The 72,089-nt window shown below is 34.2% G+C and overlaps 5 protein-coding genes across 5 annotated transcripts in view; 2 read left to right on the forward strand and 3 right to left on the reverse strand.

Annotated features, from left to right (window-relative positions):
- The first annotated feature begins 36,721 nt into the window (after window positions 1–36,721).
- Window positions 36,722–38,617, forward strand: LOC141693252 (UNC93-like protein 1). The gene is made up of 2 exons (XM_074498277.1): window positions 36,722–38,025; window positions 38,115–38,617. Exons 1-2 carry the CDS (start codon window positions 36,854–36,856, stop codon window positions 38,380–38,382), a joined length of 1,440 nt encoding a protein of 479 aa, XP_074354378.1. The 5' UTR covers window positions 36,722–36,853; the 3' UTR covers window positions 38,383–38,617.
- A 357-nt stretch (window positions 38,618–38,974) lies between these two features.
- Window positions 38,975–40,056, forward strand: LOC141692790 (GPI-anchored protein LLG3-like). The gene is made up of 3 exons (XM_074497730.1): window positions 38,975–39,137; window positions 39,234–39,290; window positions 39,525–40,056. Exons 1-3 carry the CDS (start codon window positions 39,062–39,064, stop codon window positions 39,893–39,895), a joined length of 504 nt encoding a protein of 167 aa, XP_074353831.1. The 5' UTR covers window positions 38,975–39,061; the 3' UTR covers window positions 39,896–40,056.
- Window positions 40,057–42,548: 2,492 nt separating this feature from the next.
- On the reverse strand, window positions 42,549–46,616 carry LOC141689064 (uncharacterized). The gene is made up of 9 exons (XM_074493238.1): window positions 46,382–46,616; window positions 45,292–45,535; window positions 45,057–45,206; window positions 44,484–44,541; window positions 44,288–44,380; window positions 44,029–44,127; window positions 43,474–43,565; window positions 43,021–43,080; window positions 42,549–42,925 (listed from the first exon to the last, which is right to left on the reverse strand). The coding sequence occupies exons 1-9, from the start codon at window positions 46,543–46,545 to the stop codon at window positions 42,767–42,769; spliced, it is 1,119 nt and encodes a 372-aa protein (XP_074349339.1). The 5' UTR covers window positions 46,546–46,616; the 3' UTR covers window positions 42,549–42,766.
- A 9,003-nt stretch (window positions 46,617–55,619) lies between these two features.
- Window positions 55,620–59,510, reverse strand: LOC141691933 (uncharacterized). Its single transcript, XM_074496681.1, has 10 exons — window positions 59,504–59,510; window positions 59,354–59,384; window positions 58,046–58,289; window positions 57,816–57,965; window positions 57,422–57,479; window positions 57,249–57,341; window positions 56,672–56,770; window positions 56,324–56,415; window positions 55,883–55,942; window positions 55,620–55,790 (listed from the first exon to the last, which is right to left on the reverse strand). The coding sequence occupies exons 1-10, from the start codon at window positions 59,508–59,510 to the stop codon at window positions 55,620–55,622; spliced, it is 1,005 nt and encodes a 334-aa protein (XP_074352782.1).
- A 12,401-nt stretch (window positions 59,511–71,911) lies between these two features.
- The window catches only part of LOC141693988 (large ribosomal subunit protein uL6z/uL6y-like), a 2,637-nt gene continuing 2,459 nt past the window's right edge, over window positions 71,912–72,089 (reverse strand). The window contains exon 3 of the mRNA XM_074499188.1: window positions 71,912–72,089. This exon is cut by the window's right edge and continues 99 nt beyond it. The gene's annotated coding sequence lies outside the window, so the exon portion shown is untranslated.

Here is a 72,089-nt window from a genome sequence, read left to right on the forward strand (position 1 = left end):
AAGTAAAGCAGAATCTGAGTATGGATGATCTCAGGAAGGATATTGCTGACTTGAAATCCTACAGTTCTGAAAAATTGGATTCAGTCATGCCCTATGGTACATTGCAGGACTTGGTTTTGAGATTGAAAAAGGAATCAGTTACTGAGAAAAGGCTGGCCAAGTTGGAAGACAGAGTTCAAGTTATTGAAGATTCTGTGGCCACCATTCTTCACAACCAACAATCTCAAACCAGTCTCCTAATGCAGTTGGCAAAAGCACAAGGCTTGACCCCTCTTCTTGATGATAACAAAAAGGGGGAGAGTAAAAGGGAAGGGGAAGGAGAGCCATCTACAAAAATCAAAATATCTAAAGTGCTAGTTCCTGCCATCACTACTTCTCCAATCATTCAAATCAAAGGAAAGCCTGATGGAATTGATTTGATTCAGCTAGCAGCAGCTGAAATTCAAGTGAAAGAGCAAAGGAGGAGAATTGATGAAAGGTTGCAACTGTTGTTTGGCTCTACACAAGATAAATCAACATCTGTGAAATATAGCACAAAGATTGAACCAATCAACATGGAGCTCAAGCCAGTAGGGAGACATAAGGATGGAGAAGCTTCTTCCAAAGAACTACAAGCTATAATTCTCAAGCCCAATAAAAGATCCAATAAGGACTCTACAAAGAATCCTTTAAAAGAAGTGGACTTTCCTCCTCCAAAAGCTGATGAGAACAAGCTTTTAGGTAGGAGTATTGCTTATCTCAAAGAGACCATGGATGAGGCTGTAAGGAGAAATAGGGCTATTATCTCTAGAGAGGGAAAGAGCATATGTGTGATGCAAGGACATCCCAAATTCTCAATAGCCAAGAAGGAAGAAGTCAAGCAACTAAAGGCTGACAAAAGAGCACAAGCAAAGCTTGAACAACAGCTAAAGTCAAGTCAAGTTGAAGAAGAGAAAGGAATTGAAGTCAGGGGTGAAGACAAGATTGCAAACCTAGATGAGGTTTTTGGGAGTATATTTGGTGAGAGTATGGAAGAAAGAGAGGAATGGCAGAAGGGAAACAGAAGAAAGGCCAAGGCACATAGAAGGAGTGAAGATAATACTGAAGTAACCAAATCTATATCTAAACCACTACCTTCCATACCTGAACCTCTTGTTGTTAATCCCACTATAAACATCCGTGGTGAACCAATCATTCCAAAAGAGGAACCTATTGATTGGGACACCATCAAATTGCCTACCTTTCTAACCACTCTTCCACTACCAAAGAAACAGAAAAGAAAACCCAAATCTACACCTCCCATAACCTCTAAGAAATTCACTCAAAAACAAAAGCCTAAGCCTAAGCCATCCATTTCTAAAGATGATTATGTTCACATCTGTGACATAAAAGAAATTTCAGACATTGAACTCTATCTGGATGAGCTGGAGGATGTAAGAGGAATAGCTGCTTACAGACAGCTACCAGAGAGATTAGTGTTCAGATACAAAGGAGTTGGGGAAAGAACATGGCCTCTCCACAGGATTCTGAATGAAGGCTACTCTACCTTGATTAGAGTCTTTTCAGCTATAAAAAAGGATTCTGGCTTTACCAGAACTGCCAAGACTGAAATTCTCAACAAGATTGCCAATATAAGGAAAACTTGGAGGGAGCCCAATGCTTTACCCAGGACTTTACTCATTCAAGAAAGGGGAATTACAATTCACAAATCACCTCATTGGTTGATGGAATTTAGAGATGATAAAGGAGTCAGAAGATTTTTCAGACTTGAAGACCAACTCAAGATTGCCAGCAATGAAACTCTCAAGGAAATGCAATCTAAGTTGGATATCAGTGTTGAAGATGAAGCTGAATTCTTCAGACAACTCCAACTCCAAATTGAGGAAAATGACAAAGGGCTAGGAAAGAAAACCAGGGAACAAAGAAGAAAAAGATGATTTGCTCAGGCTAAAGGAGTATCCTTGGAAATACTGTAAATCTTCAATTTCCTCCTAGTACATACATTTTTGCAGCATTTTCAAATTTCTACTTAGTTTCAATTCATATATCTGTTAAGTGTTTTGTTATCATCAAGTTAACCCTGAATTTATGCCTACAATTCTTATAGACATAAATAGGGGGAGATTGTTAGGAATATATGTGCATTAGTTTGATGATATGTTTAACAAAACACTTAAGTAGAAATTCAGTGTCTGTAGCCTCAACGGATAAGACCACTTTGGCTATCCGTTGATGGTGTAGCTTTACTTAGAAATAAGTCTAGTGTTGTAGCATATTTCAGTCTCTGTATTTAAGATGTAATTCTTAGAAGTTGAGAGAAACTATGAGTCATGTTGACTACTAGAAGATATGCAGATAGGAAGGCCAATTGTAAATATTTCATGCCTTGTAATTTTGTATAAATGAAGTGGTATCAACGGATGACTTAAAGACCTTCAACGGATGAGAAGCTAAGCTTCAACGGATGTCTCTAAAGCTTCAACGGATAACATCCTTCAACGGATGAGTGCATCAACGGATGAAAGCTTCAACGGATGTTCTGTTGATTAACCGTTGATAAGTGGTAGTTGTACCTACAAACAGAGGCACGTGGGTGAACAGAGATAACTGAAATGTGGCAGCCTAATTTCAGGAACATCAGAAAAAGCAGCCGTTCTACTCTAGTATAAAGAGACATTAAGTCAACAAAGTACTGGAGTGAACTGGAGAAGAAACAAGTGGAGATCTTACTTTATTATTTTATTATATCCTAGTCTTCACTTGTAAACTTGGTAATATATAACCCAAGTAGTAGCTAGTAATTAGATAAGAATTTTTCCAGAGCTGTTTAGAAAAATCTTGAGAGAAAAATTATCTAGTTTGTACTAGGATGCAGCTGTGATCAAATTCTTAGATCACAGAATTTCTGAAATACCATCTCTGGTGGAACAACAAATCCACCAGAAAAGTTTTTAAAGGTTTATTGTGTTCTTTACATTTGTGTTTGAATATATATCTGTCTGTATCAGCTTAAAGCAATTCACACACTTGTTCATCTTGAACACACAGTCTTTATAAACTGCTCAAAACTTGAAAAAGTTTTGAGATTTACATTCAACCCCCCTTCTGTAAATCTCAGTATTAGTTCTCTAGAAATAACAGTTCTCGCTTTGGTGATCACCACATCATTTTCTATTACCTCTGGTTCCATAACCATAGGAATTTTTGGACCCTTCTTCAACACTTGCAAATATTTGGGATTAGCAACCTGTAAAAACAGTAGCATCTTCTTCTTCCACATAACATAATTTTCTTTATCGAAAAGTGGAATTTTAACGGTTCCAACTTTTTGTGTAGTCATTATGAATTTTTGAGTGAATAAAAAATTCAAGAAGTGAAAGAAACACAAAAGTCTAGGATCTAGATTTGTACGTTAATCAGAAGGCTCTGATACCAATTGTTAGGTCCCAATTTGTTTGTAGAAGGGGGGGTTGAATGCAAACAATACCGTTTAGTCGAATAAAATGCGGAATAAAATTGTGAAACAAAATTCAAGTTAAATAAAACTTTTATTAAACTTGAAAGGTGTTACAACTACGGTATCGGTTACAAGGGATTAATCTCAAATCAATTATTACAAATCTAGAATAAATTCGACATGAACTTTTTCTATTTTTGTAATTAAAAAATCAAATGCTAAATGCGATTTGAGATTAAGTTCTAGGGATTTTAATCCGCTAGATTGATACACAAGAACAAGATAAGTATTTCTAGTTGATTGGATTTAACTTTACAATCTAGAAATTGATCTTGAAGTTGCAGATGAGATGAAATATTTTTCTGCTCCTTTTTCTTTTGTTCTTGAGTTTTTGTTCTGTTTTTGATTGATTTTGAAATAATAGACTTCTGCTCCTTTTTATCAAACAGCCGAATGTAAACATGTACTGGCATGACAATCTTCTTTGGCCAGCAAGACTTTCGGTATGACAAAATTTATAACTAGCAAGACAATTAAAATGAGATAGCAAGACTTTCGGTATGACTATTGATTGTCATACCGATGGTCATATTAGTTCAAATAAATTGTCTTGCTGAATTAATAACAGATTTTAATCTAAACAGAAATTCTAATAAGACAATTAAATGTATTGGCATGACTTTCGGTATGACTATCAATTGTCATACCGATTGTCATACTAGTTCAAATGAATTGTCTTGCTGAATTTAAGCAGATTTTAAACCAATTAAAATCTTGTAAATCCTTAATATTAATTCTAAATTAATTAATCAATTTAATTCAATTAATCAATAAATTAATCTTTGTAGATATAATTTATTTTCTTAATTAAATTATATGACTTAATTAATTAATAGAGAATTAATACTAACCCTGAGCAGCATCCATTCTTCTGACAATCTTCTGAAAGTCACTGAGACTTATGAATCAATTCCGCCACTTCAATGCTGACACTCGATGTACTGTCTGGTTCATGAGTGACTAACTTCCGTGACGTTTCTTCATGTCTTGACTTTGATATTCTGATTGAATCCTTGTAATAAATGATACCCTGACGAGATCTCTGTCACTTGATTAAATCCACGATCTTGATTTATATCACTGAGGCATGATCAAATTCTTGAACTTCTTCCAGTGAATCTTCAAGTCTGCAGATGAACAATGTTTCTTTATTCTTTGACATATGTTACATTGTGAGATCTCTCTGACGATTGATCCACTATTTACTTATTACATTCTTATTTGAGTTGAGTTAAATACTCGAATAAATGAGTAGGCTATGACATATGCCTTTCAGGATCAAAGTTACTAATCTTACCAGAAAATACCTTAGTTACCACATCACACAAATAGCTCCATTTCTTTCTAAGACCTAACCTCCTAATTTCACTTAACTTAGAAGTGAAAGTTATGGTTTTGTCAGTAGAGTTGTACACAATAGTTGTCCATATCTCCTCTACAACCTCACAGTAGATTGTGGGAGATTCCAGCATCGCATAATTAAGTTTACAGCCTTTCACAAAATCCATCATTTTGTGATAATCTCCAGACTGTTGAATCTCCTTGTTCACAAGAGTTGTGAAATTGTTCTTTTCATAGATAAATCCAGACTGGGACATGATTTTGACAAGTGGTGCCATTGCTAAAGATTTGAAATTTGCAGAGAGAGTATTTGCTTTTGAGGAAGAACGAAGTTAGAGCAATTGATTCTTGAGAATGATAAAAGAGTAGAATAAAAATGAATTCTGCTTTTATACTATCTGAGAAATAAACTGACAAAAATAATAAGGTGAAATAACGTAACCAATTAAAATTGCCCAAAATAGTCGTTTGAAAATAAATAAACTGTAAAAATTCTTTCAATTATCCATCGTGTTATGCTTACAAACTGTAAGTATACTCAATGGATAATGTCTAGAATTCCGACGACTAAGATTGAGACAATTCGACGGATGAGGATAAAACAATTATCCGCCGAGTTATAAAATACTCCAGAAAAATAATTGATTTTATTAACAAACAATATACCGACGGATGACCAAACTCGATGGATAATGAGCATCCGTCCAGATGTAAATTTTGACTTAGCCAAAATTTCATCCAAAACTAAAAAATCATTTAATTTTCTGGCTGCATTATAACTTGCAAAAATATCTGAAATGGTTCAAGAATAATTAAGCATACCTAACTCACTTACCAACCTTAAAAAGGTGGATTCATCAAGTGGCTTGGTAAAGATATATGCAAGATGCTTTTCACTTGGAAGTTCCACAATACCATTCATCACATGTCCCCTTATGAAGTGATACTTGATGTCTATGTGCTTTGTTCTTGAATGTTGTACTGGATTTTTAGTGATGGAAATTGCACTTTGTTATCATAGAAAATGGGAATTTTGTCCACTTGTAGACCATAGTCCAACAATTGGTTTTTCATCCCCAAAATCTGTGCACAACAACTGCCAACAGCAATATATTCAGCTTCAGCTGTAAAAGTAGAAACTAAATTTTGCTTTTTACTGAACCAGGACACAAGCTTGTTCCCTAGAAATTGACAGGTTCTTGCTATACTTTTTATGTCTATTTTACAACCTGCATAATCTGCATCTAAATAACCAGTTAGATCAAAACCAGAATCTCTAGGGTACCAAATGCCAAGTTTTGGTGTTTCCTCGAGATATCTGAAAATTCTCTTAATAGCTACTAAGTGAGATTCTCTAGGATCAGCCTGAAATCTAGCACAAAGACAAGTAGCAAACATTATATTTGGCCTACTAGCTATTAAGTATAGAAGTGAGCCAACCATGCCTCTATAGCTTGAAATATCCACAGACTTTTCAGTAGTGTTTAACTCAAGCTTAGTTGCAGTGGTCATGGGAGTTTTTGCTGATGTGCAATCCATTAGATCAAACTTCTCTAAAAGATCATGAATATACTTAGTTTGACTAATGAATATTCCATCACTAACTTGCTTAACTTGTAAACCAAGAAAGTAAGTTAGTTCTCCTATCATGCTCATTTCATACTTACTTTGCATCAATTTGGCAAACTTTTTACAAAGTTTTTCATCTGTAGAGCCAAATATAATATCATCTACATAAATTTGAACAAGTATACTAGAGCCATTAACATTTCTAAATAATAAAGTTTTATCAACAGTACCTCTTGTGAAGTAATTTTCCAAAAGAAACTTTGATAAAGTGTCATACCAAGCTCCAGGTGCTTGCTTCAGTCCATAAAGTGCTTTCAAAAGATAGTAGACATATTCTGGAAAATTTGGATCTTCAAAACCAGGAGGTTGACTGACATAGACTTCCTCCTCCAAATCTCCATTTAGAAAGGCACTTTTGACATCCATTTGATAGACCTTGACATTGGCATGGGCTGCATAGGCTAAGAAGATTCTGATGGCTTCAAGTCTTGCAACAAGAGCAAAGGTTTCATCAAAATCTATTCCTTCTTGTTGACAATAACTCTTAGCAACCAATCTAGCTTTGTTCCTGACCACAATGCCATTTTCATCCATCTTGTTTCTGAACACCCATTTGATGTCAATTAGATTCTTTCCTTTAGGTTTGGGTACCAGCTTCCATACCTTGTTCCTTTCAAATTGGTTTAGCTCCTCCTGCATAGCTAAAATCCAATCAGGATCTAACAGAGCTTCTTCTACCTTCTTTGGTTCTTCTTTGGATAGGAAGCTGCTGTATAGACATTCTTCTTGAGTTGCTCTCCTTGTTTGAACTCTAGAAGATGCATCACCAATGATGAGCTCATTTATGTTCTATCGTTTATTCCTTTTATAATTTATTAATTCTTAATTTACTGCGATATAAATGTTAGATTAATAAATGTCTTTGGAATATGATATGCAATTTATATCTCTAAGTATGTGACTTATAAATGAGATTATGAGAATAGTATCAGTATTCGTAAAGGTCCCTAGTCGAGTATTATTATAGGGGACAATAATAATGCATTAAGACTAGTATGTTTATTGATCGATGATCACATCTCATTGATCAAAGGTATGGTGATACTAAAGTCAAATAAAGGCACATGTATTAAATACATGGTGCTGGATTAACCCGTTGTGAGATACTACATGTTTATAGTGTCATAAGTTATTCTCACAGTGATAATGATGTAATGGTTCTTAGACCTGAAGTCATTATATTTCTATACGAGAATTAATATGCTTTGATTCCATTAAAAGTTATCCTTGACCGGGTAATGATAAAAATGGATATTAGGTATATTATAAATCGTATGAGAAATATGAATGATCTAGATGGGATTTAACCTTCCTATTTTAGAAATGATATTATTGGCCTCTTGTGTGAGCTAGACTATGAAATGCGTGGTCATGCTCAAATGATGATTTGATATGATAGTATACTCATTGATCAAGGAAACTTGGATTAAACTATAATGGGGATGACACATTACATGCCTCTAGTTTAATCTATAATAGTTGGTTAAAGAGATTATATTACATAGTACATTATCAGAAAAGGTTTAATCAAATCATCGATTTAATTATTATTACCTGGGTTGCAATGATATATTACTAGATGCCGCTCATATTTTATAATTTTAATATGAGATATTAAAATTATTGTCAATGTAATAATAACCTACAAGGTCACACACAAAGAACGCTTGAAGGAGAAATTATTTAAATTATGAATTTAAATTAAATAAGTAATTTATTATATTTATGATATTAATTAAGTATCTTAATTAATTAAATAAATAAAATAGAGAAATTACTTAAACTAATTCCAAAATACGTTATTAATTAATTAAATATGACTTAATTAAATAAGAAATTGGGATTTCAGATTAGTATTAATTATAATCAGATTATAATTAGAAAACTCATTATTCTCTCTTTATAAACTCTTTAAGGGCTGATTTATATATTAAAAAAGGATACATGATTTACAAAACCCTAGTCGTTAAAGGAGAAAAAGGAAGAGATGTAGAGATGGAGTTTTTGGGTGCTAGTACACATCAATCCTTCAAGAAAAGCATTCGTGTGGATGTCGCAAAGCGTAGATCGCGAGAGCGAGATACGTGATAATTCAACAAGGTTTGGAACTCCATTAATCCTCCATTAATGAACTCTTAAAGCTTATTTAAGGTAAAGATTCTTACTATAAATTAAATATCTATTTTTGCATGGATCATGCATATGGTTTCGATTTTATTCTTGTTTTAATTTAATTTTACATCGTTTCCATTGCGTTTATGTGCTTGAAATCCTTCAAAGTGTAGGATACTCTAAAGTCTCCCAACGAGTACACTCGTTGACTACAGAGACAGAGCTCCCAAAGTAGACACAAGAATTCACCCTACATCCTCAATGGGGACACTCATTAACTACGGGAGGAAGCCTTCCTGTAACATCCGGGATATCGCGTGTAATTATTTTTATCAATAAATAATTTTTAAATGATTATTATGTAATTTTTGGTAAATTATCTGATAATTGGTGTGGATATGTGGATGCTTATATGTGATATATAATAAGTTTGTTAATTTTATTATGACCAGAATAAAATATAGATAATTATGGTATTATTCTGGTAATTTTTGGGCTCTTAAGTGATTTTATATTGATTTATGAATTTATTAATTATTTTCTGAATAATTACAAAATTATTTTATAAAGTCGGGAATCGTCCGACTTCAACCGTTTTTACATTTTTACAACCCGAAACTCTTCCGAAAACTCCTTCCTAACCTAATCTGGTAATTCCGGACATTTTCCGTGTTTTGACTTTTTCTATCCGGATTACGGTTTGACCCGTGCGCGGCCCAGCGCAAGATTTTCGATACGATAATCATTTCGGTGAACCAACAAAACCCGTATTTTCGAAAGACGGGATATTATTACGTTATTTTCATATATAGTGTTTTATAAGAATCCCGGTTTGGATAATTATCCAATACGGGTATCGAATCAGATCATTTTTGCAGTTACTTAGCGGCTAAGTAACTAATTTAACGAACCAAGACGATCCAAGACGATCCAAAACGATCCAAAACGAGCCAATATTCCAGAAATATATATAGCCCTTTTATTATTTCATTTTATTCGTATAATCATAATTAGTCAGTAAAATCCCGTAAAATACAGAGAAAATGCCGAATTAAAACCGCGTTCTTGAAAATCAAATGCACGAACGAAGGCATTATCGAACTCCGATTCGGGCGTATAATATATCAAAACGAAGCTCTCAAAATCTTCTTTCTGAATCAACCATTTGTTTTTGCCCAGAAATCAAGGTATTTTTTTGATTTAATTATTTTATTTCGAATTAATTATGGATTAAAATAAGAATTTTTGTTCTCGATGTTGTTTGTGTGATTTGATGGCATAATCTTGTAGATAATATCTTCCTGGTCATTTTGGTATATTATATGATGAATTTGGAGTTCAATAACATGTAGAAAATTGTGTTTGATTATCGGAATTAGAAATTAGGGTTTATAATTGATTTGAATGTTTTCAATTGAATTTAGGCATTTCTTTGTTAGGGATTATCAGTTGCAATTGATTGTACCATCTTGTAGATCATCCAAGGACGATTCGAATGGTGTATTCGTAATAAACAAACGATAGCGGGAACGACATGGCCGGAAAATGAAAGGTCGGCGGCGTTCTTGAACTTCCAGCCAAAAATCCGGACAATCCGGTGTTTTTTGTAGAAATAGATTGTTGGAATCGATTATGGAGATTATAAACTTGTGATCTGCACCTTTTAGAACCATCCTGACAAGCGTAGGACGATCTTCGACGAGCTTAGAGGCGGCGTTAATGGCCGCCGCCGCCGGAGCTCCGATGTGGGGAGGAAGCCGGTAACAAATTACTGTTTAATCCCTGTAATTTACAAAAGCTTACAAATTTCGTATTATAGTTTTAAAAATCTGCAAGGAATGGATTCCTGTTTTAATTATTTTCAAAAATCATATTTCTACTTAATTTATTTTCAGAAAATCAGTTTTGATTATTTAAAATTCCAAAATTTATTATTTTAAATTCAGAAAATTATTTTAATTATTTATTTATTCAAAAATAAGTCAAAATTATTTTATTAATTTTAATTATTTTTTAATTATTTTAATTAATTGATTAATTTATAATTAATTGATTAATTAATTTAATTAATTATTAATTAATTTTAATTGATTTAATAATTAGATTTAATTGTTTAAAATTGATTTAAAATTTTTAAAAAATAGTTTCGAGCTTTAAAATATAATTTAAAATTATTTCCAAGGCTCGATAATTATTATAAAATTATTTTAAAGTCAGATTCGGGTGTTCAAACCTTATTATTTAATTATAAAATAATTCGGGGTCCAATTTTAATTCTGAAAAATGTTCAAAAATTCGTATTAAATACCTGGAAAATCATTTTGACTCCGAATCTTCTTTAAAAAATTATTTTGATCAAATATCTTACGTGCTACATGTTATATGTGACCTGATTGATGCATTATATGCCTATGTGGTTATGATTTGATTGTTTTCATCATAACTTTTAATCCGTAAATCGGATTTGGGTGAAACGAAGGGTAGATGAAAGCTCATGACGTCTATGTGACGATTAGAATGATATGAGATTGAGTATTGATCGATACTTGTGATACCTAGCAGAATCAACAAGGCATAGAAAAGGAAATCAGTGATCCATAAATAGAATCAAAGCGTAGAAAGAGAAGGAAAGTGATTGATAAATAAAAGCAAGGCGTAGAAAGAGAAGAAAAGTGGTTGATGAATAAAACTGTTAGATGAGTACAAGTAAAGTGGAAATCGTCGGTGATAAGGCAAGTATTTCTGAACTTCTCTTCAAGATATATTGCAAATATTTTCGAACTGTTTTCATAACATGTCGCTATTATTCAAAATAATTCATGTTTTATATTGCAAGTGCTTTGAACTATTTAACTTTGAACCCTGATTCTTCTTAATCTTGAGCCATAAGCCTTGTTCTTCATAAACCATTGATTGTTGAATTCCCAGATACGAGCCATACACATACGATACTACTCCACAAATACATACCTACCATATACTGATTTCTGATATTGAATTGCTTGATATACCAATCATTATTCCTTGTTTAACAGAAGACCAATTCTTGGAACCCTTGAACCCTTGGTCTTCTACTTTCTGATTCTTTCCTTGATTGAAAGCCAATCTTTTTGAATTCCCTATTATGCCTTCATGGTGTTATGAATCACCATATGCTTCAAGATAAAGGATGTTTATGATTCAACTTATTGATTTACATTGGTTTTCATATTGAAATGTTCTAGAATTGGATGGTTTTATACGTGTGGACCAGATTCGTGGTCATAATAGGCCAATGTGTGCCTTGGATCCAGTATATAGAGCAAAGCTGGGAGCCTTGCTCGGGGTTAGTGCGTGACTGATAACCTTGGTTTTTAAAATAAAAAGTGAATATCCAATTCTAATCATTGCTTATTCAGAAACTTGATTCTTCTGAATCACTTCAATTGATGATTGATTAACCTCAATTATTGTTATTATGACTTGTTGAGCTAGTTAGCTCACTCTTGCAAAAAAATTTATGTTTTCAACAGTTGAAAAGGAAAATTTGTTGATAACAAGGATTCCCAGTCCAACGTACGAGCTAGGAATCCAAGTTAAGTTGGATCGAGCTAGCAGGAGCTTATATTGTAAATGGGTTATACGAGATTGTAAGAATGATATCATTATCAATTATAAGTTGAACTAGATGGGGTTTGCTACGATATAATAAAAGTTAAGGTTGTGGCTTGTTTTCATACTTTAACCTGTTGCGATCTGTGGTTGTGTAAAAGGGTCAATGCATATAATACTTTATATACAGGTTTAAATATTGTGGTGTGTGTTGTGAGCCCCAAACTTCTGACCCGGGTTTGGAGGGCGTCACAGGTTGAAGACGGTAACAAATTACCGTTTAATCCCTATAATTTACAAAAACTTACAAATTTCGTATTATAATTTTAAAAATCTGCAAGGAATGGATTCCTGTTTTAATTATTTTTAAAAATCATATTTCTACTTAATTTATTTTCAGAAAATCAGTTTTAATTATTTAAAATTCTAAAATTTATTATTTTTAATTCAGAAAATTATTTTAATTATTTATTTATTCAAAAATAAGTCAAAATTATTTTATTAATTAATTTTAATTAATTTTTAATTATTTTAATTAATTGATTAATTTATAATTAATTGATTAATTGATTTAATTAATTATTAATTAATTTTAATTAATTTAATAATTAGATTTAATTGTTTAAAATTGATTTAAAAATTCCAAAAAATTGTTTCGAGCTTTAAAATATTATTTAAAATTATTTTCAAGGCTCGATAATTATTATAAAATTATTTTAAAGTCAGATTCGGGTGTTAGTAATAATAATCATTTTCCTTCTTGAAGCATCCAAAGAATTCGTCCAAACAACATAATGAAGTTACATCCTAAAACCTTGTTTACCTATTAGGGCGCGCCCTACCCCTTGTATAGGTCGGAACGCTCCTTATCACATAAGGCGCACCCTAATGTTTAGGGCGACTTGAGTTGCCAATTTATGATGGCGCGCTATTTTCTTTTTGGAAAAGAGGGCAAGACATAATTTTGATTGGATCTTGGTATCTTTACCCTAATTTCATTCAATTGACCAGACTTTGACCCATATTATTATTGTATCAAATTTTGAGCATAACAGATTTGATGGCGGGAGGTTTTTTTTTTTTATAAAACATTGACTTAGGAATTAATTTGGCTAATAGTCCAAGAGCATTAATTTGTATTAATTTATAACGGTGCCATCTATAACAACCTGTCACAACAAGTTGGAATCAAGTGGCTTCTCCGACTAGCCGAGTCGTCATTCATCGCCGCCACTGACATCGACACAAAGTTACCTTGCTACCTAGCCCACTGCTATTCCTTAGCCTTCTAGCTACCTTGCTATACTTTGAAATCAAGCTTTCCACAACCCGGCACAAAGTTGATATGAATACACGAGTACAAGAATAAACTAATTGATTACAACTCAAACTAGGTTTCTTATTTTTCTGGATATGAATATCTCGGGTATGAAACAAGAAAATGATTTCAGATGATGAAAGATTCTCGTGAAAGTGTTAGCTACAAATCTGAAATGAAGAGTTGTATTTATAAGCAAAGTTCTAACAGATTTATTTTCAAACACAAGATAAGGTTGGAAGATAAGTTTGTTTGAAAATATTCGAATGAAACTTTTAAACTGATCTGTTAGTACGTTGAAAAAGATAAATCAAGTAAAGATAAGGCTTGAGAGATTTAAACTTGATTTATAAGATAAGGTGGTGTTTGAGATAAGGTTTATCCAGATAAACAAGATATACATAAAACCCTAACAAACCTAATCCTGAGAAATAGTCTCCTGGAAAATCTGAATCAACTGCATTCTGCAATATCTGAACTCTATTATTCTGTTGCGTTGAATTCTGGAAATCATCATAAATCTTTGTATCGTTGAATTCTGGAAATCATCATAAATCTTTGTATTCCAACATTCTCCCCCTTTTATGATGATGACAAAGAGAACATAAATGCTTCCCCTATCAAAAACACTAAAGGCCTGTAAAACAAAGTTAGATACAACAGAATATATTGCAGTTTATAATATGTGCAATTATTATGAGAATGAGACAACTAAAGAATGAATGAGACACTAGATCAATATGCATAAAAGAGACAGTCTCAGAGACAGTCTCAAACATTAAACACTTAAAACAGAAGACAACCCATCCATAAACCAGGATGTCCAGTTGCAATTGTTATCTAATCACATAAACGAATCCAGAATATCAGTTAAACACATAAAATCATCCATCAAAAAATTAAGTTCAAACACCAACACATAGTCTTAAAAACGAAACACCCATCAAAGAAACATAGTCTGAAAAACCAAAATGAAACAAACGTCTTAAAAACATCATAATTTCTCCCCCTTCATCATAAAAGGGTCCTTAATCGGAATCGTCATCAACATGAACTAGAGCTTTGCCCTTGCCTGAACCAGAAGCCTTGTTCTGGGATGAAGGAAATACTGGAGCTGAGCCATACTCTGAAAATAACTTGTCAAAAGCTTCCTGAGCTGGTGCCTTTCCGTCCCTTTCACGAAGCCAGTCAAATATCTTTGCCTTGTATTCTTCTCTGGTCATGCCAAAAATTGAAGGTGGAGAAATGGCAGGAATGGCAGAGGAGCAGTGATCTCTTCTAGAGTACAATCTCTAATCCAGTCTCGTTTCTTGTGCCAATACATCTTGCTCTTGTCTTGCATGGCTGACAACTGCTGAGATAAAAACTTAGTCTCGGACCCAAGCTTAAAAAACAACTTAACAAATTCCTTTTCCCATGCCTTAGCAGAGGAAACCATCCCTTCCTGTAGAGTCCCAAACTCAAAGTCTATGGTCTTAGACAACTTGACATCAGAAGTATGCAATACAGAGAGTTTGGCATTGATATCATCCAAAGACGAACAAACATACTTTCTAAACAACTCAAAAGAAGCATTTAAAATACTAACTTCAGAAGTTAGTGATCCGAGAGTTTTGACAAAAGCAAAATGCTGATTAATTGAAGCTAAAGCAGCAGAATTCTCTTCTAACTTAGCAAACAATGAATTTAGAACAGTATTGGTGTTTTGATCATTTGGGTCTGACGCATAATGGGGGGATTTTGGCAAACCACCAACAGAACGGTGGGCATCATCAAAGAACAAATCATTTGATTCAGAAACTACGAGACCATTCGCAGTTAAAACAGACAAGTCAAAAACAACATTCAATCTTTCTGATTTAGCAGACTCAAAAGGAACATGAAAATACTGAAAAATCTTTGTTAACAAAGCAGGGTATGGAAGATGCATGGATTCATGTTTAGCACAATGATTCATGTTGGAAATAATCAATGAAGCCAAATTACAAGGGGTTTTCTTAACAAACACAGACAGAAGAATAGAATCCTGAAATGTGACTCTATCACGACCAGATTTACGAGGCAAAACATTCGAGTGAAACAATTTAAACAATAATAAGCACATAGGAGTTAAATCAGTTACCAATGGTTTGACAGACACAGAAACAAAGTTGTCACCGAGAATAGCTTTGAGTTGTTCCTCATATTGCAATCCAGGAATCTCGTCAAAGGCCTGATGAGTGGTAAACGGGCAGGGGCCTTGATCAGATACGCCTGTGAGCCTGGCCAGCAAATCCGCCTTAAAGCAAACTGGACTTCCTTTCACCGAAGAGAACACAATATTGTCGGCCAAAATCGAAAAATTCGCATAGAACTCCTTCACCAAATCTGGATAGATCACATCTGACGACGACAATAACCCAGCACACCCAACAGCTTCAAACAATGATGATACGCCAATCCTGGAGAGAAGATCAGTATCACACAACCTTTCTTTCAAAATGGACTTGTTCCACGCCTTAGTAGTGCTTTCCTTTGCATGACGTTCGGAAGAATTAGGAGATGCTTCACTAGATGCTTCGGAAACAACTGCGGCCATACGACGACGCTTCGAACCAGACGGACCAGGGGTCAGGGTTTGGTTAGCGGTGGATCTTGAACGGCGAGCCATGGAAGAAAGACGATTTTAGGGTTAAGAGAGAAAGGATAGAATTTTGAGAGAATGAGAGAGTAGAATGAGAAAAAGAAAATGAAAAGATTAAGAAAGAGAGTTTAAAAAGAAGTAGAAACTGAAGAGTTAGAGATGGAAGAGGAGATGAAGAGGTGTAAAAATAGAAGTGGTGTATTGAATGAATGATACATGCACGAGTTTCAAGGATATGAAAAGTCTAATCAAAAGATTTACAAAATCTAATGCTATTTACACGCATAATCACACGGACAAATAAAATAATAATAAAAAAAAATTCTTAAACAGGAACCTAATTACTCAAATAATAAATATACAACATATATTTAAGTATTATGACATAATTCATATTTAAACACATAAATTACATAAAATCACGTAATAAATTACAGAGAACACATACCTAATTCATGGCGCATTTTACAAAATCTATCTTCAGCTAAAGGCTTAGTGAAGATATCTGCACGCTGTTTCTCAGTAGAAATGTAAATAAGCTCAATATTACCTTTAGAAACATTATCTCGTAAAAAATGGTGACGAACATCAATATGCTTAGTACGAGAATGCATAACAGGATTTTTAGAGATATTAATTGCAGAGGTATTATCACAATAAATAGGAATATTTGAGTAAGAAATACCAAAATCCTGCAATGTTTGTTGCATCCACAAAATTTGAGCACAGTAACTTCCAGCTGCAATGTACTCTCCTTCAGCGGTAGAAAGAGCTACTGAAGTTTGCTTTTTACTATGCCATGCAACTAAACAATCTCCTAAAAATTCACAAGCACCACTTGTGCTTTTTCTATCAACCTGTGACCCTGCATAGTTAGCATCTGAAAAACCGATTAAGTCAAAGGAAGAGGAGCTTGGATAAAATAATCCCAAGTCACTCGTACCTTTCAAATATTTAAAAATACGTTTAACGGCATTCAAATGAGATTCTTTAGGTTGAGATTGAAAACGAGCACACAAGCATACACTATACATAATATCAGGTCGTGAGGCAGTTAAATATAATAATGAACCAATCATACCTCGAAATTTAGTGACATCTACAGGTGTACCTTGTTCATCCTTAGTAAGCTTAACTGAAGTACTCATCGGAGTTGATTTAGGTGTGACATGATCAAGTGCAAACCTTTTGAGTAAATCCTTTATGTACTTGCCTTGGTGAATAAATATTCCTGCATTAGACTGATTAATTTGCAAACCTAGAAAGTACTGCAATTCACCCATCAAACTCATATTGAATTCCTTATGCATGCAATCAGAAAACCATTTACACAAAGATTTATTAGAAGATCCAAATACTATATCATCAACATAAACTTGAACTAAAAGAAAGTTATCACGTTTATGAAAAATAAAGAGAGTTGGATCGAGTGTACCACGAATGAAACCATTGTTCACAAGAAATTGACTGAGACGTTCATACCAACAGCGAGGGGACTGTCTCAATCCATAGACAGATTTCTTGAGCTTGTAAACATAGTTAGGGTACTTCTCGTGAATGAAACCTGGAGGCTGCTTCACGTAGACTTCTTCCTTGAGATAGCCATTTAGAAATGCGCTTTTGACGTCCATCTGATAGAGCTTGAACTTCTTGTGAGTTGCAAAGGCCATTAAGATTCGAATAGCTTCTAAACGAGCTACTGGAGCATATGTCTCGTCGTAATCGATTCCTTCCTGCTGGTTGTATCCCTGAGCAGCCAAACGAGCTTTATTTCGAATGATATTTCCATCTTCATCTTTCTTATTCTTGAAAACCCAACGAGTACCAATGATCTTGGCATCCTGAGGAGGTGGGACGAGTTCCCAAACATCACAACGCTCGAACTGGTTCAATTCCTCCTGCATTGCAATAGACCAGTATTCGTCTGCAACTGCTTCTTGAGCATTCTTTGGTTCGAATTCAGCAACAAAAGCACAGAATGCACATAGATTATGAAGTCTGCTTCGAGTAGAAATCCCTTGATCTAAATCAGTGAGAAGATTATCTGGTGGAAGATTCTTCACAGTCCTAGAAGACTTAGGAAGTTGAATATTACTCATTTCTTCCTCATTAGAATTATCTGCCTGGAAATGAATAGGAGTTGTCTCATTCAAAAGAGACTGCCTCATTTCCGCTTGTGAAGATTTATCCAGAGGAGTAACAAAATTCACATTTGAAACACTATTGGGAGTCTTTGGAGAGCCGGAAGATTCATCTGAAGCTTGAGTAGATCCTGCAGAATTATCAGAAGACTGAGATGGACCTGGAGAGTCTTGACCGTTTGATTTGTCAGAATGAGACTGACTCTTTTCAGAATAAGACTGTCTCATTTGGGAATGAGACGATAGATCCGCAGTGTCTTCATCAATTTGAGATATATTCTGTTAGATATATTTGATAATGTCATGGCTAATATGTTTTATGTTTAGATTTCAGATCTTATTTGAACAGAACAAATCAGTACTTAACTGATCAGTACTTATACTGGAAGTCAGAACTTAAGGGATATCAGTACTTATGTTATCAGGAGATAGATATCAGAACTTAAGTGCTGAAGGACGATCAGATAAGGACAGTAGCTGATTAAAGTTAAGAAGATCAAGATAAACATAAGAAGAGATATGCATGAAGAAGGAATTCCGTGAAGAATGGAATACTTGGAATAGAAGATATCTGATTGATATATTTTAGGAAGCAGAATTATATTCCATATCAATTAGCGAATATCTTGTAACTGTGTAGTATATAAACACAGACATAGGGTTTACACTATAAGTGTTATCATTATCGAGAATATTATTTATTATAACCCTAGCAGCTCTCGTGATATTTTGTTCATCACTGAGAGATAACAGTTCCAGATTGTAACAGAGTTTATTGTTTAAATAAAGTTTGTTTTCTGTTACATAAGTTCTTGAAGTTTGATTTGATTGTAATAAACACTGTATTCACCCCCTCTACAGTGAAAGTGTGACCTAAAAAGTGGTATCAGAGCTATCTGTTAACACACATACAGTTAAAGATCCAAACACAATCATGTCTGACACAGAAACTCCAACTAAGCCTACCAAAACTGAGGAATCATCAAAGACATCAACTCAGAGTCGATATGAGACTATCAGAGTTCCCATATTGAGACCATCTAAATATCCCATATGGAAGGTAAGGATGACCATGTTTCTGGAAGCAACAGATCCAGAATACCTTGATAGAATCAAGGAAGGGCCTCACAAACCTACCAAGCTCGCTGTTGTAGTTGCAGGTGAAGCAGCAATGACCGTACCAAAGGAAAAGAATGATTACACTGCTGAAGATATAGCATCTATTGCTAAGGATGCCAAGGTACGTCACTTATTGCATAGTGCCATTGATAATGTAATGTCAAACAGGGTAATCAACTGCAAGACTGCTAAGGAGATATGGGATGCACTGGAGACAAGGTGTCAAGGAACTGAAACAGTTAAGAAGAACAGGAAGACAATACTCACTCAAGAGTATGAACACTTTGACTCTAGGACTAATGAGTCATTGACTGATGTATATGAATGATGAAATTTCTGTGGTGGTCTATGTTATTTTAGATCAACAGTCATTGTGTCACTTTTGCACAAATTCTGAGGACAAGTTCTAGTTACACGTTCTGATGATTAAGTTCTGACGTTCATAACTAAGAACTTGTATGAGTATTTACTAAGATAGATATTCCTTGTTCGAGTTAAGACATTATGTTCTGATGACTGTTAAGTTCTGGTATAGGTCTAAGTTCTGACTTTTCAGTCTAACCCTTTACTTGACTTATCTGTGAGTAAAATTTGGTAACAGTCTCAGATTAATTTCGAAATGTTGAAGTGGAAGATTAATAGTCTATGGTTAAAACATAATGGCACTCGTCCTTGAACAGTTCACTCTTGTTACATGTGCACATTCCTTTTCCAATGACTGTTATTCTTTTTCAAGGTCTAGGGAGACGAGGTAGAATTAATTCTACCTGTCTGCATTCAATATCTTTGTGTCTCTTGGCATTTTCTTGCCTATATATGCAACCACTTCACATCAGTCTTTCCATCACATTCTTCTCACACACTTATCCTCCTTCTTCTGTCAAAAACACAATGGTTCGATACAACATGTTTTTGAACACACAAACCTTCACAATGGAGCTCAGTTGTGCTGAGTGGCAGCAGGAGTGGCATATAACAGCCATTCCTGAGGAGATCTGGGACTCTGTCCCACAGGAGGTGCTGGCTCACCTTCTATTCTTCGAGATGGATTACCATCGCCATCTGGAGCGCCTGGAGGAGGAAAGGCGGGAAGCTATCCGTCAGCAAGAGCGAATCATTCGACTCGCTATCTTGTTTGTCGAAGATAGGAAGAGGAGGATGACTTAATCTCGTCTTCTTCCTGTTCTTCCTCATCCTCAGCTTTGTCAGGCTTCTTAGCTAGGACTAAAGCTGTTGACGTTAGGATTAGAAGCTTAGGGAAAATCTTGTATTGATGTAATTTCTATTTCATATATGTATTGACTTGATATATTAATGAAAACTGTTTTTACTTCAAGATTTTGTCTCTGAGTTATTTTATCTGTGTTGTTAAATCCTGCTTGATATTCTGATGACCATTTAAATTTTGTCTTCATTTAAGTTCTGATTCTTTGTCAGCACTTATTCATCGAAATTATCTCGGTCATTTTTAACATGATTCATTTTCAGAATATTAATGTTGCAGTGAAAAACAATTCAATCAGTGCTAACGGTTTCAATTTTGAATTAAACCTGTGTCTCTTGATAACTGAAATCAGATTCTGAGGATCAGATTCCCTCTTCAGAACCTATGATAGATGAAGCTGAGAAGGCAACTTCTCAGAAGGATTCTGCAATTGGGGGTTCTAGGCTTCTCAAGAGGCTTAGACGTATGACGGTTCCTGCAACTCCCAAGGAATCCAAATCAACAAGGAAGTACAAGAAACAGAGGGCACAGAGGCCAGTTTCAGATGATGAGGAGGAAGCAGCTAAGGAAGGGGATCAGGAATCTCTGATCTCACAAGACAAGGAATTTGCTCCAGTCACTTCTTCTCCATCAACTCCATCTCAGGAACCTGTATCTGACAAGGCTAATTCACCTTCTATATCTCTTGTTGATCCAGGCACAAGTGCTGAAATTGATATTCAGAACTTGGTTGTGCCTAAAATACTTTTCTTAGAAGCTCCAACAGCAAATAATCCTTCCACAACACCTGTTACTGATGCTGTTCAAACTCCTGAGTTATCACTAACACCTTCTCTGCATCAAGATGATGATCAGATTTTAGGTGAGCATCAGGATATGGCTGTTGATCAGAACTTAGTATCAGATCAGCAATTAGAGGATGTTGAAGCCTCCATTGCTACTCATACAGTTGTCTTATCAGAAGATACTGATTCTTTAAGTTCTGATGCTGCAAATGTTGGAGATACTGGTGAAGCTGCTACAACTGTAGATGCTGATGAAGCAGGTCCTTCAGGACATACTCCTCCACTGACTCTTCCTAAGTCTGAACTGCTAAAGGAGTTTGTTATCAGGGATGCACCAGTACCTTGGAGTGAAACTCCTGCAGGTCAGGAGTGGACTAAGAAATGGAACTCAGTTTCATGTGTTCCAAATGCTTTACATCTTGCTGAGCACTTGACTAAAGCTGATGAAATGTTACATTCTGATGATTTTAAAATCCAGCTTAGAGTCACTGCATTGAGTACTAAACATCTACAAGGTCTTCATTCCAACACTCATGCAGAGCTACACAAGATTCAGGAGAACTTTATTAAACAGGAACAAGTTTGGAAACTTGATAAGAAAAAGTTCTTCCAACCTACCATTGACAGGGTTGCTTATATTGAGAAAACTCAAGAGAAGCAACAAGCTCAGATTGATCAAATTCTGACAAATCAAGCTTCTCAGCAATCGCAACTTACTGAAATCCAGACCTCAGTGGAACTACTTATCTCTCTTTTATTACCTGCTGATGCCAAAAAGGGGGAGAAGGTAATTAAGTCCAAATGCAAAACCAACAAGTCACTGCAAGGAAAGGATGATGGAAAAGATGACCAAGGAAACTCTGGAATGGGTGGTGGTCATAGTCAAGGTAGAAGGTTTACATCAAGACAAGCTAGTCACAGAACAAGTTCTGATACTGGGAAAAGAATAAGTTCTGCTGCTGGTAAAAGGATAAGTTCTGATGAACTTCTAGATCTTGATGAGGAAATGTCAAGACAGTTATTTCTTCAAGAAAATCCAGGGATGGACTTGGAAAGTTTAAAGGAAGAAGAAGCCAGACTTAAATCAGAGAAAGTCACATCTAAATCTGAAGCTTCTGGTAAAAAGTTACTTCCAAAACCTAAAGGCATTGTGATCAAAGAAAGGATACATACTGAAGAAACTTTGGCTAGATCACAACCACAGATAGATCCAAGATCCAAGGGTAAAGAAAAGGTTGGTGAACCTATCAAGCCTTATGTACCTCCTGATGAAGAAGAAATTACTGATGGAAAAGATAATCTTGCTCTGACTTCAAGAAAAGTTCTTAAAACAACCTCTGACATGGCTCAAGTTGTTCAGAGTCAAGAAATTGTAAGTTCTGATATTCAGAAGAAGCAAGTAACCTCTGACAGTGCTCAAGTTAACTTGATATCAGAAAATAAATCTAAAACACTCCTACCAGGATTCACTAAAGCAAAACAGACTCAATCTTTGAAGACTACTTCAAGTGGTTTTGAAGCAAGAGTAGTTACTGGAAAGGAAGCTAGAGATAAAACTGGATTGGGAAGTGCTGATGAAAGAAGAGTACACAACACTACCGATGATCCAACTTCCTTGAGTGAACCAGGTATTGGAGCAACTCCTGAGAGATTGAATCAACTAGAATCTGTACAGATGGTTTACCATACCTTCTTGAAAGAATACATCATGTTGTATTTCATGACAGATGGTAGGGTTTATCATATAAGACAAAATGCCATTCCATTGAAGTATTTTGAAGAATTGGAGCATGTATTATTCTTACTTCAAGTGGATGACAGAATAACAGAGACTGCTGCAAACTACTTAAAGGAACAGATTCAGAGACAGAAAAGACTTTATTCTGTTAAGTCTGACAGCAGATATGTTCCAAAGTACAGAAATCACAACGGTGATATTGTTGATATGAAGCCTAATACTGCACAGATCAGAACATATCTTGGTATTAAGGGGCTTGAATTCAATCTAGAGTCTAATAAAGCTTATGTCATAAGACTAGATCGGGAGTTGAGAAAAGCAAAGATTAATGATCTCAGAGCTGCAATATTTCAAACTGGTGAAGATACTGCAGAGCTTAAAGATGTCAAACGGAGAATGATTGATGAACTCAGATATGCTGAGAAATGTTTGTTGAAGAATTATCTCAGAACAACTCCTGACATCAGAGAGATCAGAAAATGATGAAGCCAAGTCGAAGATCTACAACTGCTTAAATTCTGATATTTATACAGATTGAAGTTGTTATCAGAAGTTGAATTGGTAAAAACTTTAAGGACTGTAAGTTGTAGTTATCTTGTCTATTTCTCATGCATTTGTACTTAATGTTTTTGACATCATCAAATATCTGTTAAACTTGTATATTTTGTTAATTTACAAGTTGGGGGAGATTGTTAGATATATTTGATAATGTCATGGCTAATATGTTTTATGTTTAGATTTCAGATCTTATTTGAACAGAACAAATCAGTACTTAACTGATCAGTACTTATACTGGAAGTCAGAACTTAAGGGATATCAGTACTTATGTTATCAGGAGATAGATATCAGAACTTAAGTGCTGAAGGACGATCAGATAAGGACAGTAGCTGATTAAAGTTAAGAAGATCAAGATAAACATAAGAAGAGATATGCATGAAGAAGGAATTCCGTGAAGAATGGAATACTTGGAATAGAAGATATCTGATTGATATATTTTAGGAAGCAGAATTATATTCCATATCAATTAGCGAATATCTTGTAACTGTGTAGTATATAAACACAGACATAGGGTTTACACTATAAGTGTTATCATTATCGAGAATATTATTTATTATAACCCTAGCAGCTCTCGTGATATTTTGTTCATCACTGAGAGATAACAGTTCCAGATTGTAACAGAGTTTATTGTTTAAATAAAGTTTGTTTTCTGTTACATAAGTTCTTGAAGTTTGATTTGATTGTAATAAACACTGTATTCACCCCCTCTACAGTGAAAGTGTGACCTAACATATTCCTTGAAGATTCATTGAATGTAATATTGATGGATTCTTCTACTTTGTTCTTGACAGAATTATAAACACGATAAGCTTTGCTTGTTGTAGAATATCCCAAGAAGATTCCTTCCGTAGATTTCGCATCGAACTTGCCTCGATTATTTTGAGTATCTAAAATAAAACACTTGGAACCAAATACTCGAAAATAACTAATGTTAGGAGTCCTTTTCTTAAGCAATTCATACGGAGTTTTAAGCAAAATAGGACGAATAAGTACTCTATTTAAAACATAACAGGAAGTGTGTACCGCTTCAGCCCAAAATTTTCTTGGAAGCTTACTCTCATGCAGTAGAGTTCTGGCAGTTTCCTGTAGAGTTCTGTTCTTACGTTCTACTACTCCGTTCTGCTAAGGAGTTCGAGGAGCTGAGAATTCATGAGTGATTCCTCTTGATTTACAGAAGGTTATGAAATCCTTCTCGAATTCACCTCCATGATCACTACGAATAGTCTTGAGCTTAAATGAATACTTAGTCTCAAGGTTAGTAATAAGATCCTTAAACTCAACAAAAGCTTCATCCTTAGTTCGTAAAAATAATACCCAAGTGAAACGAGAATAATCATCAACTATAACAAAAGCATAATTCTTACCTCCTAAGCTTACATACCTTTCTGGACCAAAAAGATCTAGATGAAGGAGCTGAAAAGGAACAGAAGTTGATACTTTATTCTTAGCAGTAAAGGAAGTTTTCACCTGTTTTCCAAGTTGGCAAGCTGAAAAAGGTTCTATTTTCTTGTACTTCAGCTTTGGTAAACCTCGAACTAACTCATGAGAAGATATCTTCCGAAGAAGATCCATATGAACATGACCAAGACGCCTATGCCACAGATCTTGTTGATCTTGAACGGTAGCTAGACAAATTTCTTCTTGCTGCTCATCAAAATCTAACACAAAAATATTTCCTTTCCTTTTGGCAACTAAAGCAAACTCGTTAGTATGAGTACCAATATAGCATACATCTTTATCGAACTTAACCTTATGACCAGCATCAGTAAGTTAACTTACACTAATGAGATTATATTTCAAACCATCAACTAAACGAACATTAGAAATGGCAAACCTGTCATTACCAATGGTGCATTTTCCAATAATTCTGACGGTGTTTGAATTTCCAAGAGTAACTAAGCCACCTTCCTTGGCAACTAGAGATAGAAACTTGGATTTATCACCAGTCATGTGACGTGAACATCCACTGTCGATGATCCATTTATTTCGCGGAACATGGACCTTCAAACAAACCTGCAAGAATTGCTTTATCCCTTAGGTACCCACTTAACCTTGGGTCCTGGTTGGTTAGTATCACAAATCTTATATAAATATCTATCTGATTTCTTAATCCACATCTGAACAATATTAACAGAAGTATTAGCAGATTTATATCTAGTAGACGATTTATAAGATGAGTTAAAGAAGTGGTCCTTGATACCACATAATTTAGATTCAGCTGTAGGGTGGCCAGCTTTGCCACAATCTCGACATTTCTCATAAGGCATCTTATATTTCATAGGAGCACGCTTATAACCGCCTTGAAATGCACGTTTCTTGATTGACTCACATCCTAAACCTCTTTTATCAAGAGAAGATTTTTGTTCACCAAGAAGAGCATTCAAAGTTCCTTCTCCATGAAAACATTTAGCTAAATCCTTTTCAAGCTGTTCGACTTTCTGCTTTAATTCAGGAACCAGGGGATCAGGAGCACTGTCTTCTTTAACGGTTTCTGGATCAACAGATATTGATTCTTTCTTCAAAGCTTCAAGGCATACATCCTTCATCTCAATCTCATTTTTGAGATATTGATTTTCTTCAGTAAGTTTTGAAACCCTTTCAAGCAATGATCTGTTCTCAGCAACTAGGGCTTCTTCCTTCATGGGATCATCCATTTCACTAAGAACTTCACTTAAAGCTTGCTTTAAATAAGCATTCTTTTCTTTCAACTTCTTAACCTGGACCTGCAAATTTAAAATAGACGAAGATATATTTGAATTATACTTAATATTCTGTACCTCATCATTATCACTGGAGTTGTCCTCTAGTCCAGCAAAGCAAAGTTGAGCAACTTCATCGTCTGAATCGATCTCCACATCAGATTCATCATCACTCCAGGTAATTAATGCCTTCTTTTTGTTCTTCAGCTTGTAGCAGTCCTTTTTGAAGTGCCCTTTCTTTCCACACTCAAAACAAGTATCCTTGCTTTGATTCACTTTAACCTCCTTGCTCAGATTAGATTTGAAGTCCTTCTTCGGAAACTGTGATTTCATAGGTCATTTGGAAGCATTCCGTTTGGCAAGAAATTTATGAAACTTCTTTGTTAGAAGAGCAATCTCTTCATCAGAATCATCAGGAGACTCATCTGCATCTGCATTAAGTGCAAGAGTTTTCTTACGAGGAGCTTCATCTTCTTCATCATATCTACGTAGCTGATTTTCGAATTCTTCCAATTCACTGAACAGTGTTAGAGTATCCATAGTTGAAAGCAGTGTTGAATCCTGTAGAATGGTAACCTTTGGAGCAAATTTCTTTGGCATTGCTCTGAGGATTTTCCTATTAATCTCAGATTGAGGAATGATCCTTTCCAGAAGTGAGATGGAGTTCATCAAAGTCAGAAACCTCCCTTGAGCATCTCGCACGCTTTCATCTCTTTCCAACCTGAAACCTTCATAGTCACTCATTAGCATACTTAATTTTACTTCACGTACCTTAGACGTGCCTTCGTGGCTGACTTTGATCGTATCCCAAATCTGCTTGGCAGTAGTACATGCTGAAACTTTTCTTAATTCTGTAGCTACCATGCCATTGAGAAGTGAGTTCATAGCTTTAGCATTGGAATTCATTGCGTTCACTTCTTCGGGAGAGAGATCCTTGAGAGATTTTGGCTTCCCTTCTTTCATAGGAATTGTGAAACCATTTTCTACAGCATCCCATTCAAATGCATCACGCTAGAGAAAGATTTTCATCCGAAACTTCCAGTCATTGTGGTTTTCAGCACCATGAAGCAGTGGTGGATAATTGTTTGAATACCTATCTGGTTGAGCCATGGATCGCTAGCAAAATAAACACTAAAAAGAGAATTAAATGCACCTGCTCTGATACCAATTGAAATTCAATGGCTCGATAGATAAAATAATATTCTAACTGTCAAGGCAAATGGGACAGTCTCTTATGCAAATGGGACAGTCCCTTTACAAATGAGACAGGGTATGGGACAGTCTCAATTACACTGCAGAAAATAAATAACAGAAATAAAATGCAGAATGCTGAAAACTGAAAGGTAAAAATACCAGAAGTTTTCACTTGGTTCGGCCCCTACACCTAGTCTATGGCCTACATCCAAGTCCCCATGCCAACTAGCATAGAAAATGTATTATATCAACTTTAATAAAAGAACTTACAGTCTTTTCCTTGATTACAAATATAGCACCTGAAAGAAACCCTTTCCCAAGCTACCTTGCTACCTAGCCCACTGCTATTCCTTAGCCTTCTAGCTACCTTGCTATACTTTGAAATCAAGCTTGCCACAACCCGGCACAAAGTTGATATGAATACACGAGTACAAGAATAAACTAATTGATTACAACTCAAACTAGGTTTCTTGTTTTTCTGGATATGAATATCTCGGGTATGAAACAAGAAAATGATTTCAGATGATGAAAGATTCTCGTGAAAGTGTTAGCTACAAATCTGAAATGAAGAGTTGTATTTATAAGCAAAGTTCTAACAGATTTATTTTCAAACACAAGATAAGGAAGATAAGTTTGTTTGAAAATATTTGAATGAAACTTTTAAACTGATCTGTTAGTACGTTGAAAAAGATAAATCAAGTAAAGATAAGGCTTGAGAGATTTAAACTTGATTTATAAGATAAGGTGGTGTTTGAGATAAGGTTTATCCAGATAAACAAGATATACATAAAACCCTAACAAACCTAATCCTGAGAAATAGTCTCCTGGAAAATCTGAATCAACTGCATTCTGCAATATCTGAACTCTATTATTCTGTTGCGTTGAATTATGGAAATCATCATAAATCTTTGTATCGTTGAATTCTGGAAATCATCATAAATCTTTGTATTCCAACAATAATATGTGCCTCTAACATTTTCTATGATTCTTATATTCCTTTATTTTTTACTTGTTCAAAGAATTTTGATATTTACGAGCAGACTAAACTATTTTTTAAGGGCACGACGCAGTTCATTTTTGCAGAATAGTTCTTATTTGTATGTTGATGGTTTGTTAAACAATCTTAAGGCAGGAAAGGTAAAAAATGATGTGTTTAAAAAATTTAATCAAGGTGGTGAGTTCACTCTTATCGTAATTCATTTATGAACCCCTTCACAAATATATGATACAATCTTTACCTCTCTATATTATTACTTGATTATTCAATATGAGTGCATGTTTGGTTTGAAACTAGTATGCTAGCTTTGCTAGTGAGTCTGATTTCAACTGTTTAATTGGTATGCTAGTTAGTCAAAATTCTCTTTCTAAATAATTGGTGTATGATTGTTCATGAGTATAACAATAGTAATTCTTAGTTTGTAGGTGTTTTTTTACTTTTAGTTTTTAGTTAATTTCTTAATTTGGTGCTTTTTAGAAGTATTGTTGTGTCGTTGAATGACGATGTATGTTGTCTAGTGACGATTTGTGTCATTTATGTATGACTTTTTTTGTGTCATCTTTGCATTGCTATTATTTTTCATTAAATGATTTATTATATTTTAGTCTAATATACAACTTATATATTCTAGTGAGGTATCTAACCAAAGGGATACCTTTGGTTAGATTTATATTTTATCTATCCTATAATATATATATGTATATATATATATATTTTAAATAATTCTTAATATCTTACGATGTGATTTAATTTATTTGTTTTGTTTTGCAGGTCGAATACTAAGGTGTTTTATTTTTAGACATTAAATTCTTATTGTCTAAGTGTTTGGAGGCAACATGTGTGCCTTACGGTTAGATGATAACCTTTTTTGAATGAAAGAACTCCCTTATTCCGGATTTTATCACGGGTAATTCATGACAAAAAAGTCATTCATAAGAAAAAAAAAAAATCAAATTGTGCTGGAGTATAGTACATATGTTATGCAAAATGATCGTTATGAGATAGGGAGAAATACATTGAAGTCGGATTTTAAAACAAAGTCATCGATTAACGGGAAAAATCAAACTGAGATCATGTGTTGGAGATTATAATTTAATTATGTGGGGTGCTCATAAGGGACCATTACATTAGATTGATCTAAGGGTTTATGTTAATTTCTAATTTTCATTTTAATGGTTGTTTATATTAATACTATAATAGAAACCAATTTTAGAATAAAAAATCGAAACCAATTTTTTTTAAAATTACTTCGAATATAACTCATATGCTATGCAAATCGATCATAAAGAAATGGAGAAAAATACAATGAAGTCGGATTTAAAGAAAAACTTATCGTTTTACGGGAAAAAATTAAATTAAAAATGAAGGGGAAAATACGAGATTGTGCGACCATTAAATTAGATTAAATTAGATTGATCTAATGGTTTATATTAGTTTCTAATTTCTATTTTCTATTTAATTTTTATTTAATCATTTATCTCTCTCTATATATATATTATATATTTCTCCAGTTCTTATTTTAAGAAAGTTTTCATTTGAGTAAAAACCTATATATAAATATTTATTTAATAAATAATATTTGCAATTTATATAATACTTAACAATTATTTTTTAATAATATTTTTGTAGTTCATAGATTAATAGACTATATCAAAAATAATAATAAACATAAGCATATAGTTACTGGGCATTTGGGCCCGAACTAATGCAGCAAACTAAGAAAAGGCTGCCGTTTGGTTAAAAAAGAAAAAGAGAAGGCTACGTTTAAAATTTCACCAAATCCTATTCTTAAACAACTGGGCCAAAAACTTAACTGAATAAGCCCAACAAAAATCCAATGGTAGGCTATTGTAACTTTTAAGTTTTATCCCCCTTTAAAGCAATCTTGTCTTTTTGGCTTTTGCTACATAACATTTTAATATTTGGGATTAAATGTTTTAAATGAACTTGTGAATATTATATAAATACTATATATTAGAAATGTGGTATTAAATATTTTTAATCTATTTTTTGCTAATAAATAAATAATTTTTCAAAATTTATCTTGAACTAGCTTTATTACCCGTGCAAAGCACGGGCTAGCTTTATATATAAAAAAATTGCTATTTTTTGTGTACTTTTACGATATCTGCGTGTTGTTTCGTACCATATTATGAGATTCTTGTTAGAAGGACTACCGTAACAACGAACATCCTTAAATTTATATTGTGTGACGAATGTAAAATTTAGAGTACACTCTTACCATTAAAAATAATGGTTTTCTATCAAGTCTCAATGATTTTTTTAACTGAAGATACCAAAAATATTATTCCCTCTGTCCCAACCATTTCTTTACACTTTCCTTTTTGGATGTCTCATCCAATTTTTTACATTTCAAAACATAACAAAAATAGTTAACGGGTCCCACAATTTTCTCCATTTTCCTCCTTTTTCACACCACTTTTACTCCAATATCTCTTTTTTATATATTAAAAATCAATGGGTCCCACCACTTTACCCACTTTTCTTTCTTTTTTTTCACTACTTTATACATATTTCTTAACCCCCGTGCCCAAACCAAACGTAAAGAATTGGTTGGGACGGAGGGAGTATAATGTTTAGGTGTCATGTTTATCAAAATATGGGGGCAAAATAGTAATTTTTTTTGCACAGTCGCACTCAAACTTCAAATAACTCGGCTCATAAGGTTCACGAGTCTTATCGAGCCGATATTATTTTTTAATAGAAATATATTTTTATCTAAATATTTAATATTTTATTAATATTTTATATATTTATTAGAATCGAATTCGAACATAACCTATCATATTTCGAGTTTTTGTCAATATTTGGTGAAATTGATTCAAGTTTTCGAGTCGAACTTGAGGCTACCTGACTATTTACGACTCGAGTTTCATGCTTGATTTAATATTCGGGTGAAACTGAGCTCGTGCTCGAGCCCGAACATTTTTAATCGAGTTCAAGTTTGAAAGTTTTCGACTCGGCTCGGCTTGATTATGCTCTTAGTTGTTGTAAAGTTGGTATCTCGAAGTGAGTTAATTACCCATGTCTCAATATTTAACAAACTATTATTAAATGGTAATATATTATCAATAACTTAATATGGTAACATAATATCAACTCGGTTGTACATGAGTATAAAATTAATATATTGTAGTGAGCGAATTACTCTTAGAATAATTTTATTATATATCAATATTAGATTATATAGGTTTAGCCATCCAATATAAAAAATAAATATATAACTCGGTACTTAATGTTATCAAAATATAATCAAATAAGCCTCTAGCTCAATCAATTGAAGTCACATATTTTGTTTGGATATAGGTGTCACAGGTTCAATTCTACAAGCCAATAATATTTTTCCATATTTATTCAAATAAGGGTGTCACAAGTTCAATTCTACAATCGATTGAACTTTTTACGACCTGAATTTCGAGTTTGAAATTTAAAGTTCGGTTGAACTTGAGTTCGTGCTCGAACCCGAAAATTTTAATCGAGTACGAAACTAACAGTTTTTGAATCGACTCGGATTGATTATACCCTTAATTGTTACACGAGTATAAAGTTAGTATCTCGATGTGAGTTAATTATCCGATTTTTGATAATTAATAAAATATTATTATATGGTAAGATATTATCAACAAGAAGTTATTTATTGAATGTATAAATTAAAAATATATATAATCTTGTTGGTGCACACGAGTGTAAAGTTATTATATTGTAATCAGCTAATTACCCAAGTCTTATAATAATTTTATTCTATATAATATTGAATTATATAGGTTTAGTCACCCAAAATAAAGAAAGAAGTATCTAACTCAATACTTGATTTTATCATAATTTAACATATCGATTATGTTTGTTACAAGTGTAAAATTAACATATCGAAGTGAGTTATTCAATCAAGTCTCAAATCATTATATTTTATATAAATATTAAAATAAATATTAAATTTAATATAAGGCAAGACAGCTCGTGTAAATAAACAAGTTCTAACTAAATACTTAATGTTATAAAAGTTTAGCCAAAAGTGTTTCTAACTCAAGTGGTTGATGTGTTTAATTTGCAAATAGTTGGCATAAGTTTGATTTCTATCAACAACTATTTTTTGCAGACTATCTCAAGTGGTTGATGTGTTTAATTTGCAAATAGTTGGTATAGGTTCGATTATGATATTTATTAAATTACATGGGCAAAACAGTAATTTCGAATATAATATTTCTCCAAAAACTTATGTTACAGTATTATAAAGATAATAGATTTCATCATTCATAAAATTTAGATCAAACATGACCAGATTCGAGTAATAATTTGAATCATTTATGATAATAATCTATTCATGAGTGATGGGGATCTGCACCCCAGTACATCATCGATTAGTCTTATGTCAATCGATCTTCAATTCACACCGAACCAGATTTATCTTCAACACGAATGATATGTATCTCTCTCTTATCCAATTTTTATCATCTTCTTCTTTCTATAATTATACACACATGATATATACACATACGAGATGCAAAAATATATACAGAGAGGTAGAGAAAGAAGTGTCGATTAGCGGCAGTGACACGGGGTATTTTTGGGCTGAAAAAGAGAAGGGGTGTAGTCTTTCAAGATTTTGTTCAAATTGTATTAAAAATTTACATCGGTTGTAAATCTCTAAAACAATCATGTATTAATCGTTCAATTCATGGGAATTGCAACTGAATTTGATGAAAAAAGTATTCATCAATTTAAAGTAATGAGTCCAAAACATAAGCACACCAACTCATTAAAGAGGTGATTATATAGGTCGTCATAATCATGCAAATAACAAGGATAATGATTATCTTCGGAGATCAAGATAAAGACATGGAATATTTTTTTGGGTTTCAAGAACAGAAGATGTGTCAACTGCTTCCAATCACCACTGCAATTATCAAAGTTACCATGTTCTCTAATTTCGTGTTTAACAGAAAAGTGCATTTGAATTCGGTAAGTCCTGTGCGAATAAAATTATGAGTTAAGATTTGTCTCAACCTATATTTACTTATGCTATCAAACTATCGTATATTTGTAATTGCTACCCTTTTAATATTTTTTTAAATATGCACACACATAAGCCGAAGTTTATTTTGGGAAACTGCCTCTTTATTCTTTAAATAAAGGGAATGATCGTACATCTTACACTCGCCAGACCTGCTATAAACAGGATTTACGAGGTATGATTGATTTGGTTTGGTATCTTGAATTTTCATCAAAATAATAACTAGAAAGAAATTTGTGTCATTTAATTCCTGTGTAAAAATTTACATAAATAACAAATGTTTAATTCTATTAGAAAAAGGAAGTCAATTTTCAAAAGTTCATAACAATATTTAAAGAAAATAGTATCCATTACCAAGTGTTATAGTGTTCTAAAAATAAACAAATGCAAATTTTTTCTTTTAGTACGATAAAAAAAATGTAAGATTATTAGAAAAATCTATTAAATGTTCTTCTAATTTTTTTAATTAAACCCGCGCCTAAAAAGGATAAAATTAGTTCTAATAAAAACATGCGTGATTTAGAGCATCTCCAACCATCGTCACTGTTAGCTAAAAAGTCTAGGTGACACAGTTATATACATATTAGCTAAAAGAGTTATATACATATTAGCTAAAAGATATACTACTCCAATCATGTTACCTGTTAGCAAAAAATTTAGATATCCTATATCTCATCTTCTATATCTGTTGATCCTGTAGTCATTAGCTAAAACATCCACGTCAGCTTTCTGTCAACTTTTTACCTTATTTTAATCTAACTTTGCACATCAATACACACATATATTCATATTATATTTATATTATATATATATATATGTTAAATTTTTTATTTCATATTTAATATTTTAACTTTATGTTATATTAAGTGTTAAAATATGATATTTTGATTGACCAATTTTATTAATTATTTTAATAAATATTACACAATTATAAAAATATTAATAAATCTAATCTAATCTAATATAATAAAATGTAATATAAATTTAAATATAAAATTTTATTATACATATAAGTATATATTTTTTAACACATATAAGTGTCTTTTATAATTATATAAATATATATTCAATATTTTTTCATTAAATAAATTTTTTATTTTTACTTGTATTTAATTAAATATTTAAATTTATTTTAACATGTGAAATTTTCATATATATAAAATAATTTGAAAATACATATAACATAATATTGTTGAATTTAGCTAATGAATATAGCTAATACCACTAAAGCAAACAAACTTAATCCAACAAAATTTTAGATGATGATGATTTAGCTAACCATTTTAGCTAGTATGATTGGAGATGATGAGTTTTAATTGAAATAACTCTGCATTGACATTAATGATACTAATTAAATCACGACACCTCATTTGTCATATCATTGTAAACTTTTTTTATGATAAATTTTGTGCAATACCCAATAAACAAACTAGTAATTAAGTTGCGAAAACTTTGATTTAATTTCAAGGCAATGATTTCCTTGAACGAAAGTCAACAACAATATATTAAAATTATTATTTATAATATATAATGATTAAGATAACCGTGTTGCATTTTAAAATTATTAAACAATGGATATAAGGTCGAATCACAATAACAATATATTAAAATTATATTTTATAATATATAATGATAAAAATAACCGTATAGATTATATATTAGTAACATAATAAACCGAAATTCAGATAAACAGGGTGAATCCGTTTTGTCCCGGATATTTATTTATTAATATACATACCATAATAAAAAAAATAATGCACTTGAAAATTCACTAGCTTCATTGATGCAGACAATTAGGGGTGTACACGGATCGGGTTGGGCGGGTTGGGAGAATTTAGCAACCCAACCCAATTAATTCGAATTTTCAAAATTTCAACCCAACCCAAATCGTTTAAATTTGTAACCCAAACCAATTTGTATACTTCGGTTTGGTTCGGTTTGGATCGGTTTGATCGGTTTATTAAATATACAAAATTAATATAAAAAATTATAATAAAACATAATGTTTTAAAGTTTAAAACACTTGAAAATAGTTCAAAACAATATTACAATCCTCCATATTGAATAGTCTTAAACATCTAATTTTCGACATCAAAAGTACTAATAATATTGCTTACGCTTTATATATTGGAATGAATCATAAAAGCAAAAAATATAGCACTAATCAAACATACGAAATGAACTACGAACACGGAGATTATAAGTTACATTTAGAGTTAGAGATATATGAATCTATGTAAATGGCCTAAACACAATTTTGGATTAATTTATTAGCATGTACATATATATTTTAATCGGGCTGGGTTGGATTGGTTTAAAATTATCGAAAACCATATCCAACCCAATTAAATCGGGTTGACATTTTTTCAACCCAACTATATATCGGGTTGAAAAAAATCGGTTTGGTTCGGCCGAAATAGGATCGGTTCGGTTTGGATTGGTCGGGTTGGTCAAACCGTGTACACCCCTACGGACAATAAATTGAAAACAAAGGTTTCTTTATACTCCGCAGGACTAGAAGTAAAATATTAATGGTAGCTGTCTCCCTGTAACGTTGACAAGTGACAACAAAATATATAAATATAAGCTTACACATATCAGATGACCTTATAGTGTACGTTGTTCCACCCCTCCAGTTGTTTATCTTTTTTTAGCTAATAGTTTTATCTATGCAATCATCTTGAGACGAATGTTGAAATTAACTAGCAGTAGCAAGATTATAAATTTCGGAAATTGACAAGATACTGATTTATAATTTTTTGGGTAATTTTTAAAAAAATTAATGATAATTTATTAAAAATTGATCAAATTAAACAAATATTTATCAATAATTTTTAATTAATCGACCGACTTTTATAAGCAGTAATATCTAATTATCTCATTCCCTCATTATTTGATACCTGGTTATGCATGAGCATATATTTGAAAAACTAACAAATGACTGAAAGGGCAACAAGAATAGACAAGGTCGATGGTAACAAGATACAAACATGATGGATTGTAAATTTGTAATAACAAAAAAAACATCGTTTGAATGAGAGGTTACATCCATAAGATACCTCTTGTATCAACTTTGTCTTCATGTTTACATAAATTAGCATAATGTCACAAATTTAATAAAGTTGTCACCAATCCATGGCGTGACAGTCTATACTAAAACCTCTTTAAATACTTCCTCAGTTTTTCACCATCTCACAACATTATTAACTTAATCATCTTTAGCTAATCTTTGTTTTTTTCAAGTTAATCATCATCATGGGTGCTGATGAAGAAAAAGCAACAGATTTTAAGGTGTTACAAGAATCTCCACCACCTTCTGCCTATTTTAGGTACAACTCTCCTTTAGTTCAAGTTGGCCTTATTGGTTTGATCTGCTTTTGTTGTCCTGGAATGTTTAATGCACTTTCCGGCATGGGAGGCGGTGGTCAGGTGGATCACAAAGCTTTTAACAATGCTAATACTGCACTCTACACCACCTTTGCCATTTTCGGGGTTTTGGGTGGTGGAATCTACAATATTTTGGGTCCTAAACTCACTCTTTTCAGCGGCTGTTCAACTTACATTCTGTATGCAGGTTCTTTTCTTTACTACAACCATCACAAGCATCAAGCTTTTGCCATTGTGGCTGGAGCTCTGCTTGGTATTGGAGCTGGACTACTTTGGGCTGGCCAAGGAGCAATGATGACTTCTTATCCGACAGCAGGTCGAAAAGGAAGTTATATTGCTATGTTTTGGAGTATATTCAACATGGGTGGTGTCATTGGAGGCCTTATACCTTTTATTATGAATTATAATAGACTTGAAGCTAAGTCAGTTAATGATGGAACTTATATTGGTTTCATGGTTTTCATGACTATTGGAACAATTCTTACATTGTCGATTTTGCACCCGAGTAAAGTTATTCGAGAAGATGGAACTAGATGTACTGAGATGAAGTATTCCAGTGTGAAGGTAGAGTCCATTGCAATTTTGAAGTTGTTTCTGGATTGGAGGATGCTATTGTTGGTGCCAGCATCTTGGGCTAGTAACTTTTTTTATACTTACCAGTTTAATAATGTTAATGGAACTTTGTTCAACTTGAGAACTAGAGGTTTGAACAACGTGTTTTATTGGGGAGCTCAAATGATTGGATCTATAGCCATTGGTTATGTCATGGATTTTAGTTTTAAGAGTAGGAGGACAAGAGGTTTGGTTGGTGTTGCAATTGTTGGAGTTCTTGGGACCGCGATATGGGGTGGAGGCCTTGCCAATCAGCTTGGATACAAGCGCAAAGAAACTCTCGTGTTACTTGATTTTAAGGAATCTGGTTCTGATTTTGCAGGGCCATTTGTGTTGTATTTTAGCTATGGCTTGCTTGATGCTATGTTCCAGAGCATGGTTTATTGGGTTATTGGGGCTTTGGCTAATGATGCTGCTATTCTTAGCAGGTACATATTACACACAATGTTGATATTTCAAGGCTATTTGGTTTAACATCAAACATCTTATAACATGAAATTTTGAATTACTTGTGCAGGTACAATGGTTTCTACAAGGGTGTGCAGAGCGCAGGTGCAGCAGTGGCCTGGCAAATCGATGTACACAACGTGTCGTTTGTGTCTCAACTGGCTGTGAGTTGGGGGCTATGTACAATAAGTTACCCATTGTTGGTTGCTCTCATTATATTGGCTGTGAAAGATGAGAGTGTGGAAGACTTGGAAGGAACATCTAAGGAGGTTGCACTCCCAGCAGCTGTCCCAGAGTCCATGGAGGATAGTAATGTTGCTGTCAGCAAGTCAGACTAAAATTTTCTTTTCTTTGGTGTTTATTGATTCTTGTTAGAGTGCTAATCTACTCTGTTACCTTTTCTTTTGTTATTTGCAAACTTGTAATTTAATTCAGCAATAACTGTCATGACTCATGAGCATCATAAGCATCAAAATACTAGTCATGACTTTGGTTCATGTTTATATGAATTCTGATATAGGAAGAAACTTGTTACAAGAGCTTCAACAAGATCTTATTGTAATAACAGTACTGCTATATTCACACATTGATCAATGATCATGAAACTCATGACTGCTTCTTTAACACACCGTCCACCCGAATTTTTTTATTTGTAAAATAGCTGAGATTGCTATGAAAAAAGGACTAAACCCCAACTTAATCAGGTATACATAGATTGAGACAATGAATTTTAAAAAAATAAAGGATTTAATTGATTTTGCTTATTTTCTGATATTTAAAAATAAGCACTTAGTATGTGTTTTTTTAGAAAATAGTACTAAAGAAGATTTAATTTGCACCCCACAATCATGTAATCTCACAATTCTAAGGCATACAATTGTAAAAACGTGTCCAGAAATTATAAAAGGACGGTCCAAATAAAGTTAGTAAATAATGTGAGAGAATTAAGTTAAGGCAGTTATTTTTTTTGTCCTTGAGATTTGATCAAGCCAAAGAAGAAGAGAAGAAAAGACAACAATGGCATCCCCACCATTCTTGCATTTGCTTCTCTTCTTCCTTCTCTCCGGCTTTGCCTCTTCAGCCACCCTCTCAAGTAATCACAATTTTATTAACCATGCTATTAAATTCATATGCTTGTATAGGAATTAAAATCGGAAATCGTCTAACATTTTCTTATGTGAATATGCAGATAATATATTTAGATCCGACGTGCTTCCTGGACGTATCCTCCTTCAGCAAAAAGCATGTTAGTCCTATGATCTTTTTTAATACTCTGATTATGTTTTGCAAATAGATATCTAAATTTGCATTTTCGGAGATTGAATTGAAGCATACCTGTTTTTTCACATAAGTTTTGGTGCTAGAAAACAAATTCTTGGTAATTGGAATAACTGTTCTCGGACATGAACTACATTTGATTGTTAACATGCATAAGTTCATATAAGAGCCCTGGTTCTGAAATCTTACATATGATTTGCAGCTTGTGACATAGACTTTGAGAATCAGAACTATACAATCATTACCAGCCAATGTAAAGGTCCAAACTACCAAGCTAAAGCATGTTGCGGCTCTTTTAAGGAACTAGCTTGCCCTTTCAGCGACAAGCTGAATGACATGAAAAATGACTGTGCCACAACCTTGTTTAGTTATATTAATCTCTATGGCAAATATCCGCCTGGACTTTTCGCTAACATGTGTCATGACGACAAGGAAGGGCTCAACTGCGATGAAGTAATGCAAGCTAAACAGAAGCAGCAGAAATCTTCAAGCGCTGCTGCAGCTGAGAAATCTACTGTGCTAATGATTTCTGCAGCTTCCTTCCTCATCATCTTACTATTCAATTTGTTCTAAAGCGAAAACTACTAATTATTACAGCAAAATTAGACCTGCTTTATTTATTTTCATATTTATTTGGGTCAGTTTTGCATTAATGTATCTAATGTAACTCTCCCTGAAATTAAAATCAGTCACAACTCGTTTTAATTACCAAGAATTCTTGTTTTTAGCGAGCTTGCCCTCACGGCCTCACTCTTGTTTCAGGAGGTTTAAGTTTTGTAGAAAGATTAAGGAAACATATTCTGATCATTTTGTTTTTAGTAGTGTTTCTGACAACATCAATGATCTGGAGTTCATCATAATCTAAAAAATCCGATTGGTTTTAACTAGGCTTTGACATTTAACAAAAATATAGATGCATCAATAATATTGTTGTTGATCATTATAGTTAATGTAATCACAATGTCACAATGGTGAGATAATAAATAACAGAGATGAAAAAAAGTCCGAACGAATTTAACATTAGGAGCATTTAAATGTTGACAAAAAACTTGTCGCAAGGGCTTCAACAAGATCAGATTGTAAGGACTACTACATCCACATATTGATCATGTCAGTGATTCTTTGCACATTGTCAATCCGAAAATTTTAGTTGTAAATGGCTGAGAGTGCTATGAACAAAGGATTAATCGCAACTGTACTCAGGTATATGTAACATTGAGACGATGATTTCTAAAATTTGCAAAACATGATGCCAGTCAATCTATGAAATAGATTACAACAGGAAGCTGAACGCCTGAACGTGATAATACAGCCACAACTCCTTATTTTCTCCCAAATAACATTAATTAATTGATAATATAATGATTGATTAAAAGCATGCCAATGGGGATCCAGCTAGCCGAACAAAATAAGCCAGTAGCCCCCAACATACCCGTACCAAGATGCTCCTCACTTTATTCCCTACTTTAAGAAACGCAAAATGGACATGTTTGTTTGTCTCCGGATTTTTCAGATAAGCACTTGTAAGTCGTAAAATTTCTCAATTTTCTTTTAATTTTTTTTTTTTGCAAATAATAATGCGTTAATTGACTATCGCTCATTTCCTCATTAAATGGAATAGATCTCGCGAGTATGAATGCGTGCACTATCAATTAAAAAATTACATGTGTAACTCAGAATATTTTTCGGATTCATTTAAAAATGGATTAAATATTGATTGCGTCAAAAAAAACTCAAGTAGGTAACTCATTTCAAATTTGACTCAAAATGATCATCAATTAACTTAATTTGATCATTACTTTAAAGTCGAAAACTGAAATTAGTCAAAATCAAAAAATGTTAACACAAGAGAGTAAGGGTCGTTCTGAACTTCAATATGGTTAATAAAACTTATTTTTTGACTCATAAATTCATGATAAAATCTCGTTTTTAATCATCAAAATCTTGAAAATAACTAAAATCAGGAGAATCAAAACTAGAATTTATCATGATTCTGTAATACAAATAGAAAGTTTTAGTAAGTATATTGAAGCCAAAACGAATTCTATCATTTTATGTTACTTTATTTGAATTTTGGGTAAATTCAATTTTCGACTTTATCGAAATAATTAAATTAAGTTAATTAATGATCAGAGTCAATTTATAATTAATTAATTACTTTAGTTATTCTGACGCAATCAGTCATATAATTGATATAATTGATGTTTAACCCATTTAGAAACATAGGGCATTTGCTGTTTTATTTGGATCAACTTTTGACTCTTGATGTTGTCATTAACAAATCATAATAAAGTGAGCTGAAAATGGGAAAACAAGACAAATTATGAAAGCCAGTTTTGTTGTAATGTTTGTTAACCAGCCTCATCCACCTGGCTCTCTTTTGTATCTTCATTTTCTTTATTATGAAGAAACCAACGACACTTTATGGCTTTTTCTTGGTGTCATCGCAAGACAACAACAGATCTTATTCTTTCCTCGCCAAGAAGCCCTGTTTCTCAAAAACCTATTCATCAATACAGGGCTATCTTGGTGCTGTACATATTTTTCTTAACATGTCAACATCCACATTACCAATACAAACTTTCTTAGTCATTTTTATTATCATTTCTAGTTTCAGTTCCACCGTGCGATCACATAATTTTAACAATCCTCTCCTTTTGCCGTCTGATCGCGACGACATTTGTGGCAAAGAAGAGGCTGTTCCGGACACTTGTCCTGTCAAGTGCTTTCGTACCGACCCTGTTTGCGGTGTGGACGGTGTAACTTATTGGTGCGGTTGCGGTGATGCGTTATGTGCCGGTACTAAGGTCGTCAAGCGAGGATTTTGTGAGGTGAACGATCGGATAAATGGATCGGTTTCGGGCCAGGCGTTAATGTTGGTTCAGATTGTGTGGCTCATTTTGCTTGGCTTCTTTGTCTTGTTTGGACTTTTATGAACATTTCTGTAAGCTAATCTGTTACTCATATACAAATTCAGATTCATATTTTACATGCACGTTCTTTAACTGTGTTTTGTAAATTTATTCTGTATTTATCACTTGGGCATTAGCAAATACTATGATTTAAACTCAAACTGATAACAAGCATGTTAAGGCAATTACTTTAGATATCTTGATATACCTAAAAGGGTAATTAGTATAACTAACTAAACAATTTCAAGAGTTTGAGCTTTTAAGTTTCACTAGAATCCTTGGTTGTTCTTGCTAACAAATTGTACTAGCCAATGTTAACGGAATGCAAATGATAAACCATATCACATTAAAAATTGTCATTTCTGAGATCATCTATGAACTGACAAAAAACCTATGCAACGGAATTCTTTTAACATATAAACAAACTAAAAACTGCATTATCTTAATTGTTAAATTTGGGGCTCTGGAGAAAAGAAGCAGTTTTTCCATGGATTAGATGGACTACTGGGTTCTCCTTCGTACATTCTTGAGACTATTTCTTGTTATTGATACTTACAGCAGAATTATCTTCAGAAATCTCTGTAACACCAGACTCAGAATTGTTGCTGGTTAGATTTTTGTATATACCTAAAGCTTCAGCTATCATGCTCGCAGGAGATGAAGCGTTTGCAGGTAGCAACAACGTATTACCCTGGAATGTTTTTAGAAGAAATCATCAAACATATGAATCATATTAATTTGACTATACAAATAAGACATCTACCAGTGGAGCGTGATCTGTTTTACCTTCTTTGCCAGATTCCCAAAGGCATCAATATATTGTTCTGCTATTCCCAAACTTGCTGCCTGATTCATTAAAATAGAGGTCATTGTTCTTGCCTAGTGTGTAAACATATCTAAGAATAGATCAGTGCTATAGTCTAGACTAGATACTAGAACACACAACACTTATAAAAGACTTTATCTCCTAGCCTTTTTGCTTCTAGATGTTGACATATGACAGTCTTTGTACAAAACCATATCTTTTGCATATTTTTCGCTTCTACATTTCCAGCAAAATCTTTAGAGGGGAAACACAAATTAATTACATAAATTTTGGTTCGTAGTATACACAAAAGTAGATCTAATTATCTACTTGAAGGTATAAGAATGAATTAATGATAATGTAAATACAGTTTGACAAGATAAAACAGATAGGCTAATTAATTAATTATGGTAAATATTCATATCAGAACTCACCTCTAATCCGCCATGTTTTTTAAGAGCATTTGAAACCATAGAAATTCGTTGGGTTGTTGCATGTGCAACTGCAAGTATGGCATCTGCCTCTCCTGATATATTGAAAAAAGAAACGAGATCAGGGAATGAAACAGGTAAAAAAAGAAAATCAGTGCATCGCATACTGCAAAGATAATTAGTCAAAGGAATATAGGCCTTGTTAGCTAAATCTAGCGATTATAGGAAGAATAACTGAACACTTATTTGATGAGCCTCCTTGACATTAGCACACTTAATTTAGTCTAAAAGAAATGAGCCTCATTTGCAATCTTATCTCCATGCACACTTAGTTTAGTCTTCAATGAGTCATATGGACCAGACCAGGACTAATTATTACTTATTCTCAGAGGCCTCATTTGCAATCTTATCTCCATGCACACTTAGTTTAGTCTTCAATGAGTCATATGCACCAGACCAGGGACTAATTATTACTTATTCTCAGAGACTAATTATTACTTATTCACAGAGGACATGTCAAATTGTGACTTAATTTGTGATAAGAATATAACAACTCACCTTGAGCTCTATTTACTTGGTCCGTCTTTGCAGCTTCTGAAGCAAGAATAACAGAACTCTTCTTTCCATCAGCTATATTGATGTGTGCCAGCCGTTCTCCTGCAATTATGAAAGACAAAGTCAAAGAAAAGAAGCATCAATGTCAAGATATTTTCATACATTGTAGTTATGGGAAGAACCCTCATCTAAGATTCAAAAATTTCAACCTTAATATACACGGTATGAACAAGTTAAAAAGGACAACTGGAAACACCATTACCTTCAGACTCCAGAACTAGAGCTCTCTTTTTGCGCTCTGCTTCAGCCTGCATCTCCATAGCTCTTTTCACACCGGGTGGAGGAGTAATATCCCCTTAGAGAAAAAAAGGTATATAGTAAGCGTTCTGAGAAGTGGCAGTGTTCCTTCTCAGCAAGTATAAATGTAACATTCCACATCAGCAACTAAAAATACTTACTTATCTCATATCGGAGGCATTTCAGGCCCCAGTCTTTTGCAGCATCATTTATAGCCGTCTGCCATAAAAAAAGTTGGTTCTCGTTTAAACTTAACATAATATTTACTCAATAAATTGTTTGCAACTCACTAACAAATTGAAGGCACTATTTGACTTGTCACTTCTGTTAGAATCCTCATATTTTAAGCAGGAACTAGTTCTCCTTTATGTTCTTTACATTGTTATTATTCAATTGTGATATTTATTGTCAACCATTAAGTCTACTACAAAGGCAATTTACAAAGGTCATATTGTACTCCTACTTTGCATTAGTTTTGCAGAATCTGTGGCAGTTATTCTTCCGAAAAACAAACACAAAACTTTTCAAGTTCGAACTAGCCTTGGACTTCAAATATTATTTATCACAAATTCACAACACTTTAGAGTAAATATGAAGTTCAGTGTAATGTTTAAGCAAAGTTCATTAAACTAATACAGCTAAATATTTTTTTACAAATAGTAATACTGGACAGATGACACTACAGTGAATAAAAGTTTGATAACAAAAAACAAGGAAAGATTAATAGTACTGACCACTATCTTAACATTAAGGGCGTCTCTCTCCTCAAAACTTTTGTCCAGTGTTATCTTACCAAGCTCACTACGCATAGTAGTCTGAGCAAGTTGAATAACTGCAAATAGCGGTTTTTCAACTCCATAAGATGCTAATTTCGGATCAATAATCTGCAATATTGAGTTTTCTTAATTAATATATGAAAAATTGGTTACAAAAACAGTTCATCTAAATAATGGGAAGTAACAGTTATACCTTAACATAGAGAACTCCGTCAATGGAGATGCTAACATTATCCTTGGTGATAGCATTCTGATCTGGGATCTGAATAGCCTCTTCCTTCAAGGAATGAGCATAAGCAATTCGATCAACAAAAGGGACCAGGAGGTGAATTCCAGGAGTGAGAGTTTTCACATATCTTCCGAATCTCTCAATCACAAATGCTTTTTTCTCTGGTACGATCCGAATCCCCCAGTTCACTGGTGTTCTAAGCTCATACCTAACGACAAATTATAAACATGGCACAGAGTTTACCCACAAAGTTTCTGGATTAACCTTACTATGTCTGTTGATTTTGATCCGACATTCTACAAACTAAACCTAACATCATGCACACAATTTTTTTTCCTAAATACAAATTTTGGACACTGCAAACATCGTGTCTCAATTTCATAACTAAACAAAGTTTACACCCAAATCACAAATTACGCACATATTTTAAATATCATCTCATATAAACAATGACATATGAACACATTTCATTTGAAATAGATGATACGGTATATTTACTTGTGATCACGACTAGTAACATATGAACTGCACAGGTCTGATAAGATTCAGAAACAAAATTAGGTACTACTGCATCTATATATTGATTATTGATCATAGATATCATGAACTAAACTAAAAAAGTCCCACACTGAACCAATTAAACACGGTTAAAAAATTCCAAGAGCTTCCTGGAATCAATCTCCTATACAGTGTGGTTTTTGGTTCAATTTCAATTATGAATCGATTATTGCTCATCCCTACTTGTACCTCAACTTGTATTAACATCTATTACACCTTACACATTGCTAAACATCAAACTCACACACTTAATTTTTCGCAGATTATGTTTCGAGTCCATACCTGACAAAAAAATTAACACACAACTCACGTATCATCACTAGATCTACAGACTACAATTTACATATATAATAGATTACACACATCGTTAAACACTTATTGGACTAATTACAAATTATAAAACACATAGGCTAAATATCATCACCAAATCATGCAACAAAAAAATAATACAAAAAGCACTATTTACAAATGTTAAATAGATGAGTAGTATACATACCTACGATCGCGACTCGAACGGAAGTGACGAACGGAGGCAGCGGCTAAAGGAGAACGGAGTTGAGAAAGTAACGGTGCTGAAGAATTGATCTGGCGGCTTAAAATCGAGGACAGTTGCGCGAGTTGCATTGAACTACGAGAGACTGACCTAGCTACTTGAGTCATATTTTTCAGAATTTTAGAGAAACAAAATTTTAATGAATGTATGTAGAGAGGCTTGAGTTTTTTAGCTTCTGTGTTGTGACTTGCGCTAGGGGAAAGGAAGGTTTATATAGAATTCTATTTACCCCTTCTGCAAGATATTAATGGATAATGTTGTGATTAACATTTATCCGTATTATGTATACGGATAAATTGCTTGTTACCCCCTCTTCAAGACATTCTTATACTAGTTTGTTTGGAATTGGACAAGGAATTTTAATTAACTTGTCTCTTTTTTTTTTAATTTATTTTGAGTGAATATTACATTATTATAACTATCAAAAAAATAAAAAGAATTACATATATACATGACCAGTATAAATAATTCACATTGATGCACGGTGCAATGTCTCTTAGCCTAAAACTCAAATATACTATTGAAACTCAAACAAGTTCATTGCATATAAAGGCAAATACTTGCTGCATGTTTATTTATAACACATTCTGAGTTCAGAATATTTGATCACCAACTTTCACTTGTACCAATGGCTGTTCTCACTAACAGTATATACTAAGCCAATTAGGAGCAATGTTGTTAACTGAATGCAGATAAGCATTAAATGTCAATTCTACTACAATCATCTATGAACCGATGATAACCTATTCAATCGAAATTTTTGAACATAAGTGTCAGGAATAGATAAGATTAAGGACATATGTGCCTTTTACTAAGTAGGGTTGTTATGTATGAGGACTATATAAGTACTCAAGGACATATGTGCCTTTTACTAAGTAGGGTTGTTATGTATGAGGACTATATAAGTACTCTTTTGGCAGTACTGTTATTATTATGCATTATATGAGAAAATGTAATGTTATTCCACCAACCCTCTCTCTCCCCTTTCTTTTCTTCCTGCCTAAGTTACCTCTTATCTCTCTTTTCTGTCTATCTCTCCCTCATTTCTACCTTATCTCCTTCTGATTTCCCTGTTTCTTTGCTGTTTATCACTATCTTAGTTTGATATTTACCTTATATGTAACACCCTCAAATCCGGGGTCGGGGATCCGGGTTGTCACGAGTTCCATTTCCCTTAATAACACCCAATCTTAATAAATAATCAACTATTCTGTACTGTGACCCCACCATAAACACACACACCACAAGTTATGGTCTCAGAGATGAATATCCAAAAATAATCACAAGTCGTTTTATTCCACAATTATATGCCAATACACCTTAAAAGGGTTTCTGAATAAATTTACATTTCTTTGCCATTATTACAATTCATAAATATACATAAATCTGGTTCATCAATAGTTGAAAACCTAGCCTATTGGTAGCTCCTACCTCAGCTACGGCGACATCAACGCTTCCAGAAAACTGTGGAACATTTTCTAACCGCTTGCGAATTGGAAGCTTGGTCCTGTTCATCTTGTCTAGTTGATGTTGTGTGATGAAAGAAGAAAATAAGGGTGAGCAACAAGCCCACCAAAATAATATGTATAATTATTTACAATATATGAGCATTCTCATAGTACTCATGAAAGTCTTGGTCAAGAAGAAATAAACCAAGTTGATATCTTAACGCGACCAAGTCGCAAAATATTCAGTATATATACATATATACTTTTCACAATCTTTGAAATCCTCTGACATGTATAATATACACAGAGTTCCAGTTATAACTGTATAAAAATATCGTTGCAAGGTGATCTCATATATCCAACCTTGTCTCAACGTTTTTCTGAAAATCTTTGTCATGCATAAGATAATCATTAACTAGATATAAGTTTAAAAGATGACGTTACAAGATACTCCAATATACTTATATATTTTCCGAATACTACTTGAACTACCACCGTTCAAGTTATAATTAGTTTCAAAAGTTCATCACACTGATGAGACTACAAGATAAGACTTGAATAGATTCAATCTTTGAAATATCATTAAACGAAATGAAGTTATGATATACTTCATTAAGTCCCGATATATATATCCACATATATATCTCTTTATACATTTCCTGAAAACCTCTGTCATGTAAAGTATGAACAGAGTTTGTAACATCAAATGAATTTTTGGAAAGGAAAAGAATTATAGCATAAACCCGGTATCTTGCTGATCAGGCAAAGATACCAATAAGTAACCTTTTCTACTAGTAGATGGACGAATTCCCCACTGATCATCACCCTGGTCGTAATAGGACCTTATGTTGGACTGCCACTCAGCCACTTACGCATTTGATGGACTCCCACTGAGCCACTTACACTTTCATGGACGCCCACTGAGCCCATGTTGCTTATGCCGACTCGATAGATGGACTTACTTCCCGAACGTTGGGTAAGTAATCAATTCATTTACCAAAACAGCAACCTTGTTGCGAATATAAAATACACCACAGAGCCGGATCCCTCCGGTTTTGAGCGAGTATTTAAATCCCCTTTAAAAGGAAGATCTTAAATATATAAAAAATGAGTTTTGGGATCCGCTCTAACTTTTAAAAATCATTTTAAAGACTCGAAAACACTTTAAAGAGTGTTTGGAGTAATGCTGATTTAATAAAGTAAATCAGTCCCAATATATTAGAAAATATCTGAATATTATTATTTAAATAACATTCCCATAAAGAATAATCTTTATAAAAATAATTGAAGTAGAAGTTGTAAAACTTATACTTGAAATGAATAGTAAATAACCAAAGATATACTTATACGAAAGTAATATCTTTATTTGAATAATCAAAAGTAAGTTTGATTATCGACACATTATTCTTTAATAAAATAAAGAATATTATTCAGTAAATAATCGGAGTCATAGGTCCTCAAATGAATATTCAAATAATATTTATTAAATAATATAAACTCAGTCATAAGTCCTCGAATGAATATTCAAGTAATATTCATTAAATAATATAAACTTATCGAATAAACCTTATTCGATTAATAGTTTTGAAAACTATATGAATATATATATATATATATATATATATCATTTACTCGGGAACATCTACTCCCGGTTTTTAGAAAAGGGTTCACCTTTGGGTCCCCTATACTCAGGGTATACGCAACTACTGCTTATCTCTAGCATAGGTATTATGTAATTAATAAGCATTTGAACCAACAGATATATAAATCAAGAATACAAAACAGGCATGCATATATACCATATCACATGCTACAATATATCGCAAGAATTTGCTAATAACAAATATGCATTTATCACAAGATCATGCATATACACATATACATCACAACAACAGTTATACGGGTAGAAAACTTGCATGAGCGACTGGGGGTTATAAATGGCTTGGGGCGAGTCTGGTAACCTATAAACAATATATAAGTTGGAATTAAACCAAAGTCACTTGTAAATCTATACTTTAACCAAATTAGACTCAACGTTCGCTTTGCGCTTACTGATTCTCTTAAGTCGCTCGAGTACCCTCGGCTCCACCATTTTTAATAAATTAACCATTAAGGGTTTTAAGGCGATTCTTTCGCGAGTACCTTACCAACTGCCTAATCCACTTTACATAAATGTTTCATACCCCAATTTGTCCTTTAAGGTCTTTAACCTATGTTTCAAAGTAAGGCGAGGGGTAATGGTTCGTCCGCGAAACGGCGTTACTTAAAACAGCCGTTTCTCCTAAACCGTACATCGGAATCAAACGAACCACATATCAAAACGAAGCTCGTAACATGAACTATCTAATCATGGAAATGGTCAAAACCTAGCAGGGAGTTCTCGGGTCCTAATGTTAAGAACAAAACAGCCTAAAGTAAATCGGACATTACGACGGCTATGTTTACGCGATTTTCCAAATTTAAAACACTCCAATTCAACCCACAATCAATCCACAATCACAACCCAATCAAAACTCCATCCATACTATATCATAACAGCCCCAACAACTCAACATCAACAATTTATACTTATTCTTAAATTTGAATTTAACTACACTTAAGTTCATTAATCAACAATCCAAGAACTACCACTCCAAAAACTTCACAAAATCAACTAATCTCTACATTTACAACTAGCAAACCTCTCATGAATTATAACAACAAAACTAAACCTAATTACTCAAATAAATTTAGGGTTTGGAGGGGTTATACCTTCCTTGGAGAGTGGAGAATCAAGAGAATGGCTTGGAATCACCCTTAAAGTCCTTATCCAAGCTTAATCTAAACAAAACTTCAAGAACAAAAAATTTAGTTCTTGAAAAACACTATTCACCATCTTCTTCTATGATTTTTAGGAAGAGATTGTGGATGATTTAGGAGCTCAAACTTATAGGATATTCATAACTATGCATAAGGAGTCTTAGATAATTACCTTGTAATTTAACAAAGCTTGGAACTATGATTTTGACTTTCTTGCTTTGGAAAAGAAGAAGAAGCCGAGAGCAAGGTGAAGAAAATGAAATGATCTTTGTGTTTTGGGTGAAATGATTGTTGGTTGGTTGTTTTTAGCTTGATTTTAGTTAATTACCTTTTTAACCATGAACTTTGTGTGGTTTTAAATCAACCACACCTCCTTCCCCCTTATGTCATGCTTATGTCACCTTGTTATGTCATCATCCCTTACTTGCCCTCTTCTCATTAGTTTGATGACATCATCCCCTCTAATCTCTTTGATTAGCTTTTAATTATTTGGCTAATGACCGCTGATCTGTTATACGGTTCGCTTAACTTTCATTTTCGTTTATCGTTTGAGGGATCATACCCAGGATCTTATTACTTAGGTTTCCTTAACCTTTCTCAATACATTATTTTCCTTTTTATGATCCTCTCTTATAATCCTTGAATTTAAATCCTTTTTATTCTGTTACCTTATACTCAATTCTTTCTGTATCTGGTAGGTTTCTGGGAAAAATCAAAGTGTTCGGATTTGGATTCTGACGATCTTTACATACACTTATATACCACATAGAGTACTAATAATATCCCAGAAGATCAATAAAAGAACCCCTACATAGTGTGCCATGAAAAGTTTTCTTATTCAGCAAAACACTATTCATAAGGGTTTCAAAAATTCCAAAAATTGGGGTTATTACATTATATAATCAGAAAACACCAAAAATAGCTTCAAAACTAGTCAGAATTTCATCGATTCCTGACAAATTGGTATCAGAGCCCATTTTTTTCGATTACCCACTGCTTCAATCTCGTTGGGCTGTTGAAGACGAGCCCATTGAAGCTTGTTGTGAAGGAAACAGAGCAGTATTCATTGAAACAAACCGTTTCGACTCAGGTGACCAGTTTTGAACTCGTTTTTAGCAGATTTGTTGTTACAGCTGTTAGATCTGTTGATTGTGGGTAGATTACTATAGTTTCTCTCTCATTTTTTTTTTAGTTTTATTGCTATTTTCAGTTCTCCTTACATCAGAAAATCATAAAAATAGTAGTGATAATTTTGTTTTTAGAACTTGACTCAGTACTGAACTCAGTGAAGTGGGGTTGTTGCGGTGAGTTTGTTGTTACCGATTGAAGGAAGGTAGTGTTTAATACTTGATTAAGAAGTAGTGATGACTATTGGTAGAGGCTACACTGGGTCTGGTGAATCTTCCCAACAAGGCACCCTAAGAATGATGCACCAGGACATTCATGGGTACTTAGAGGGTTCTTAGAAAAAGTTTAAGAGGCTGCAAGATCAGCTAGAGTCATTGATGAGATGAATGAGTGGATGGATGAAGAATCAGACCTTAGATGAGGAAGAGTATTACGAGGAAGAGGGTGAAGGAATGGAGGATATAGGGGTTCCACACCAGCAGAAGGGAGTGTTTAGAAACCCCATTCATGCTGACTAGGTGAGGCAGAAATCTTGACAAAGAAGAGGTTACAAGGACAGAGAAGTGATAACCCCTGAAAATAAGGAATATCAAAGTCTGAAATACTTAAAGTTGAGCTTTCCAGTATTGAAAGAAGGAGGAGATGCCATGGAATGGCTTAGAGACTGTGAAGAGTATTTCCATATATATGAAGTACCTGATAAGATGAAGGCCTCAATTGCAGCTATGCATCTCAGTGGAGTTCCCAGATCATGGTATAAATCCTTTATGGTTGGGCAGGAGAGAGTCATCTGACAGCAATTTACTGAAGCATTCATAGCATGATTTGGAGAAGTAGATACTGAATTGGTATTTGAGAAGTTCAAAAAATTGCAACAATCCAATAGTGTGGAGGCCTATTATGATGAGTTTGAGAAGTGCAGGGGTCAACTACTAAAGAAAATTCCTAGCCTTACTAAGGAATACTTTCTGGAAAATTTTATAGGAGGGTTGCAAGGAGAGTTAAAAGGAATGATAAGGATACTGGAGCCAAAAACTTTGGAGCAAGCACTAAAGTTGGCCAGGTACTATGAAATAACCCTGACCAACCAACCAAAGAAAGGTATAGCTGGGACTTACAGATCAATCTCTTATTCCTCTACTGTTACAAAAGGGGGAACCACCACAGGGGATGGTCCTGACAGCAAATCCCCATTATTGACAGCTAACAAAGCTACAGAAATAATCAGTGCTAAGCCAAAACCCCTCACATATGCCCAGAGAGAGGAAAGAAGAAAGAAAGGCCTATGTTTCTACTGTGATGAAAAGTTTGTAAAGGGACATGAATGTAAAAAACCTCAGAATTTCCTCATGATTGCAGAACCAGAAGAAGAGGAATTTCACAATGAGCCTCCTAAGTTTGATGAAGCCCCTGAGGGAGAAGAGGATTGGACTGGGCATGACCTAGTGTTGACTGCCCTAAAGCTTCAAGACAACCCCAGAAACACACCCCTTCAATTCAATGGCCACATTCAGGACAAGATAATTAACGTATTGATTGATGGTGGCAGCTCACTCAATCTGCTCAATGAAGATACTAACCAACTCCTTAAGTGGCCAACTCAAACCATGACCCAGGGGATCACTCTGTCAGTTCCAAATGGCACTCAACTCTCAAGTCACCACAAGTGTGAAGCTCTGACTTGGGAATGAGGAGGAACAAAATTCGGTATAGAGGCATGGTTGATAAAGCTCAAAGAGTGGGACCTGATCCTAGGAGTGCAGTGGTTGTCACAGCTAGGGGATGTGAGGTGCAACTACAACACTAACACTCTGAGGTTATGTTGGAAGGGTCAGGAAATTACACTTACTCCTGCTTCAACCCTGGAATTTCCAGGGAAATGTAATCAACTTACATCTGTAGTACCCCTCTGGATGACCCAGATTCAAGAAAGTTATGTGGGAGATGCAGATTTACAACCAATCATTGCAGCTGCTGCAGTCAGTAAGGGAGGACCTCAAGAATACTACCTCTGTCAGGGACTACTACAATATAGGGGAAGGTGGATAATTGGTAAGGCTGAAACCCTAAGGAGACAGATCTTTGAAGAACTCCATAATAACAGTATAGGAGGTCACTCTGGAAACAGGGCCACTTATAATAGAATCAAAGAATATTTTCAATGGGCAACCATGAGACAAGATATAGGCAGATGGGTAAGGGAATGTGACATCTGTCAGTAAGTGAAAGGGGAAACTGTGAAAAGCCCAGGGTTGTTGCAGCCTCTCAATATACCTCAAGAAACATGGAGAGATATACCCATTGACTTCATTACTGGGTTGCCAAAATCCAAGGGTCTTAAAGTGATATGGGTGGTAATTGACAGATTCAGCAGGTATGGACACTTCATAGCCCTATCCCACCCTATCTCTGCTAAATGATTGGATGTGGTTTTCTTTGAGCAGATTTACAGATTGCATGGACTACCTTCAACCATAGTTAGTGACAGGGACAGTATCTTTTTGAGTGAATTTTGGCAAACACTTTTCAAGATAGCTGGCACCAGGCTCAACATGAGCACTGCCTACCATCCCCAATCAGATGGAAGCACAGAATGGGTAAACCAGTGTTTGGAACAATACTTGAGAAGTATGACCAATTACAACCCTAAAAATTGGTCAGCTTGGCTCCCTGCTGCTGAGTGGTGGTACAATACCACCTATCACTCTACCTTAGACTCTACTCCTTATCAAGTGGTCTATGGAGTCAAGCCTAAGCATCTTCCTTGGACCACAAGAGATCACACTAATATGCAGGGTATAGAGGAGCTGATGAACAACAAGCAACAACAGTGGAGTTTGCTAAAGGAACTGTTGGAATCAGCTCAAGCAAGGATGAAGAGTTATGCTGATGCTAATAGGTCTGAGAGGGAATTTAAGGTGGGAGAGTGGATTTATCTTAAGCTCCAACCCTACAGACAAGTCACAGTGGCAGTCAGAAAGAACCTCAAGCTAGCAGCTAAATACTTTGGTCCCTATGAAGTGCTTGAAAAAGTAGGACCTGTTGCTTACAAATTGGGCTTGCCAGACACTTCAAGAGTGCACCCAGTCTTTCATGTTTCTCAACTCAATAAAGCAATAGGTCAAGCAAAGGTACAAAGACAGCTACCTCAAACTACTGAACAAGGTACTTTTGACTTGTGTCCCTTAAGGCAGCTGGAGCAAAGGACTATACTAAGGGACAACAGACTAGTACATCAATCTCTAATTCAGTGGAAGGGTTATAGCACTGATGAAGCAACCTGGGAGGATGAGGACCTATTGACCTGCAATTTTCCAGATTTCAAGGTGCATCCATGAGGACATGGCTGATTCAGAAGGAGGGAAGGATGTCAGGAATATCAGTATATTAAGTAATAGATAAGATTAAGGGCATATGTGTCTTTTACTAAGTAGCTGTCATGGGTTGTTATGTATGAGGACTATATAAGTACTCTTTTGGCAGTACTGTTATTATTATGCATTATATGAGAAAATGGAATGTTATTCCACCAACCCTCTCTCTCCCCTTTCTTTTCTTCCTGTCTAAGTTACCTCTTATCTCTCTTTTCTGTCTATCTCTCCCTCATTTCTACCTTATCTCCTTCTGATTTCCCTGTTTCTTTGCTGTTTATCACTATCTTAACTTGATATTTACCTTATATAATCAGAAAACACCAAAAATAGCTTCAAAACTAGTCAGGAATTCATCGATTCCTGACAATAAGCAACTGTCAATTTAATCTAAAAACATTTGCTCAGATGAATATTGTCTCACACCAACTCTGATCATTTCTTGTTCTTCTGCACAGGCTCGTCTATGCCTTTTGAAGAGTTGTCCAGGATTTCCTTAATGCCAGGCACGGAAGTGTTGATGGTTAGATTTTTGTATATACCTAGAGCTTCAGCTATCATGCTGGCAGGAGATGAAGTATTTACAGGAAGCAACATTGTATTACCCTGGAAAATCGAGAAAACAAACATAAGTAAAATGAAACGGCCTATATCATCAAAAGATCAAAGATATACATATTTCAGGTGTAGTGTTTTACCTCCTTAGCTAGTTTCCCGAAAGCATCAATATATTGTTCTGCTATCCCCAAAGTTGTTGCCTGAAGTTTGACACAACGAAAAGATGCAAAGATTATTATTTAAATTATCTGTGCATACATGACCAGAGTAATAATGTGACACACATCCGCCAAGAGGCTTGATCCCTAACATCTTTGCATCTGAATTATGTTAATTGACATATTAAACCATATCTACCACATAAGTATTGGCTTCTACATTTTCATGATAATCATGTCTGGGTGAAGCACAAATTGATTACATAAATTTTCTGGTTCATTCAGTAAGAGTGTTCACATAGTTCCTAACTTTATGAAACTTGGCATTACATAGTAACCAATTTTCAATTTATTATCATTCTATTAATTTCAATAGAACAGATAATGCTAAGCAATATATTGAAGTAACATTGATGATATTACCTCCATTCCGCCATGGTTTTTAATAGCATCTGAAACCAAAGAAATTATTTTTGTTGTTGCATGTGCAACGGCAAGTATAGCCTCTGCTTCTCCTGATAGATAACAAAGATAAAAGTTTTGTAAATGAACTATTATGAAACATAACCAGTGGATGGATCAACGACTACCATAATGATACATGTATTATAATGACTACTGAGCTCTTTAGTCATTTGCATTTACATATCCTTGCACACTTTGTTTAGGGTGAAGCAAGTCCTTATGCACCAGACCACGGACTAATTATTTCCAATTATTACAAAGGATGCATCTTATTGTAAGTTAATTAATGATGAAAATACAACTCACCTTGAGCTCTATTAACTTGGTCCATCTTTGCAGCTTCTGAAGCAAGAATAACGGAACTCTTCTTTCCATCAGCTCTATTGATGTGTGCCTGCCTTTCTCCTGCATTTATATGCAAAAAGCAACAGAAACATCAATATCCAAAGAATGCTTATAGTAACAGACTACTTTGATACATTCTAATCATGGAAATACGTTGTATCAAGAAAGCAAGTCGTAATCAAATGCAGTTATGTAATAAATAGGGTGTTCATATGGAAAGATAGACATACACGACGACTAAAATAACTTCTACTCTAAATATTTTTTACTAATTTACTCGCAGTAAATTTACTTGCACTTTAACTTTCACAAAACAATACTGTTCGTATTATTAACTACTCTGGAATTCAGAATTAAATGGTAGATGTCTATGTATAAATAAACTACTTTGGCTCGCTGAAAGTCACCATTGGCATAAACACTCATGTATCACGATTTTACGACCTTCACCCAAGACCAAGATTCAACTGTCATCAACACCAAATAGCATAAACGGATGATCTATAACAAATTATGGAGGATTGTGAAACATCATTACCTTCAGACTCGAGAACTAGCGCTCTCTTCTTGCGCTCTGCTTCAGCCTGCATCTCCATAGCTGCCTTCACTCCACATGGAGGATTAATATCCCCTGAAAAAATAAAATAAATTATGAGCTTCTGACAAGTAGCATAAGAGTGTAACAATACACAAGGAGCAACTAATACTCACTTATCTCATAACGAAGGCATTGTAGTCCCCAGTCCTTTGCAGCCTCATTTATTGCCATCTGCCATACGAAAGTAGTAAGCTTTGTATAAAACTTTACAATAATATAGTTTAACACTAATGATTGGTAGTTGGCATATTGAAGTGAATAATGGAATTATAATAACTCTTGTCATGCTAAAATATGCGTAGTAGTATGCTTTCAGATTTCTTTTAGTATGTTTAGCATTTTTTGCAACATAATTAAAATTTTAAGCTTAATGTTGAATGAAGTTTTTGTGCAAATAATGTTCAATAATTAATACAACTAAATACTTAGTCACAAGTAATAGTAATGTGCATATGATGATATAGTGACAGATTAACATAGACTCATAGACTGAAAGTGAAAACTTACCACTATCTGATCATTGAGGGTGTCTCGTTCCTCAAAACTTTTGTCAAGTGTTAACTTACCAAGCTCACTACGCATAGTTGTCTGCGCAAGCTGGATAACAACATACAGCGGGTTATCTGCTCCATAAGACGCCAATTTTGGATCCACAATCTACAAGTATTAAGTCCTCGTCATTAATGAAAAAAGTCTAGTTTAGAAACTAATATAAATACTGAAAGGAACAACCATACCTTAACATAGAGAATTCCATCTATAGAGATGCTAACATTGTCCTTGGTAATAGCATTCTGATCTGGAATCTGAATAGCCTCTTCCTTCAAGGAATGAACGTAAGCAATTTTATCAACAAAAGGGATCAGGAAGTGAAATCCAGGAGTAAGAGTCTTCACATATCTTCCGAACCGTTCCAACACAAGAGCTTTTTTTTCTGGCACAATCTGAATCCCCCAGTTCACAGGTGGCTCAATCATATGCCTAACCACAAATCATCAACGAAACATGAGATTTCACGATAAACTTAAACTATCAAATTTCATTACCTATATCATGTATATTATCACAAAGTATGCTGGAAAACAACTATTCATAGCTATAAATCTAAAACTCCAGTCTACATAGAAACATCTATAACACACACATTATTTGATTTCAAATTCATATCTACCACAAAATTCACATATAATTGCAGACATTGTTGATTAACCACAAATTCTACACAAAATTCAGAGCACTATTGTATGTTGTACCATTACAGATAATCGATTTCATACATAACTAAAATATATACAAATGCAAACATCAACACCACTGGATGTACTAATTACAAGTTTACAAATAATGATTAATATGCTTGAATTATGATATTCACAAGTTCTTACTACAGTCTACAGTACGTACCATTACGGAGTTGGATTCCAATCATACACCTAAGCGGAAAATTTAAACACATAATTCATCATATACCGTCAATCCAGCATAACATCACAATACAAAGGAAAACCACAAACCATAACTATCGTAACTACAATTACATATAAACATCTGCTACACACATTGTTCAATTTCAATTCCATGCTTAATCGCAAAGCAAGCACAAAACTCGCAAATAACTACAGATATGCTAAATTTATCGTGTACTACTGTATGCACATTTGCAGAGGTCTGAGTTCTGTCTCACCTTGCCTTAGCTTAGCAAAACAACATACAGAATTACACATAATTTAAAAAATCAACAGTACTGTGCTTACTATACAAATAATAGGCATGCTCAATTTGATATGCATAAAAAAATTAACTAGTTAATAATATTGTGTAACAAATTACACACAAAATTCATATAAACAGCATCGATGTATCTACTACTACAAATAACAGTAGATGAATGCGCTCAATATCTTATATATGTATATATTATCTAATTAGTACAACACAAACAAAATATATACACAAACTACACACATAATGTACATGATCAGCATGTGTCAACTACTATTTAAAATTGCAGTGTATAGAAATAATAGATGATGTAGTATTTTTACATTGGATCGCGACTCGAACGGAAGTGACGAACTGTAAAACTCATAATTTGTTGTATTTATAACTGTATGTAACTGCAATGTTAAAGAAAGATGATAAAAGGTGTATTGTATTGATTGAGTGAAAACTGTACAAGAGAGTTATTTAAATACCAGCCATTAGGCGAGAAAAATAGTAACTAACTAAGTGACTGATATAATCTTATATGTATAATAATACTAGCTAGCTGGAATCTATCTGGCATCTATCTGTCATTTGCGTGTCCAACAGCCCCCCTCAAGTTGGAAGGGGAGGAAACCATTCCTAACTTGCAAAGAATATCATTGTGAAGAATCCCCGTGAGAGGTTTGGTAAGAACATCAACCAATTGCTTGGTAGTAGGCACATAAGATAGAGAAATGAGGCCGGAAAGAAGTTTAGTACGAATGAAATGGCAGTCTAGATCTATGTGTTTAGTGCGTTCATGAAAAACCGGGTTCTTGGCAATGTATATGGCAGCCTGATTGTCACACTTAACAGGTACAGGGAGTATATCTGACACATCAAGTTCATGAAGCAGCCGAGATAACCAAGCCAGTTCTGCAGTAATTCGACGAAGTGACCGATATTCAGCTTCAGCGGAAGATAAAGACACTCTGTGTTGCTTCTTGGATTTCCAAGAAATGAGAGTACCACCCAGAAGTATAGCATAGCCACTGACAGATTTGCGAGTATGAGAGCACGCAGCCCAATCTGTGTCATAATACGCTTCCAGAGCAAAATATGAAGATGAATTAAAAACAATCCTTTCGAAAGATCATTTTTGAGATAACGGAGAACATGTATGGCAGCAGTCCAATGAGGGAGATGAGGAGAAGCCATAAACTGGCTTAAATGTTGGACAGCAAAAGATAAATCAGGTCGTGTATGTGTCACAAAATTGAGCTTACCAACTAGTTTTCGATAAGCTGAAGGATCAGAATAAAGATCACCCATGTATGGTGTAAGCTTAGGTTCTTGGTATTCTTAGCAGTGAATTCGTATTATCCGGATAGTCGCGATATGCTGAGAAGTATCCCTCACAATGTAGAATAAATATGATTAACTAATTAATCATATTTACTGAATTAGAGAATTTATATAAATAATGATAAAATAGTTTTATTATTATTTATTTCTACTACCGGCTTAATGTTGAACTTACAGGATCACACCATAAAAGATAATAATTTAATGGTGGAGGAATTAATTAATAATGGCTGATAAATATTTATTTATGAAATAAATAATTAATTGGCAAATTTAATAATTGATTAAATGAGATTTAATTGATTATAAATTAATTAAGAAAAAATTCTTAATATTATTAATTAAGAATTTAATTTTTGGAAATTAAATCAAGAGAGAGAATTATTTCTAAAGTGTTTAGAAAAAGAAATAATAATTAAAAGGTGTTTTAATTATTAATGAGAATAATAAAGGGTTAATAATAATAATATTTTATGGGAAAATTTTCAGCTGAAATTTTTTCCTATAAATATACTATTATAAACCCTATTTTTGCCTCAACCTAAAAATTTTACAAAACCCTAATTCTCTCCACCTCCTCCTTCTCCATTACATCGTTTTCTTGGTGGATACCGGTGGAGTGCTTCACACTTGAGGAGCAGCTGCTAAGAATCTCCGCTCGTGATTCTTGGATCGCTATTAAAGACCTCCATCTTTCCATTAATGTAAAGTTTCTTAAGGTAAACATACTGAACTACGAATTAAATATTATTTTTCGCATCGATCCTGCGGAGAGTTTCATTTTTTTTTAAGATTTAAATTTACGTTTTCGTTGCGTTTATGTGCTAAAAACCCTTCAATGGCATCAGAGCTACTTGCGAAAAGTTTTTAATTCGTTTATGTGTTTAACTGTTTTCGATATATGAGCATGTACGTGATTCGCCATGATTTGATGTTGATATAATATGCTTATATATGTATGGTTTTGAATATATGATATTCATGTGAGTTGTATAATCATAAGATGATTATGTAATCTGTATATATACTGATATATACATGATTTATGTTTGTTCTAATTATGAGAATCATATTAGATACGGATTCTGAATTGGCTGCTTCTGAATTGGCTGCTGCAGATTTGCTGAAATCTGGGTCTGGTGTCCGATTTACACAAACGAATACCCTATTCCATAGGTAAATGAGCGTCTGAACAAAACTGATAGTTAAAGCTATCAACGACTCGTCTGTAAGGCGTTTAACGTCGTTTACTGCCCGTAAACAGTGATTCTTATTTTTCTGATTATGATTCTGATTTTTGTCATATTTTTTTTTATGATTAGATCATGGATAATATGATATGTTAAGATCAGATTATGTGCTTTAACATGATTTTATGTGTTGTATGAGCATGGTGGATGGTTATGGCCTTTCGACCTTAGTGTAATGATTTTGGTTTTGGTTTTAAATACGACTTGCATGTCATCAATCTTTGTAATCATAAATCTCGAATGTAACTCGAGTTATTCTTGTAAGTTCATTAGATTAGTTTTACTTTAAATAATGTAATATAATTGAAGACTCAAGAAGGCTATCCAATGGAGGTGATACAAAAAATAAGACTTATGTAATAAGTAGTTGTATTTATTTCTATCACCATATTAGATTGACCTTGATCTTTATCATGAGCTTGATAAAGATCACATAGGATGGGGCCATAACCAAACACATTTACTTTATTGCACTTTACATTTACTTGTTTATTTAATTTTATATATGAGATATATGCCTATATTTACCATGCGATGATAGATTTAGGTGAACTTAATTGACATAAGGCGTTTGTTAGACAATCTAGTATAGTGAAATTGTTTCATGACCTTAATATAAATATTATGAATACGATCATGAGATTCTTGTGTTTATGAAACACGTAATTGAATATGAATTTTTAATATTGAGAGAAAGGATGATTTTGTCAACAACAGATTTCTATCTGTAAGAAAGGGTTATTAAGTGACGCCTCTTGACAATGCTCCACCCGATCTGGGAATCATCTGATTATCGATTATTGATTTGAAATATTTAATTTAAAAGGAAGAATCTCTTTATAATATGATTATGATTGTAACGTAATATAATCCCTCTAAAATTAAATAATATCAAGTAGTAATTGGCCAATGACACAACGGACTTGTGTCGGTCAAAGCCTTCCAACATGGTAGAAAGTAGTTCTTATTTTTGAACCATTGTCGTTTCGTGCTACAGCCGAGGGCTTTGATTTCGAAATAAGAAATACTTGTCTATTACATAGAGATGTGTACATTGAATTAGAATCTAAAGGTCGTTACGTGCCACAGCCGTGGGCCGTTGGAGACTGATTCAGTTATACGAAATGTTGGGTTAGACTTGACTTAGAATATTGAGTTTGTCATGCCACAGCCGTGACTCAATTATTCAAGAGGCTAAACTTATATTAGGGAATAACATAAGATGTAATTGATAAGAGTTGTCTGCCTATTGAACATCACATGATGTTTCGTGCCACAGCCGAGGTTGTGTGATGGAATGTAGGATCCCTATTCCCACTAGCATTATGAATGCTTAATTTTCACTTAGGGGGTTGAATAAATTAGATAAACTAGTGAGAGACACTTATGAATAAAGACCCGATTTATATAGTGTTTTGAAATGAAATTGAATATTTGCTAGGTGTTGTTATGTGTTTATCATTTACAGATTTACTATATTCGTCATGTCTTCTGCACTATCACTCCGGAGCATACTAGATGCTCACAAGTTGACTGGTCCTAATTTAGCTGTTTGTTTTCACTGTAACAAGTTGGGGCACTGGAAGAGGAACTGCAAGGTTTATCTTGCAGAATTGAAGAAGAAGAAGGGTAGTAAGACTACCGCTTCTGATTCAGGCATGTTCATGATCGAAGTTAATATGTCACTAGGTCAAATTTCTACTTGGATATTAGATACCGCCTGTGGTTCTCATATTTGCAATTCGTTGCAAGGACTAAAGGGAAGTAGGACTCTTGAAAAAGATGAGGTGATTCTACGTATGGGCAATGGAGCAAGGGTTGCGGCCATATCTGTAGGATCATTTAGTTTACATATGCCTACGGGCAAGACTATTATTCTGAATAATTGTTATTACGTGCCCTCTATTGTGAGGAATATTGTTTCCATTCCTATGTTGGATGTGGATGGTTTTTTATTTATTATTAAGAATAATGAATGTTCTATCCTTAGAGATAATGTTCTTTATGGACGTGGCATTTTAAATAATGGTCTGTATGTATGTGACGTAGAGCATGATTTACATCAGATTGAACAAACTAATAAAAGAAAACGAGATGATGAAAATCTGACCTATTTATGGCACTGTAGGCTAGGTCATATTAGTGAAAATAGACTGCGGACATTGCATAAGGAAGGGTTACTTGACCCCTTTGATTTTGAATCATATCCTACATGCGAGTCTTGTCTATTGGGTAAAATGACCAAATCTCCATTTAGTGGACATGGAGAGAGGGCTGCAGATTTGCTAGGATTGTTACACACAGATGTATGTGGACTAATGTCTACGCAAGCCATGGGTGGATTTTCGTACTTCATTACTTTCATAGATGATAGATCTAGATTCGGATATGTGTATTTGATGAAACACAAGTCTGAAGCCTTTGAAAAGTTCAAAGAATATAAACATGAAGTGGATAAACAAACCAAACACAGTATTATAACTTTTCGATCAGATCGAGGTGGTGAATACTTGAATGGAGAGTTTCTAGATTATCTCAAAGAAAATGGTATAGTCTCCCAGTGGACTCCTCCATATACTCCACAGTTAAATGGGGTATCTGAAAGGAGAAATCAAACTTTGTTAGACATGGTTCGGTCCATGATGAGCTATGCGAATCTTCCAGTATTCCTATGGGGTTATGCATTGGAAACCTTAGCATATTTACTGAATAAGGTGCCTTCCAAATTTGTTCCTCAAACACCATATGAGATATGGAAAGAAAGGAAATCGAGTCTTAAACACGTTAAAATTTGGGGATGTCCAACTTATGTCAAGAAAGTTGACCCAGATAAGCTGGAATCTCGATCCGTAAAATATAATTTTGTGGGATATCCTAAAGAGACTTTGGGGTATTACTTTTACACCGATCATCGGGTGTTTGTCTCCAGACATGCTACCTTCTTGGAAAAGAAGTTTATCCTTGAAGGAAACAGTGGGAGAAAAATTGAACTTGATGAAGTTCAAGAAGCACAAACTACTACGGATCAAGTGGAAACAGCTGTTCAGACTGAACAACTTTCTGTAGAACAGCCCATTCGTAGGACAGGGAGAGTGTCTCGCCAACCTGAGAGGTATTATGGCCTTGTCATTGAGAATGGCAATGAGTTGTCAATCATTGATGATGACGACCCTGTGACCTATAATGAGGCTATGAGTAGTGTTGACTCAGAGAAATGGCATAGTGCCATGAAATCCGAAATGGAATCTATGTATACCAACCAAGTATGGACTCTGGTTGAGGCGCCTGAAGGTGTTAAGCCTATTGGGTGCAAGTAGGTATACAAGAGAAAGATTGGAGCAGATGGCCATGTGGAGACCTATAAGGCCAGGCTCGTGGCAAAAGGATACAAACAAAGGCAAGGGATTGATTTTTATGAAACTTTTTCGCCTGTAGCCCTGTTAAAATCAATTCGGATTTTGCTTGCGATTGCTGCTTACTACGACTATGAGATCTGGCAAATGGACGTGAAAACGACCTTCCTCAATGGGGAACTTGAGGAGGAATTGTATATGACACAGCTAGAGGGTTTTCTTTCCAAGGGAAATGAACACCTAGTGTGTAAGCTGCTGCGAAGAATATATGGTTTAAGGCAAGCTTCTCGTAGATGGAACATCCGTTTTGATGAGACAATCAAAGAGTTTGGTTTTATCAAAAACATAGATGAACCATGTGTCTACAAGAAGGTTAGTGGGAGCGTGGTAACATTTCTTGTATTGTATGTGGATGACATACTTCTTATAGGAGATGATATACCGATGCTACAATCAGTCAAAGTATGGCTATAAAAAAACTTCACCATGAAGGACTTGGGAGAAGCATCCTACATTCTCGGTATGAAGATCTATAGAGATAGATCTAGAAGAATGATAGGTCTTACCCAGGGTACATACATCCAAAAAGTGCTTAAAAGGTTTAGGATGGAAAACTCCAAAAGAGGTCTCATACCGATGAGCCATGGAGTGTCCCTTTCCGAAAAAATGTCTCCTAAGACACCTGAGGAAAGATAGCGTATGAGTAAGATTCCTTATGCTTCATCAATAGGATCTATCATGTACGCGATGTTGTGTACAAGGCCTGATGTTGCTTATTCAATTAGTGCGACGAGCAGATATAAGTCCAATCCAGGTGAAGACCACTGGAAAGCAGTGAAAAACATCCTTAAGTACTTGCGAAGGACTCAGGACATTTTTCTTATTTTTGGTGGTGAATCTGAGTTGAAAATAGAGGGTTATACTGACTCTAGTTTTCAATCAGAAAGTGATAGCAAATCCATGTCAGGGTACGTGTTTGCTTTGAATGGTGGTGTGATTAGTTGGAAGAGTTCCAAACAGTCTACAACGGCCGACTCCACAGCGGAAGCAGAATATATAGCTGCAAGTGAGGCTGCAAAAGAAGCCGTTTGGATGAGGAAATTTGTTTCTGAGTTGGGAGTTGTTCCTAGCGTTGAAGAGCCTATTGTGTTGTATTGTGATAACAACGCAGCAATAGCACAAGCCAAGGAACCTAGGTCTCATAAAAATTCCAAACATGTCCTGCGGCGCTTTCATCTGATTAGGGAGATTGTTGAAAGAGGAGATGTCAACGTCGAGAGAGTTGACACACATAACAACATAGCAGACCCACTCACAAAGCCACTTTCTCACAGTCACTTTGATCGTCATAAAGACAAGATGGGTATTAGATACCAGAGTGATTGGCTTAGTACAAGTGGGAGATTGAAAGAGATATGTCCTAAGTCCAATCATGTATGAGGATTTAGGAATAACTTTTATGTAATCTGTTTTGATTTCATTGATATTAATAAAAGACTTGTTTTATTTTTATTACGGGCTCTATCTATTTAAATGTTTAAATAAGATATACCACAGTTTAGAGTAAAGCTTTTTATGGATTGTGATGAGATCATAATAATGAGACCTAACAGATGATAACCCTAAACTTAAATAGTTCCTGGTCGTAGGATTACTAACTGGTAATTAATAATCCGCAAAGATCGGTATATACTATGCTTGCTTCATTATGAAGGATGTCTGTTCTCATAGACATTTGTGTGGTGACACTATAGCTAGTATGTAGGTGTTTATTATAGAATAAGTTCACTGAACATGACTCACACAGCTGAACAACTGATGAAGTTCACTCACGTGTCAGCAGTTGTTCACATAGTGATAGTTGTACAAGTATCCTTAGACTTGAGGTCATCATAGTAATCTTATGTACACTGAACTATGCTTTGGTTTAGTTCTTAGTCTCAAGGGACAATTATAAGGGCTCTACTGGGTATAAGAATTTGTACACGAAGATAGTGTATGATCAATAAAGGATCTACCCCTTCCAGTGAAGGAAGAGAATGTTCAATGCTGATCCACTTATGTTAGTTCAGGAATCTCTGGCCAGAGTAAATGAAATTAGAAAGGAGTTTCTAATTTACATTAAATAGAACTAAGCATAGTGAATGGGAAAGCAAGTGATTAAATAAGATAGGTTTGACACAAGTTCCATGCCTTATATTTAATCGTGACATTGCAGGGTAGAAGGAATTAATTGTACGGTAACTACTCACTGAATAGGTTCTTGATATTCTAAGCAGTGAATTCGTATTATCCGGATAGTCGCGATATGCTGAGAAGTATCCCTCACGATATAGAATAAATATGATTAATTAATTAATCATATTTAATGAATTAGAGAATTTATATAAATAATGATAAAACAATTTTATTATTATTTATTTCTACTACCGGCTTAATATTGAACCTACAGGGTCACACCATAAAAGAGAATGATTTAATGGTGGAGGAATTAATTAATAATGGCTGATAATTATTTATTTATGAAATAAATAATTAATTGGCAAATTTAATAATTGATTAAATGAGATTTAATTGATTATAAATTAATTAAGAAAAGGTTCTTAATATTATTAATTAAGAATTTAATTTTTGGAAATTAAATCAAGTGAGAGAATTATTTCTAAAGAGTTTAGAAAAAGGATTAATAATTAAAAGCTGTTTTAATTATTAGTGAGAATAATAAAGGGTTAATAATAATAATATTTTATGGGAAAATTTTCAGCTGAAAATTTTGCCAATAAATATATTATTATAAACCCTATTTTTGCCTCAACCAAAAAGATTTACAAAACCCTAATTCTCTCCATCTCCTCCTCCTTCATTACATCGTTTTCTTGGTGGATACCGGTGGAGTGCTTCACACTTGAGGAGCAGCTGCTAAGGATCTCCGTTCTTCGTTCTTGGATCGCTATTAAAGACCTCCATCTTTCCATTAACGTAAAGTTTCTTAAGGTAAACATACTGAACTACGAATTAAATATTATTTTTTCGCATGGATCCTGCGGAGGGTTTCATTTTTTTTAAGATTAAATTTATGTTTTCGCTGCGTTTATGTGCTAAAAACCCTTCAATGTGGTCACTAGCACCACTGTCAAGAATCCAAGCTGATTGCGTTTTATCGGAAAACCATGCTACATGAGAATTAACAGAAAATGTACCTGCAAAGTTTGCAGAAGAAGGGTTTTTTGTGTTCTGAACAGATTTGAGCATGTTCATGAGTTGCGAGCAAAGTTCAGGAGTAAACCCTGATGGCAGAGAAATGGTGGGTGTCACAACCTTATCATCAAATAACTGAGTAGCTGGAGTAGAACTCTCAACTTGAGCAGCAAACTTCTTGTTTTTAGTGAATTTGAAATCAGAAGGGAAGCCATGTAGTTTATAACATTTTTCAATCAAGTGCCCTGGTTTCTTGCAATAGTTACAGTGAAGAGAAGACTTCTTGTTGTCTGTGACTTTAGGCTTAAATGGAGGCCTTGAAGAATTGGCATTACGAGAGGCCGAGTCTGTCTGAAAATGATTAGTATAATGTATTTCTCTTTGAGCTTCTTCCTGTAAAAGAAGGCTATAGACATGACCCAAGGCTGGTAATGGTGATTTCATAAGAATAGTACCTCTTATCATATGATAAGAATCATTTAGTCCCATGAGAAATTGAATAACACGTTGGTCTTGCTGGAACTGAGCAGTTTTCTGAGTTGCTCCACAAGTGCAGCCACAAGTGCAGGTTGGAGCTAGACAAAGAGAATCAATATCATCCCACAACATTTTGATTTTTGTAAAGTAACTTGAGATGCTTTGATTTCCCTGAGAAACTTCTGTTAGCTCTTTGTGCAAACCAAAAAGTTGAGCACCATTAGAAACTCCATAACGCTCTTCAAGTTCGAGCCACATCTGATGAGCCGAAGAAGCGTAGATGACACTTCGACCTATAGTCTTAGATAAAGCACCAAGAATCCAGGAGATGACCATATCATTGCACCGAGTCCAGCTCTTGTAAGTTGATGAATCAGTCTGTGGTCTTGGCAGAGAACCGTCCACAAAACATAGTTTATTGCGTGCGTAAAGTGCAATAGTCATAGAGCGTTTCCAGTTCCCAAAGCCGGTACCGTCAAAAGGTTCACTCACTAGCTTCATACCAGGACTATAAGATGATTGTAAATGCAGAGGATTATCTAGATTCATTGAGGATGATGAATTTGAGGAGAAATTTCGACAGAATTCAAAGATTGATTGAGTATCTCGAGAGTCGTTTGTGTGAAAAGTATGAATGTCATTGGTTGCAGCCATTAATAAGAAAATGATGGGAGAATTTCACAGAGAAATTGAAACAAACACTTTGTGTGCAAATATCAGAAATGAGGATTTAAGGAAAAAAAATTGTAAGAAAGCCTCTGCCTAATCAAATTGATGCAAGATTATCAATGAAATGATCACAACAAGTGCATAGTAACACAAAATTGGATCAGTTATACACAAAATAACAATTTCGCGAAACAAGATTGATAAAAGAAACAACTGCGAAAAATAACGAAGTAGAGTGAATGAACGAGCGAGAGAGAAAGTGAGATACGAGTGAAACGATTCTATGTCACCATTGGAGAAGAAGCTCGATCTTCAATCTCTGCTCTGATACCATGTAAAACTCATTATTTGTTGTATTTATAACTGTATGTAACTGCAATGTTAAAGAAAGATGATAAAAGGTGTATTGTATTGATTGAGTGAAAACTGTACAAGAGAGTTGTTTAAATACAAGCCATTAGGCGGGAAAAATAGTAACTAACTAAGTGACTGATATAATCTTATATGTATAACAATATTAGCTAGCTGGAATCTGTCTGGCATCTATCTGTCATGTGACGTGTCTAACACGAACGGCCTGAGCAGAGGTAGAAGCTAACGGCGACGGCGAGAGAGAATGGAGTTGAGTTGTAGGAGCGTTGGGAGAAGAAAGTTTAGGAACAAATGATGGTGCTGCTGTAGAGAGCTGCCGGCTCAACATCGGCGAGAGTTGCCGGTACAAAATTGGCGCCAACTGCACAAACTTCACGGTGCTCGGAGAGAGTGCTTTAGCTACTAGACTCATGGGGAGAAAGAGAGAGAGAGGCAATTTTCTCTATAAAATTTTTAGAGAAAGAGAGAGAGGGAGGGAGGGAAGGAGAGAGAGAGAGATGTGGTTTTTGGTTTTCTGTTGTGAGGAGGTTCGATTATGGTGCATGTATATGTATAAAAGTGTGTATTTTTTTTATACCCCTTGTGCAAGTTAGGGTGATGGACAGAAATAGACTTTTTTCAAACCAAAATAACAAAAATAGCCTGGTCTTGCCGAGGTGGCCAATTTTAGCCGGTGAATTACGCATTCAGCAGCAGGGTAGCCGGCATACGCATGTACCAACCGTGTAATCAGTTTATATTTTTAAAAAAATAATAATCTGAAATTGGATATGCATAGCTGAAGGGAGTATAGCATTTTAATATAATATAATAAACATTCACTATATGCGTATCCTAGTTTAATAAGCATTTTTCAGATGCGTAACAGGATTTTATATACTGAATGACCACTGCTCATAAATTATACACATGCTTTTGGAAAGAGAATGTATAGGCACCCATTTGCATGCGTGATGTCACTGCAACATAGCTTTTCCTGTATTAATAGTATAGGGGGACTTCAACTGTTCAACATGTTATATCTTAGTCCATTTTCAGAATACACATTCTATGGCTATGTATTAGAACGACCAAAGTTGACCAAATATTTAGAAAGGGCTATTTTGGTTTAAAAATTCTAAAAAGAGGTCATTCTTGTCAATTTTTCTGTAAGTTATATCCGCATGAGGGGAATTATAGTATTGGTAGTCGCCCCTCGGGCAAGACAAATCAGAATATCAATACACACACAATATGTGCGTCTAAAACAAACTATTTCTTTAAATAAAACTACCAATTACACGTACCGTTTATGGCAGCATCCCTAATTATAATTATTTTATGGAGGTGATGCTTATAATTATTTTATGGAGGTGATGTACAATGTTGCCATAGTGAATTCTTTAAACTAGAAATATATTCGATTTATTTTACCAAAAAATATATTGGATTGGAAAATTCTTACATAATAAACTTAGGAAATTGAGCTCAAAATCGTATTACAGTTGAATCTCGATAAAATAATAATCAATAAAGTAATAATCTCGTTAAAATAATATTTTTCTCAGGTCAATACACAATGTATATTTACTCTCGATAAAGTAATAAACTCGCGTAATATTTTTTCTTGGTCCAACCTTAAATCATATCTATTTTTTTGTGCGACTCCCTGTTACCCCATTCCAATTTTTTGTTAAAAAAATTATGCAAGGACCATAAATCGATTTTAAAGAGCTACCCTATTTAAGATTTTAAAATCCAAAATTTACTCTTTTTAGGTCATTTTAGCAGAGAAGTACTCCATCTGTCCCGTAATAAATTTTCTATTTTGACTTTCGATACTATTCATGCATAACTATTAATTTACGTCTAATTTATAAGATCAAAAATTGATCTTGTTGAATTCATATTAATGAGTACTTTAATACAATTATTAAATGAAATTTTTATATTTAATACTAATACGAAATTAAAGATATTAACAATCAAACGTGTCCAACATAAATAGGAAACGTTTTTAGGGACGGAGGGAGTAATAAATAAGCAGTTATTTTAATAGAGAAGTAAATTAGTACCGCAGCATGCATAAGAATTGACGCACAAAAATCAAGTACCAGCACTACGGTATGATTTGATAAACCTAGAGAGTACTTGCATAAAAGTTGCTCTTACAAACTGATTACAACAAGTTTAAAACGCATCAAAACTCAATATCGGGAAGGAATTTATGATATGAAATGAACAATATAACATATATCATGCAAACGACTATCTGATACTAATCAAGTGATTTAGTTTAAAACTGAAAAACTAAATTCTCATGAAATCAATATAAAAATTCAAAAGATCTCTGCCAAGGTTCTCAAGGCTCACAAAAGATAATTCCGTCTAAAAAGAGATAGCTGTGACTGTGACTACTGACTACAAGCTAC

The sequence above is a fragment of the Apium graveolens genome, chromosome 10 (assembly GCF_009905375.1).
Source record: "Apium graveolens cultivar Ventura chromosome 10, ASM990537v1, whole genome shotgun sequence".
NCBI lineage: Eukaryota > Viridiplantae > Streptophyta > Magnoliopsida > Apiales > Apiaceae > Apium > Apium graveolens.

Bases quoted from the DNA above. Each gene is read 5' to 3' on its own strand.
- LOC141693252 (XM_074498277.1), top strand. From the start codon at position 36,854: ATGGGTGCTGATGAAGAAAAAGCAACAGATTTTAAGGTGTTACAAGAA. The intron at 38,026-38,114 runs GTACATATTACA...TTACTTGTGCAG, and splicing joins GATGCTGCTATTCTTAGCAG to GTACAATGGTTTCTACAAGG.
- LOC141689064 (XM_074493238.1), bottom strand. From the start codon at position 46,545: ATGACTCAAGTAGCTAGGTCAGTCTCTCGTAGTTCAATGCAACTCGCG. The intron at 43,081-43,473 runs GTGAGTTCTGAT...TTAATGAATCAG, and splicing joins AAAAACATGGCGGATTAGAG to GCAGCAAGTTTGGGAATAGC. The intron at 42,926-43,020 runs GTAAAACAGATC...AAAACATTCCAG, and splicing joins TTGGGAATCTGGCAAAGAAG to GGTAATACGTTGTTGCTACC.
- LOC141692790 (XM_074497730.1), top strand. From the start codon at position 39,062: ATGGCATCCCCACCATTCTTGCATTTGCTTCTCTTCTTCCTTCTCTCC. The intron at 39,138-39,233 runs GTAATCACAATT...GTGAATATGCAG, and splicing joins CTCTTCAGCCACCCTCTCAA to ATAATATATTTAGATCCGAC. The intron at 39,291-39,524 runs GTTAGTCCTATG...TATGATTTGCAG, and splicing joins CCTCCTTCAGCAAAAAGCAT to CTTGTGACATAGACTTTGAG.
- LOC141691933 (XM_074496681.1), bottom strand. The intron at 56,771-57,248 runs GTAATGATGTTT...ATATAAATGCAG, and splicing joins GCTAGTTCTCGAGTCTGAAG to GAGAAAGGCAGGCACACATC. The intron at 56,416-56,671 runs GTGAGTTGTATT...GTTATCTATCAG, and splicing joins CCAAGTTAATAGAGCTCAAG to GAGAAGCAGAGGCTATACTT.